This window comes from Bubalus kerabau, chromosome 6 (genome assembly GCF_029407905.1).
Source record: "Bubalus kerabau isolate K-KA32 ecotype Philippines breed swamp buffalo chromosome 6, PCC_UOA_SB_1v2, whole genome shotgun sequence".
In the NCBI taxonomy this organism is placed as follows: Eukaryota; Metazoa; Chordata; class Mammalia; order Artiodactyla; family Bovidae; genus Bubalus; species Bubalus kerabau.
The window spans coordinates 98,823,135-98,894,148 of NC_073629.1; the positions used below are offsets into that span (position 1 = coordinate 98,823,135).

Sequence of the window (71,014 nt, forward strand, 5' to 3'; positions counted from 1 at the left end):
CAATCAAGATTGCTGGGAGAAATATCAATAACCTCAGATATGCAGATGACACCACCCTTATGGCAGAAAGCAAAGATGAACTAAAGGGCCTCTTGATGAAACTGAAAGAGGAGAGTGAAAAAGGTGGCTTAAAACTCATCATTCAGAAAACTAAGATCACGGCATCTGGTCTTATCACTTCATAGCAAATAGATGAGGAAACAATAGAAACAGTGACAGACTTTATTTTCTTGGGCTCCAAAATCACTGTGGGTTTCCCGAGTAGCTCAGCTGGTAAAGAATCCACCTGTAATGCAGGAGACCCTGGTTCAATTCCCGGGTCGGGAAGATTCACTGGAGAAGGGATAAGCTACCCACTCCAGTATTCTTGGGTTTCCCTGGTGGCTCAGCTGGTAAAAAATCCACCTGAAATGCAGGAGACCTGGGTTCTACCCCTGGGTTGGCAAGATCCCCTGGAAAAGGGAACCGCTACCCACTCCAGTAATCTGGCCTGGAGAATTCCATGGACTGTATAGTCCATGGGGTTGCAAAAAGTCAGACACAACTGAGAGATTTTCACTTTCACAAAATCACTACAGATGGTGACTGCAGCCATGAAATTAAAAGACACTTGCCCCTTGGAAGGAAAGCTATGACCAACCTAGACAGCATATTAAAAAACAGAGGCCTCACTTTGCTGACAAAGGTTCATATAGTCAAAGCTATGGTTTTTCCAGTAGTCATGTACAGATGTGAGGGTTGGACCATAAAGAATGCTGAGAGCCAAAGAATTGATGCTTTTAAATTGTGGTGCTGGAGAAGACTCGTGAGAGTCTCCTTGGACTACAAGGAGATCAAACCAGTCAATCCTAAAGGAAATCAACCTTGAATATTCATTGGAAGGAATGATGCTGAAGCTAAAGCTCCAACACTTTAGCCACCTGATGCAAAGAGCTGATTCATTGGAAAAGACCCTGATGCTGGGAAAGACTAAGGGCATAAAGGGAAGGGGGCAGCACAGGATGAGATGGTTAAATAGCATAACCAACTCAATGGACATTGATTTGAGCAAACTCTGGGAGACAGTGGAGGACGGGGAGCCTGGTGTGCTGAAGTCCATGGGATTGCAAAGAGCTGGACACAACTTAGCGACTGAACAACAACAAAGGTCAAGCAAGCATTAAATATTTGAGGAAGTTTGCAGGCCGGTGTTATCAGAGCCACTGACAGCCTGAATTGTGCCTTGTGGAATCAAACATAGATGCAGCCCCTTGCCCTGGATTTCACTGCCCACTAAGAGTGCCCTTGTGCAAGGCACCACCCGCCCAAATGCTCGGTGCAGTGGCTCTGGGTGCCACTCTTCTGTGGACACTCATGACCTCTTCCAAAAGGCATCTGTGTCACAGATGACTCATGCTCTTTCGTAACTTCTTAGAAGAGCATGAAAGCGTTTATCAAAGGAGAGGAGATATTTTAGAAGCCTCTTGCTATCAATATAATTAATAACCATCATAAAAGTAACATTCATGCCCTTGACAGTACACAAAGCACCTTCACATCCAACAGCTTGATCCCCACAACACACCTGTGTGCTGTGTTACTACTGTTCTTACTTCACAGATGAGGAAATTGGGGTCTCAGGGATTAGGCTAGGAGTTGTGAAGCCTCTTCTTATACAGCATATAATTAAGAGTTATAAACTCTTAATTATCACATAAATGTATAAGCCTAATTGCACAAGCAACATTAGTCCTACAAGGACCCACAAAAAAGGGAAAAGCTGCAAGTCACTCGTTCCTAGATTTACTTGACCATCAATAACCCCACTTACCCCACTCTTCACTCTGCTTGAGTCCTCGATGACAATCTCAGTAACATCTTATGTCAGTCTGGGCCTCTCATTCTAATGAAGTCCAACCTTTGACCCATTTTGAAAGGCCTCTTGGCTTGTTGTTTTTGTTGCTTAGTTTTTAAGTCGTATCCAACTCTTTGCGATCTCACGGACCATGGCTCCTCTGTCCATGGGATTTCCCAGGCAAGAACACTGGAGTGAGTTGTCATTTCCTTCTCTAGGGGATCCTCCCCACCCAGGGATCGAACCTGCATCTCTTGCATTGCAGGCTGAACCACTTTACTGCTGAACCACCTACGAAGCCCCAGTCTCTTAGCTATCCTCCTATTAAGACGCTCCTCAAAAATGGTTCTACTCTTAACAACCCTCTCCTCTCAAGTCCTGGGGATGCCACTTCTGGATACTGTCTTAAGGCAGCCTTCATCTATTGATCCTTCCTGGTTGTGGAATATCAACTACTTTGCTTCAAGTGGTCTTTTCAGCTGTAGAGATGGGTTACATTGAGTCATCCGTGATCATTCCCAGGGTCTCCCTCATGAACAAAGGATTAGATATCCAGTCTAGGGGCCAGAACTCGGTCTGGATCAGTGTTCAGGGCTAGGGCCTGACCAGTGGCCCACGACATGGCATTGATATTTCTGAGGAAGAAGTATTTCAGAACAGCTTTCTGAACTACTTAAAACATTCACATGCTTGCTGCCTGCACTCCAGTAATAACAGATGAAACATCCTAACAAGGATGGGATCCTCCATTATCTCTGGATCTCAAGCCTCTCACCTTTTCTAGTGCTTCTCAAGGACTCCTCCACGGAGGCCTTCTCGCTCTGGGATCACAAACTCTTTCCTGTCTGCTGGATTCTTCAAACTGGCACACAAACGCCATAGGGTCGTGATTTTAAGTCTCTCCACTGATCCGTGTTCTTTCTCCAGTCTATTTCTTTCCCACAACAGTCTAAGCAAGAGCTGCCTGAATGGCCATGTCCACCTCCTCACTACCCTCTCTTTCCTCAACCCAAACCTGCTCACTTTCCTCTGGTTTTACTACACGCATCTTGGACAGAACCGCCACCAACCTTACCTCCTGCTTTTACTGGACTCCTGGAAATCTTCACTTGCCACCTCACCAACCTCCATGAAAGTGAAGTCGCTCAGTCTTGTCTCTGCGATCCCATGGACTGTAGTCTACCAGGATCCTCCATCCATGGGATTTTCCAGGCAAGAGTACTTGAGTGGGTTGCCATTTCCTTCTCCAGGGGATCTTCCTGACCCAAGGATCGAACCCAGGTCTCCTGCACTGCAGGCAGACGCTTTACCCTCTGAGCCACCAAAGTCTAAACCAGCTTTTAAAAATGTAAATCAGATTGTGTTGCTTTCTTTAAAGGCTTCCTATGGTTTCTTGGGCTTCCCTAGTGGGAATACCTGCAATGCAGGAGACCTAGGTTCAACCCCTGGGTCAGGAAGATCCCCTGGTGAAGAGAAGGGCAACCCACTTTTGTATTCTTACCTGGAAAAACCCTTGGATGGAGGAGCCTGGTGGGCTACAGTCCACAGGGTTGCAACTGACACACTCAAACATGACTGATCAATTCACACACACACACACACACACACACATGGTTTCTTAGTAAAGCTGGAATTCCAACTCCTTACTTTGACCTTCAAACCCTTACTTCACCTGGCCCCTCCCATCTCTCTAATGTGATCTCTTAGAATTTCCCCCCTCGTGCAGGCAAGCTTCACTGGAATCTTATGTTTCCTGAACACACTGAAGTGGTCCCTCCCACTGGGCTTTGTGCAGGCTGGTCCCTCTGCTGGGAATGCTCTTCCTTCAGCTCCTCTCACAGCAGACTCCTCAGCATCCACCAGTCACACTCTCTCCCACTGGTCTGGGTTACTCCTTTCTTGTTTTTCTTCATGACCTAGAAAGTAAGGCCACTGTGGGTAGATCTCTGCCCATCTTGTTCACCAACGCCTTAGCATTGATTCGACTCTCAACACATATGTGTCGCATTAACGAATGACCAAATCCTCTTTCCCTCTTTATAGAAGTCGTCATCCTTGCCAAGGTCCAGATGCTGGAGCCGGTACATGAATTTTGTTCAGCTTGTGTCAGCCTCTGGGGTCACCCTGCCATGGTTCAAATCTGGCTCTGCCATGGACTGGCTGGGGGATTTTGATCAAGTTTGGGGCTCCAATTTCCTAATCTGTATTGCTGTGCTTAGTCGCTCAGTCGTGTGGGACTCTTTGCAACCCCATGGACACCTTGGTAGCCGGCCAGGTACCTCTGTCCATGAGGAATTCTCCAGGCAAGAATACTTGAGTGGTTCCCATGCCCTCCTCCAGGGGATCTTCCCAACCCAGGGATCAAACCTAGATCTCTTGCATTGCAGGTGGATTCTTTACTGTCTGAGCCACCAGGAAAGCCCAAGAATACTGGAGTGGGAAGCCTATCCCTTCTCCAGGGGATCTTCCCGACCCAGGAATCAAACCGGAGTCTCTTGCATTATAGGCGGATTCTTTACAAGCTGAGTAACCAGGGAAGCCCTAGGTATCTAGAATAATCAAATTCAGAGAGACAAATTAGAATGACAGCTGACAAAGGCTGGAGAGAGGGAAGATTGGAGTTGTCGTTTAATGGATACAGAGTTTCTGTTTTGCCAAGAGGAAGAGAGTTCCGGAGACTGGTTGCATAACACTATGAATATACAGTTGACCACCAAACAATGAGGATTTGAACTGCTCAGATCCACCTATATGCAGGACTTTTTCCGTAGCAAATACTGCAATACCACATGATCTGAGGTTGGCGGGATCCTTGAATGTGGAGCCATGGATAAAGGACCGATATTATACTCAGATTTTTAACTGCATAGAGGGGTGGCACCCCTAACCTCTACATTGTTTAAGGGTCATCTGTACTTACTGCTATAGAACCATGTACTAAAAGATGGTAAATTTTATGTTATATGTATTTAAGCACAATAAAAAAATGCAATCGTGATCAAATCAGAAATATACACTCAGGAGCTAATGTCTGAGTTACACTGATCGAATCATCAGGGTTCAGACAATCAGCATTTCCTCAAACTGTTGTGATTCAGCCTTTGCCAGGAATTATTAATTGAAATATTTAGATATCATTTTTTGTTGTTGTTTTTTAGTTGCATAGTAGTGTCCAGCTCTTTGTAACCCCCTACGGACTATAGCCCATCAGGCTCCTCTATCCATGGGATTTCCCAGGCAAGAATATTGGTGTGGGTTGCCATTTCCTTCTGCAGGGGATATTCCTGACTCAGGGATTGACAGTTGGGTTCTTAACCACTGAGCCACCTGGGAAGACCATCCTGTGCGTTGTAGGATGTTTAACAGCACCCCAGGCTCTGCCTACTAGATGCCAGTGGCACCTTCCCAATTATGAAAACCAAAAATATCTTCAGATATTGCCAAACGTTCCTCTAGGGGCAAGAAGGGTCAAACCATTTGCCATAAGGCATATACTTTTACACCTATTGACAGATATGAAATTGGAAGTTCGCAGAGTTTAAATAAATTGTCCAAGGTCTTAGTACTGCAACGTGGGCAGCAAGGATTCAAACCCCCATCCTCTTGGTCCAACAGCACATGCTCTTCCTTCCAGCTCACTTCACTAGAGGCTTGAGCCCCCCTTCCCTCACCCCGGTCAGCTCACACACTCACAGATCTGTGCTAATTATACAGCTATGTAAAACGTTATATGTGGTTTGTTATTTTATATCCAGGAACATGGTCCACAGCCTTCATTACATAAAGCAGCTGTGTGTATACTTGGGGTCTAAGTGCTATTTAGTGGTCAGCTCGATGGGGTATTTTGTTTCAAGCATCACATTTCTTTTTTCCCTTTCCATACTTCTACTAATGCCTAAATAGAGGACTAGAGCCTCAGATGTCTTGGGCTAAAGAGAAAGGCAAAAGTTTCCTAAATGACAAATGTCCCACTGTCCTAATGAGATCAGGAGACAGCCCAGGATGTGCCACATGTGGTGTGAATGTGTCCCCCAGTGGCCGTGTGTGTGTGTTCACAAAATGCACCCAGTCTGGCTCAAACACCTTTCACTACCTTCCCACTGGTGTCTTAAAGGAAGTGAGTGGTTCAGCAGAAAGAACCAGGCAGTCTAGAACTTCAAATTATCAGCTGTGTTACTTGAATATGTCATTTGTCCCCTCTGAGACTCAGTTTCCTCGTCTTTAAAGTGGGGGTAAAAATACCTGTCCCACAGTGTTGCTGAGGTCCTTTAGATCAGTGGGCCCCGACTTTTTTGGCACCAGGGACCAGTTTCATGGAAGACAATTTTTCCATGGACCTGGGTCAGAGGGATGGCTTTCAGATGATTCAAGCACACTACATGTATTATGCACTTTACTTCTATTACTATTACTCAGCTCTACCTCAGATGATCAGATCCTGGAGGCTGGGGTCCCCTGCTTTAGATAGAGTCTGACACAGAACTGGTCTACGATAATCCCCAGCTCTTACTCCTCCTTCACTGCAGAGACCTGGTCCATATCACCCCATCCCCACTACAACCCATTCTCAACATCACCCCTCTTCTTCAGCCAGAATGTCCTAGGCCCTGACCCTCCTCTGCCTCTTCGCTTTCATCATTCCCTTTAACTGGGTTGCAAACAAGGCTCTTTCCACCTCTTTAAATCCCATTTTCCTCTATAGCCGAATACAAATCCCATGCCTCCTGGTTTAATGCCCCTGACCTTCCAGTTCTCACTGGCTTTTCCTGAACTTTTTTGATTACTACATGATTCACTTGGCACTGAGATGCATTTTAACTAGTCACCTGAATAATTTTTGTGTTGTTCAACAATTGCAGGTAGCCAGAGGTCAGGACTGTATTCCTTCATGCCTGCAGACATGGGGGCCCATAACTATTTGTGAGTTAACGTAGTCAATGCAGATCATTTTTCTTCCATCACTGATGGCTGCACACACAGGGCTGTGAATGCATCTCTTCAGGAACCTGACATGTTCGCTACCCTCAGTTAGCACAATTTATGGAGAATAACCCAAGACGATCGCATCCTCTGAAGGGCAAGATGAACAGCTTTCCAGGGTCACACATGGCCCTTCCCAGCGCAGTCTTATTTCTGATCATCCTCAATGGTTCTCAAGTTCTAGCTTACAGCATTCCCAGTAAGCCAAACACTTATACCTCCCTGCCTTTGCACACACTGTTCCCACTGTCTGAAATGACCTTCCATTCCTCACACCCCCTGTCCAAATATTGCTCATCCTTAGAGATCAACTGAAACATCACCTTCTCAGCAAGACCTTTGCTGGCCTCCTCTCTCCTAAGCCCGACTTTCTTCTCTCCTAAGGTTGCTGCTCTCCCTCAGCCCCCATCTGTTTCCCAAAGTGCTAATTGTGGGTACCTCTGTCTCCCTCCCTGGGTGGCAAGCTCCCTGAGGACAGAACTCTGGGCTGATTCCTCTGTGTCCTGCTCCCCCACTGGGCCAGATCTAGTAGAATGTTCTGTTTTTAACGAACACCATCTAATCTGGCAAGTCTGCTCCTTGGTTGCACTTCTGTGGTGTGTATTTCCCCACTCCTGTGAGAGAATGGATACCCTTTTGGAATCATCTCAGCCTCTGCCTTTTTTCCTGGTTCTTTCTACCACTCTAGTGTACTAAGCACTACTGATCCCTGCATGGTCTCAGAATCCTCTTCCCATCTTGCCCATCTCCCAAGGACATCATGACCTTCAACCTTCAGATTAACTTCCAACCCACTAAGACTAGGGTAAGGGCACTTTCCTGGTGGTCCAGTGGCTAAGACTCCGTACTCCCTGTGTCTGAGGCCCGGGTTCTTCCCCTAGTCGGGGAACTAGATCCCACATAGTGCACATGCTGCAACTAAGACTTGGTTCACCCAAATAAATAAAAATATTTTTTAAAAGACTGGGGAAGACAGAGCTTGGGGGTGGGTAGAAGTAGGGCACATCTGAGGTAGAGCTGGAGCCAGGAGTCAGGCCACGCCAGGTCCACTGGAAAATACCAGTGTGGCCCATGACCAAGGCTATGGCTGGACGAGAGGGCAGCCCTCTGGCTCAGAGCAAAGCTTCTCCTTTGGTCCAGCCCAGCAGGGGAGCCCCTGACCTCCCTGCCTGAGAGACGCCCTTCGACAGGACGGGGGCTCCTGGATCTGCTCAAGAGGCAGACTTTGTTGGTTTAGTTCTGCTACAAGGCTTCTGTTTCTGCCTCGGCTGTTAAAGCCTTCAGATTCCTGGTACCCACCTGATTGAACAACTCAATTAAAATGCAATCAAAGGCAAGTGGGCCGGATATGACCGGGGAGAGAAGGCAGGCATCTGAGTCCACTGCCTGCCTCCTGAGCCCTGTGCCCCTTCCCATCCTGCCTACAGGTCCCTGGGCAGGCAGTGGCATGGACTTCTGGACTCAAGTGTTGGGCACAGAAGACCTTTAATGGTCTCTGTTCCCTGTGCTGTTCATCTTGATGACCGGGCAACTGAGGTCTAGCCAGGACAGCTCCACCACCTGAAGCCACTCAGGGAGAGGTTAGCAGAAGCCTGTGGAATCTCTAGGACTTTAAGATAGCTCATCTGGGGCTTCTCACCATATACCAGGTGGGGGAAGAAATTGTTTGAAAACACAGAAACCCCTCTTCTTGGGGACCACCCTCTCCTGGGGCCTCAAAGTAGTTTGTTCTTCTTTGGGAGTAACAAGTTTATGGAAATAAAACTCACATACCATACAATTCACCCATTTAAACTATAAAATATACTGGGTTTTTTAGTATAGTCACAGAGTTGTACAACCATCACAACAGTCAATTTTAGAATAGTTTCATTATTTTCCAAAGAAATACAGCTTCCTTTAACCACGGTCCTTCCTCCCCACTGACCCCCATCTCTGCATTCCTCCTTGGCCGAAGCAACCACCAATGGACTCTCTGCCTCTATATATGTGCCTATTCTGGACATTTCATATAGTGGAATCATATTATATATGCCTTTTTGTGACTGGCTTCTTTTATTTAGCATAATCTTTTCAAGATTGAGCCATACTGTAGCATGCATCACCACTTCATTCTTTTTTATGGCCAAATAATATTCCATTGAATGACCCGACCATATTTGGTATAGCCACTCATCAGTTAATGGACATTTGGGTTAGTTCTCCCTTTTAGCTATTTTGAACAGTGCTACTATCAACATTTGTGTACAAGATTTTGTGAGAATGGATGCTTTCAGTTTTCTTGGCTATGTACCTAGGAGTGGAAAAACTTGTTTGTTCTTGCATCTCAGTAATAGTATCAGTAACCATACATACCGGTGAGGATCCTAAAGTGTTATTGTACACACTGACTCAGAAAAACAGTGAGGACAAGAAATGGGGTGAAGCAAGAGAGGCACAGAGAAGTTAATTGTTTTGACCTGGTCACACAGCCATAGTAAAGGACCATGGAGGAGAAAGTTGTAACTGGCTCTCGTGATAATTAGCCAATGAAACATTTATAATTTTAGGGAAAAAGCCCTGGAATGTTTTAAAAACTCATGCACATAGTCATGTGCACCATCACTCTAACTATGTGGGCTCTGTTTAATTTCATCATGTCCTTTGTTACCTACGATTTGCCTTGTGCTCTAGGTCCCTGTGAAGACCATCACATGCACTCTCAGTGGAATTAAATCCTCCTCCCACTCCCCAGGCTTTTCACCTCATCCTCGCCACAGGGAGTGCTGACTTTGCAGGGAGTTTTGGAGCCTTGAGGAGTGGAGGCTCTTTAAAGGACTCTTTTGTCGCAGCTGCAGTTCTCAGAGCTCGGTGTGTGGGAAGCACGGAGCCACGCTGTTCTCTCACACGATCCGGGCCCTTTGGCCTGATCTGCATCTGTCACCAGATGTGTGCATAGCAAAGAGTCGACGCGGCTTTGACACCCAGCAGGTGGAACCAGATGAAACTGCCCACAGACATTATTTCTGACCTTCAGAAATGATGATCTCAGGTGAGTCAACCTGGAAGTCTCTGGCAGCCCCTCCTTACCTTCTCGGTTCCCCACCAAAGATCCAGGTCCTGAGCTCCAGAAACTTTTCAGCCCCTGCAGCCCAGTGATCCTGCTCAGCGTCTAGAGTGGCCATGCTCCAGCTGCTCTCCCTGCTGTCTGAAGCAGTGGGAGGCATGGGAGAGCCAGGAGTCCGGGGCCCTCTCCATTCACTGCCTGTCTATCCGATGATCCGTCTACCTTCAGCTTGACCCCTCCACTCCAGGCCTCCTAAAAGCATATCGGCCCCAGCCACCTTCTACTTCAAGTCTTGCAATGATTCCTCATCGCCTAGTACATACCAAGTACAACACCTGGCCAAAGGACACAACTTAAGTTCTTACCACTGGGTTTTTGCTCCAGCCATGCCTAACTGCTAGCAGTCCCCTGCAGGTACCTGTGCTCTCCCACCTGCTCCTTTACTCAGCTTGGCACCTGCTCCTTTACTCAGCTACCCCTGACTTCTCCTTCAAGACCATTCCCAGGAGTCTTCCCTGAGCCCTGGGGCTGAATGAGAACACTTTTCTCTCTGTTCCCATTTCTCTGTGCTTCTGTCTCTCCTGGCACTTACCGTCCTATTTTAATTACCTATTTGCATGTTTGTCCCTATCTACCCTCCTGCGTAGGCTGAGGGCTCTGACAGCTTCACCTCATTCTTCCTCCAGCCTCTATCCTCAGGCTAGAAAGAGTCAGTGAACTCTTCTTAACATAAGTAAGCAGTGGTGCCCATGACTCAGTTTCCCTCTTGGCTGGAAACCATCCAGAGGCTTGGGTCTTGCCTCTTGGCCTTCTCTAAGTCTCATTTGCCTCTCCAGAACTGAAGGAGGCTGGTTTTAAGGGCTCTTTCAACTTTTAAAGTCTAAGGAACTGGGATATTGATACTCACCCTTGCAGGACCCCTCACCAGGATCCTGTGTGGTACAAAGATATAGATGGATAAAGCTGTTTAAACGGTTTAAGTATGAAGAAATTTTGAGAAAGATCATTTTGTTGTTCGGTTTTAATGCAGCTACTGTCTGCAGAACACCTACTAATCACGTGCCAGCATTGGGACCAGGGGTTTGATACAAAGTTGTAGATACCAGCTTCCGGGGATTTCCTTTGAGTGCTGCCTTCCAGCCAGTCTGGGAGCGCCGACCCACTCCTGTCCCTCTCCTCTCTCGCTGTTCACGGGTCCAGGACTTGTCTGGTCCATGTCCCCACGTTTGCCTCTGCCCCCGCCGGTGGAGTCCAGAGCCGAGAGGATTGAAGTTGGCCCTTCGGATATCGGCCCAGGCGCCCTCTGGTGGCCGCGCGCGGAAGCTGCGGCCCGGAGGGGAGCTGGCGAAGGGAGGAGGGAGGGAGATCGAGGAGGAGGCGCGGGCAGGGGAGGAGAGGAAAAAGTTGCGCTGGGAAGTTTGGAAAGTTGGGAAGTGGCTGCTGCGGGCTTCGCCTCCCTCCGCGCGTGTGTATGAGGTAGCGAGCGAGGGAACAGGAGAGGAGCGTGCGAGCGCCTGCCATGCCCATCAGACCCCGCCTCGCCGCGCCCGGGCGCAGAGCTCGCCCGGACTCCCTGCGGCCCGGCCCGGCCCGGCGCGGCCCCGGCCCCCCGCCCCCCGCGCCGGGTCCTCCCCTCCCCCCGCCCCGGCGGCCCCAGCCCCCCGCCCGGCCCGGCTCCGCGCCGCTCTCCCGCCCTCCTCTCTCCTTCCCTCCCGGCCGCGGAGCAGCATGGCGGAGCCCGGGCAGCGGCCGCGCGGCCGCCCGCCGCCCCTCTGAGCCCCGCTCGGGGGCCACCGGGCGCCCCAGGCCCGACCCCCGCCCCCGCCGCGCCCGCCTCCGCACTTGTCCCACCGCGCGCCCCCTGGAGCACCGCTCACCCCTGGGACCCTTGCGCGCCCTGGGTCCCCAGCATAACCCCGGGTCCTCGCGCGCCCGCCGTCCCGGTACTGCTCCGGGAACACCGCGCACCCCTGGACCGCGACACAGCTCCGGGACCTCCGCGCGTCCCGGGACCCCGGCGCGCTCTCACAGCCCCGGGGCTCGTCCAAGCGGGCGGCGCGCCCCGGTGAAGGGGCCCCGCCCCAGAGGATCCCCCTCTTACCGCAGACGGAGCCCCGCCCCAAAGGGACCCCCGGGTCCGGCAGGGACATACAGCCACGCCCCAAAGGGCTCCCGGCATCCCGCGTCCGGAGCCCCGCGCTGCGGAGGAACCTCTGTGCCCAGCCGGGGGCTGCCTGCCCCGCTGAGGGGGCGCCTCCCAGGACGGTCCCCCGCGCCCCTCAGGCCCGGCAGGATGCACGCCGCCCTGGCAGGGCCGCTGCTCGCCGCCCTCCTGGCCACCGCCCGCGCCCGCCCGCAGCCCCCGGACGGAGGACAGTGCCGGCCGCCCGGATCGGTGAGCGAGCGCCCGCCCGGCCACTCTCCCGGCCGCCCGGCCACTCCAGCCCCGCGGGGACGATGGTTTGGGGGTCCTGCCTTCCGCACCCACTTCGGCCCACCCGCTCCACCTCTGCGCTCCGGGCAGTGCCTCGGGCGCCCTGCCCTGGCTTCTGCCGCCCGAGCTCCTGCCCCGTGCGGGGAACCGAGTTGGGGCGCTCCCTCTCCAGCTCCTTCCCCACCCGCTGACGCTCTCGGGCTCTCCTCGGACTTTCGGTCCTGCTTGGACCTTTCCTCTCTCTGCCCTTTTGGACTCCCGTCTTACTTTGATCCCGTCTTTACCCTCTGGTTCCTCTCTTCCCACTTCTGACACTGTTTCTGCAGTTCCTTGCCTTTCTCTTCTCTGCCCCTTCCTCTCGTTCACACACGCCCAGACTCCTCGCAAGCTCCCCTCTTTCTCTTGACCCCCGCCGGTGACCTCAGGCAAACTTTCTGCATCTCTAGCCCAGACCCCAGCACCCACGCTCCCAAGTGCCCCCAGTTTCACAAAAAGGATGAAGATTCCAGAGGAGAGGAAAAGAAAGTGCCAGGACATGCTGGCCTAATATTTCTTTGGGGATTGAGTAATTACTAGGTTTCCTAATTTTCCTTCCAAACTAAGGAATCCCTTGATTTCCCTCAGTCTTTCTCCCTCAAAGTGTAAATTAGTGCCTTGAAAATAGCCCTGGATTGGAGACCAGGGAGCAGGAAACACTCTGTAGGGTCCTCACTGGCAGCCCAGTTAGTTGACCTTGGGCAAGGTGCACCTCCAGGGACCTGACTTGTATGGAAACAGGGAGCTTGGCGACAGGCAGAGTCCTCAGTGCTAGCCTCTCACCAGGATGCTGAGATTTACATTTGTTGGCTGTTGGTAAAGTAAGGTACTATTCCCTTTTCCCACCCCAACAGATACTTTTCTTTTGTACTAGAATCAAGCAGAAAAATTTTATGAGTTGACGGAAAGCTTGCAGGTGGTGGCTGGCAGTGGACAGTCCAGGGGGTGTTCCAGGGTGGATGGCAGTGGACGGTTCAGAGGATGTTCCTGGGTGGAAAACGACTTTGCCTGAGAGACACGAGAGACCCTTTCTCATGTCCCTTGACCCCTGGACCTAAACTGGATTGGAGAAATGACCCATGTCTTCACGACCCTCCTTCATCTCTACACACACATACACACACACACACACACACACACACACACACACACACACACACACACACATTCCTCTTCAGAGCCTAGGTGACGGCAGACAATTGGACTTGGAGTCCAGGTACACCTTTTAAGGGGAGGAGCCTGGAAAGCCTGTACATTTCTTGGGACTAATTCTGTGGAATCTTTCTGACCCAAACCAGGGCCTGAGACTTTACTTAGCCTGCAGGATTTAAAGCACTTTCTCATCTGTGGTTTCAGCTGGTGAAGCAGAGTAGCTGACACCCCAGACCTGCCCTCCAAAAAGAAAACTGCATCCGCCCTGCTGAATGGGGAAGTAGCTGTTTAAATAGGCTATTTTTAATAGGTGTTCTGCTTTCAAAGTGCTCTTGGCGTGTATCTTCTAATGGTTGGATTTAAAAGTTATATGACTTCCTCCCTTCTTGCCAGAGCAGGACTCTTGGTCCCCCTCTCCCCACCCTCCACATGAAACACCGCTGGTAAAGGTTTGGCTTGGCCAAGATTAAATATTCTCAGGTGGTGTGGCAGTCCTTGGCACTCACAGCTAGAGCCAATCATAACGAGAGCTTCCTTCACTGCCTTCACTCCCTCTGAGCCTGGCACTGCTCTCCGGGCTTATTTACATAGATTGTGTCTTTTCATTCTCCCAACAATCTTTGAGGTGGCTGCTCTCAGCTCCCATTTTACAGATGGGGAAACTGAGTCTGTGGGAAGTGAAAAAGTGTGCTTAAGATCATACAGCCAAGACAGGCCAAAGCCAGGATTTGAATATGGGTCTTAGTTTCCAAAACCCTTGCTCCTTCCCATGGCCCTCGGTCGGTCTCTGTCTTCTATCCCCACCTCCACCTGCCCCCTCTGTTCTAACCTTCTGCTGGCTTCAGCCTGACTGCCTTCCTTCACCTCTCCTTCTGCAGCAGAGGGACCTGAACTCCTTCCTGTGGACTATTCGGCGCAACCCCCCAGCCTATCTGTTTGGCACCATCCATGTCCCCTACACCCGCGTCTGGGACTTCATCCCGGACAACTCCAAGGCAGCCTTCCAGGCCAGCGCCCGCGTCTACTTCGAGCTGGACCTGACCGACCCCTACACGATCTCAGCACTGGCCAGCTGCCAGCTGCTGCCGCATGGGGAGAACCTGCAGGACGTGCTGCCCCGCGAGCTCTACTGGCGTCTGAAGCGCCACCTGGACTACGTGAAACTGATGATGCCATCATGGATGACACCCGCGCAACGGGGCAAGGGGCTCTATGCCGACTACCTATTCAATGCCATCGCGGGCAACTGGGAGCGCAAGAGGCCGGTGTGGGTGATGCTCATGGTGAACTCGCTCACGGAGACCGACGTTCGCTCCCGTGGCGTGCCAGTGCTTGACCTTTACCTAGCCCAGCAGGCTGAGAAGATGAAGAAGAGCACCGGGGCTGTGGAGCGCGTGGAGGAGCAATGCCATCCGCTCAATGGGCTCAACTTCTCCCAGGTAAGCACGGGGCACCTGGGTCCCAGAGCCCAGCCATTCCCATGTGGCTTTCTCCTCTTCTCAGATTGTCTTCCTCCTGCGGCCAGCTCCTGTCCTTGCCTTAAAGGGAGAGGATCTTTCGAGCTGTGGGGCAGCTCTTGGGCTGCCTTTGTGGTGGTATGAGGACAGACTGGTGTGTGCTGGGCTTGGGGGTAAGAGTTCAGGTGTGCTTCTGTCTCAGTGTGCTACCTGGCGGGGATATATACACTCCCCACCTGCTGTGCCTGCCTGAGAAGAAAGAATTTCCCTTGGAGCATCACAGTGATGAGAAACAGAGAGAGTTGCCACTTTGCGTCTGACTTTCCCTGAGGCCCTGGGGTCTCAAGAGCAGGAGGCTGTCCTGAGGCCATTGGGAGGATGCATCTGGGTAGCCGTTGTGTGTGTATGTGTGTGTGTGAGTGTGTGTGTGTGTGTACCTGTACGGAGGACACACAGAGGGAGATATGCTTCCTGGGGTTGGGAGGCAGGAGAGGTGCAGTGGACCTGGTGTCTGGTGGCCCTGGCTTACAGGTTGAGGTTAAGAGCTGCCAAATTTCCTGGGACCTCTACAAAACTCCATGTGCCCCTTGGACCGCCTCCCTAGGCTGAGAGAAAGTCAGCAAGGATAGTTTGGGGGTTCATAATTTCAGAGAGATGTGTTCACTTCAAGGTTGACAGTTCTGATTTCTGAACCTCAGGCATGGGGGCAGGGAGGAGGGCGGAGCTTATCCAGCAAAGTGTTGTTAAAAGCCTTGTCTCCATGGGCAGAGGTCACTCACAACTCACTGGCCCCAAACTCAACTCTGAGGCCCTGGGAACAATGAGTTCACATCTGTGCCTTGAGATGGGCTGTCAATCCCAGAACAGGCACTCCGAGTCAGGGGTTGGTGGCTCCTGCAAGGAGCATGGGCCCATGCCCCAAGTGAGGCGTGGTCCCCAAGACATGCTTTTCCAGGAAGGAGCCAGCCCGGTAAATTGGCTGGACTAGAAGCTCTACTGCTGGAACCAGACCTGCCTGTGCTCCTGAGATGCTGCAAGCTCTTCACCAGGGAAACAGGAGCAGAAACTGATCCCCCTTCAGAGATCTCTGGCTTTTGTTTTTCCAGGGGAAATGCAATATTGTCCCCAGGGAGGTAAGAAGCCAGATTGATTTGCCGGCCAAATGAAAGGCGGGTTTGTCGGTTCTCCTGCTGGCTCTCCCATAATTGTGGAGTCCTTACCCAGAGGGCCCGGTGGCAGGAATATTGGGGCAGTTAGTCACGCCCCGCAGGGTTCTGACTACGCCTGACTCCTTCTCCGCAGGGAAAAATCCTGTGCATTCTCTGGCCCAGCGCTGATTCCTCTGAACGTACCGGCTCGCTCCCTCTGAAGTGACTTTTCCCTTGCCAGCCTCAGGAGCTGATATTATCTGTGTTAGGCTCCCTAGTGCTCACCGCCCATCTCATTTTGGAGACAGGTTTGTGGGAGGCCTCTCTGTTCAGAGGCCTCATGTCTGGCCTCGATGTCTTTTTTTAGGCTGAGAAGGTAGGCGACCCACTGTCCCTCTCAACACCCTCTTTGTACCAACCACAGAGGAATCCGACCAAAGCCCAAGGGAGCGCACAGACCCTCTGGTTAAATGGCCCCTGGCTTTAATCTGTCTCTCTTAAAACAACAAAACTATCTTTCTTCGAGGTCTGGAAACACTGCTGTGCAACCAAAGGATGGCTCTGGTAGGTTGAAAACATTTGCTGGAAAGCATGCGAGGTTATGTTTTAGGAAAAGTTCCTGAGAGCCATTCATCGGCCAGCAAGAAGCCTGCTGACAGTCTCCAAAGCCCATGTTTGAAGATCAAACAGACTCAAATCTCTGGTTTCAAAAATGCACCCACCCCATCACCAGCCTGGGCCCTCTCTTAAAATTGTTCTTGGGTCCAGCTCCCTGAGAGGGCTGCAGGAAGCAAGTCCTGAACAAAAGAAAACAGGACTCCTCTCAGTTTCCTAATCTGCACACCCTTCACCACCTGCCAGAGTGCCTGACCCCGCCAATTTGTCCTGTTATCATTTTGGAGCAAGGTGATGAAATCTCTCCTCCATACTCATGGGCAGACATGGGCTAACTGGGAAGGGAGCAATTCCAGAACCTGGGCAGATGGAGTTGTTAGGGATCCCCAACCCCAAAGTCAGAAATGCAACAACAGCCTTCTCAGTAAAATTGTATGCACGCGTGCACAGTTTGATATGAACATCTGTGATGCATTATTGTACTGAAATATCTGTTAAGTGCATCAGATTTTTATTTTTTCTTTCCTCCCAGCATTACTGTTATTGCAAAATATTTGGGGAGGGGGGAGCAATGAGAGAAGATGGTGAGGGAAAAAAAAAGCTTGAAAAGAGAGTGCGTTTTGTTAAGATCTGGGATTTTAGTTTTGATTTTAGTATTTCTCAAAAGTCTTATATTTTCTTCTAGTCAGAATATACCACATTTTCCCTAGCTAAATGGAGAAAGAAAGCTATACCGGCTAAAGGTAGGACTTATGTAAAAGTTTCTTCCATCTTTGCACAGCATGAAAGATCAAGCTTCGTGGCCCTGGTCTCTAATTTTAATATGAACTGAGCGCACTGAACCCAGTATCACCGTGTGTTTGCTATGTGACCTTGAGCAAGTCACTTCCCCTCTCTGGCCCTTGTTTTTCCCATCTGTGAAATGAGACACCAGGATTAGATCATCATTCAAGCCACTCAACCCTGACATTCCATGGGACGATTATAATCAACTCCATGTGCCAGGCATCCCGCAGAAGGCTCTGCACGCTTTTTCATCTTTCGGAGTCTCACAACCCTATGACTTTCTTAGGTGGGCACTCCAAAAGCCTGGATGACTTGGCCAAGGCCACATGGCTAATAAGGAACAGAGCCAGTCTGCCTGACTTAAGGGAAGGATGCAAAATCCCCGTGCTGCCCTAGGTTGAGTCCCTGGACGTCCTGCCTCTAGGTGGTTTGTGTCTTGCAGTTCTTCCTTCAGTACTTTCTTTTGTACCCTTCTTTCCTTTAGGGTAAGGCAATGGTACCCCACTCCAGTACCCTTGCTTGGAAAATCCCATGGACGGAGGAGCCTGTTAGGCTGCAATCCATGGGGTCGCTAAGAGTCGGACCCGACTGAGCGACTTCACTTTCACTTTTCACTTTCATGCATTGGAGAAGGAAATGGCAACCCACTCCAGTGTTCTTGCCTGGAGAATCCCAGGGACGGGGGAGCCTGGTGGGCTGCCGTCTATGGGGTCGCACAGAGTCGGACACGACTGAAGTGACTTAGCATATTAGCATAGCAAAGGGCTTAACAGTTTACTTCTTGGAGAATGTATCCTTGTAGAGAAATTATTTCCTTTGGCTCTGTGGCTGGAGCAGGGATGGTAAAGGCAGGTCCTCTAAGGATTTCTCTGATGTTTTTATAGGCAGCTCAGGATAGTGGGCTGAGGGATGGGAGTCTAGCTTCTAGGTTTTCCCAGTTCTGGCTCCAAAGCCAATGACTCGTGTATAACTCTGGCGTTCATGTTTATCTATTGAATGAAGCAGTAGTGCCTAGCCTTTTTTTTTTTTTTTTTTTTTTTTTACAACTGAGCTGGTTTTGTGAGGATGTGAACCCACATGACCTGTGGGGGGTGGTCAGGAGGGTAAGAGGACTACCTAGCCGTAGGGCCTGTGCTTGGAAAAGAGTCTGGGAGGCTTCAGGACAAGGAAAGAAGGCTGCGTGGGAAGCATCACCTTCACCTGTTGGCACCTTCTTCCAGCAGCCATGTCCACTGCCTGTGCTTTGCTGAACAAAGTAAAGCTGGAGTAACAGGAGGTGGTAGCTCCTGCGCTCAGGGGCCTGGGGACGCCTGAGTCTCGAGTCTAGATCTTGTGACAATCTTGAGACCTGCCCATTTCAATCAGCTCTGCTGGCTGCCTCTGGGGATTGGTACCAGCTGCCCCGAACGCAGCGGACTGATTAGGGGACCTCCTTCTCCCTCTAGCGGGCCTCAGTGGCCCCCACTCAGTACGGTGGAGGCGCTGGATGAGGAGCCCTCTAAGTTATGTGGTTCTCCGAGGCAAGATGAAAATACAAGGACGCTGCCATTCTGACCTTGGCTGTGATTTAACTCACACGCCAACGCTGTTCATCCAGTGTGTGTGGCTTGGGCGTGGCTGCCAAGGGTGTCCAAGATGTTTGTAAACTTCTACAGCCTCCTCTCAAAGGAGTTAGAAAGCCCAAAGTCATCATTTATTGAGCTGTGTCTCCATACAGGGCACTCTATTAGACCTCGTAATTACATCATCTCTAATCCTCCCAGAGATGTGACAAGGCCTGTCATTGTATCTCTTTTACAGACAATAAATTAAGGCTTAATAGGTTAAGTCATTCGGTTGTGATTATACAGCCAGGTCAGGCAGACTCAGGATTCAAGCGTGAGTGTGTCTGATGCCAGAGTATGTTTTTCAAGATTCCGAGAGCTGACGTAATTTTGTTTTTAACAGTCAGATGGCATGATCTGGTGATGTGTGTGTGTGTGTGTGTGTATTGTAGTGCAGGGAGATCATCGTATCTTGCTAAAAAATAAAAAATATTTTAAAAATGTATTGAAAGAGATCATTGAAAAGTGCTGAAACTGGTTTTCTCCCTGGCTCAGAAATTGGATCTGATTCTAAAATAGGAGTTCTTGCCTGGAGCCTGGAAGGCTACAGTTCATGGGATCGCAAGGGTTGGACACAATTTAGCGCACTATCTTTCTTTCTTCTGAAGGCTTGCCCGGCTTTCCAAGGGACCAAGGTGAAGACAGCACCCCTAACACAGGCTCGGCAGCACAACTGAATAAAGGGTCTCCTTGGTTATAGTCATAGGCCCTAGATCTATTAATACATCTGAGGGAACAGCACATATTATAGGGTGCTTAATTAGGATTTAGAGAGAGAATGAATGGTCAGAAACAATGATATGACCATCCCTGCTTCCCTTCCTTCGTCCAGCACTATGGAATGAATGAATGAAGAAAGATGGCACAAGCCACAGTGAAGAGCTCCCTCCTTGAACTTTAATAGTTCCTCACCATCCTACAAGGACACAAAATGTGGAAATAATAAAGCAGGCAGTGGAGTACAAAACAGGCTCTAGGCCTACCCTGTTTCTACCTTGGCCATGACTTTCGGCTTGTCCTGTCCCTCTTTGGGCCTGGATTGCCCGCTCTGTCTTGCAGTTTCCAGGATCCGGCCAGTTCTGACTTCCGTGTGTTCTTCTGCAGTCCTGGTACTTTGGAGGGGCTGGGCTACCCTGAGATTTCCAGGCTGAGTTCTCCGCGGTTAGAAGGGGCTGGCCAGCTTGTGTATGGCGGGCTGCTGCCTATACCTAATCTACTCGTCCTGAAGCTTGCTGGTTCCAGTGGGTGACCTGCTGCTTCTTGCTTCCAGCCTGTCAAGAGGATGGAGCCCCAGCCCGTCGTGGAGCAGTCTGGTGTACAGCTGCCCAGCCTTGCAGCCTGCCCTTCCCCAGGACTCCCCCCTCACTGGCTCCCCCATTCATTCAGCCAGAGCATCTTAGTGTCAGCCAGGATAGTACGGGGAGCAGACACTGGGGAGCAGCCTGGATTTTTCCCCTGGGGAGTTTACTGCCAAGCCAGGGGCGTTATCAGTGCTTTCTTCTTAACAGCCGTGGAAACCGAGGCATGAAGAGCCTGTGTGTTAGTCTCCCCTGTGTCCTGCCTGCACATCACCTTTCTCTTGCTCTCATACATTCCCATCTCATGGAACCCACCTCTCACTTCCCGTCCTCCAAGAATGGCTGCTCCTACCCCCCGCCCCGACCTGCTGGGCCTCCATGGCAGCTGTTGCTATGGCACTGACCTTTGGCCTCTCACGTCCACAGCACTCATCCCTATTTGTGGCTTCCTATCAGATCCGTCTGCCCTCCCCAGATCGAAAGGGTAAGATACCTCTCTTAAGACCAGCTGGGCACCCCTAAGGACCTGCAACCATGCTGAGCCATCTTCTCCCCAGTGTCACCCACAGAGTGAGAGCCTCGGGGTCAGTGTTGGCTCCAAGCACAGGCTGGCCTAGTCCACACCTGTAACTCCAGATCCTGGCCTGGGAGCAGGCTGCTTCTGCAGCCTGCAGCACCCGCTGTGGCTCCCATCCCAGCCCTGTGGTCAGGAGCTGTTCAGCAAATATCTGTCACATGGTGTGGAAGTCACCTGGAGGACCCCCAAGGCCCGACCCCTAGACATGGGTACTCTCAACTTCTTTGTGTGCCCAGAGAGCTGCCTGCAAAAAGCCCCTGCCAGCACAGCAGGCTCCGTCCTTTTTTCTTTTTCCCCTGACTTGGTTAATTTCAGACTTTAACATTTAATGTTATTAAGCTCAGAAGCAGACTCACAGGATGGCTCTCGTCCTTCCATCAAAGGAGAATGAGGCCATAAAGCTGGAGGTGTGACCAAGATGTCATGAAATATTCTTGTCTCTGAATCAGAAGTTCACAGCATGAAGTCTTCCTGATTTACAGAATCTCTGAGCTGGGACTTGGAGACTCAGGGAATCTAAGAATGGTGAAATCTTAGAACATTAGCCTCAGAGGCATTTTTGGACTCGAAGAATCTTCACATCGTGAAATCCTAGCCCCTTAGCTTTGAAGACTTTTCAGCTCATACACACAGACTTCTAACATCTTAAAGTTGGAAGGGACCAGTTCTCAAGAATTCCAAGAAGTCCCATCCTCAAACACAGTGATCTCCTCCCCACAACTCAGCCTCTCGCCCTCCCCAGGCCAAAGAAAAGCCTGACTTTGTGACGGAGATAAAAATGGGAGCGTGCCTTTGTTAATAGTTCCCATTTGGACATCTCTCAAAGCCAGGAAGAGGTCGCCTGGTAATGCAGCTTTCCGAGGGAGGAAGCTGAAGAATAGGACGAGCCTGCAGCCAGCCAGCCAGGCGGCCGTGTTTCTTTCCCCCTTGAGTTTGCTTCTAAATATTATCCACTTCACTCCCTTTTATCTCCCATCACTGGCTCTCTGTCCGCCCACTTAATCCACAGGCAGCCGGTGGCCCAGCCTTCAGCTCTGCTCAGCGGCTGCCAAGCTGTCTGGCCTAGCAGCTCCTCCAGGATCCGCAGGCTTTTAAATCTGCGCAGAATATCCTCTGGAACACAGAACGTTGCCCCAAGCTTGGAAATGCTGTTGCATGTGCTGGGCCCCCTCCCTCTGCAGGAATTTCCTTCTTTTCTCTTCTACTCCTGAATCCTCTGAGATCTCTAAGGTTCAGCTCCATGCTGTACCTCCTCCAGGAAGTCTTCCCAGAATGCTTCTAAATCTCATCTGCTTGGGAGGACTTGGTGCAAGCCTTTCTTTGATGACGCAGCCACATCTATTCTTTCTTTTGTGAAATGTGTGATGGCATTTTATGCTATTCTTTCACCGCTTAGATATTTTACATTCTATTGTAATTATTACTGTGGCTGTCTTTTCTTCCCTAATCAACCCAGCTTCAAAACCTAGCTCAAAATATGCTCAAAGTTGATTACAAAATGAGACTGGATGTTTTCCAGTTCTGAAGTTGGGGTCCTGTGTTGTATCCTGTGGTTGAGGTGTTGGCAGCTCTGGATGCTAACAGGATGCTGCGTCTTGGCCTCTAGATTCATAGAAAGCCTCAGACTGCCCACCTGAGACATGGAAGCAGTTCAGTGCTATCGCTAGTCCATTGGTGAGGACTCCATGACACCACAGGTCACTGTTGAATTTCTCTATCTCTCCATCCTGGAATGCTTTGGTGTCTTCTCTTCCTTGTCTGTTCCTTGCAAACAAAGGCCTCTTTTTTTTCCTTTCTCTACTCAGAGTTCATGTGAGCTTCTCCAGGGTCACTTAAAAATGTTTTATTTCACCCATACTTGCTGCTGTGCTTGGTCTCCCGTGCTGCCGACCTGTTCTAGGCCTCTCTCCTTTCCTCTCTCTCACACAGTCCCTGATCAGGCCTCCATGCCTTTGCTTATGCTGTTCCTCTACCTGAGAGCCCTTGCTGGTTTTTATGGTCTGGCTTTAAAGGTCCCTGAGGGCAGTCATTTGAAAAGCCTGGACCCTTCAAGCAAATGATTTCTTCTAGCCAGACTTTCATCCGAGAAGATGAAAGTCACCAGATTGGACTGTCACCTCTTGGCTGATACTGCCTGATCATAACTCAAGCAGTCTGAGTTTAGGTGCAATGATGTGATTGGCTTTCAGCGTTGTAAGTTTTTTTTTTCCCTTTTCGTTTCTGATTTTTTTTTTTTTTTTTTGAGGCTTACTTGATGACATGGCAACCCACTCCAGTATATCTTGCCTGGAAAATCCCATGGATGGAGGAGCGTGGTAGGCTACACTCCATGGGGTCGCAGAGTCAGACACAACTGAGCGACTTCAGTTTCAGTTTGACGACATTTATATTAGAGATTGAGAAAGAGTTACTGCTCTGGTGATGGGCACCTGTCCCATCATGAGGACCCCACCCTCATGACCTCTTCTAAACCTAATTCCCTTGTAAAGTCTCCATCTTCAAATACTATCATAGTGGAGGTTAGGGCTTTAGCATATGGATGGAGTAGCACAAATCTGCAGTCCCTAATAGCGAGTGAGTTGTACCAGGGCCACTCTGCATGCTTGACTACCCTTGAAAAGAGCCAGAAGGTCATCAGACTTGGCCCACACAAGTCATGGCCCTGGAGCTGCCTCTGGTGGTGGCCTAGGTCCTATCCAGTCTCTTCAGTGGCCCCTGCTGCTGGCCTGTGTTCCCCCCTTGACTAGACAAGGTGACTTCTCTGGGCGGGGTGGGGACCTGCAGGTTTTTTTCAGATCAGTCCCTAACCACCGTCCACCTCCCCTGTGCATGCCAAGTCACTTCAGTCATGTCTGACTCTTTGGGACCCGATGGACTCTAGCCCACCAGGCTCCCCTGTCTGCGGGAATTCTCCAAGCAAGAATACTGGAGTGGGTTGCCATGCCCTTTATAGGGCATGTCCATATATACATATATATATGTGTGTGTGTGTGTGTATATATATATATATATGTATATATATATATATATATATATATTCCTGTCCCAATATATATATATTCCTTTTCTCCCCATCAGGTCAGGAAGAGCAGGGGAAAGCACTCAATTTTACCTCTCCATGGCTCTTACCTTGTGAGCCTGTTTCTTTGCATAAAGCTTCCTCTCTAGCTTCCTCATTCCGCAGAACATCCTGGGCCTGACTTAACCTTCAGAACCAAGAATTAGTCGGTATTCACCCAGCATAGCACAGACTCAGCTCAGAAGCCCCCCTAGGATGCCTCCAGGCAGGGCCCAGGACAGGCCAGTGCTCTTTCAGGCAGGGCCCAGAACCATTGCACTCATCAGGAATATAGGTCACCTAAGGCTAGTTACCTAACCTTCTTGGGTCTTAGTTTCCTATCTCTCAGTTTCATCTGATTGCTATGAGGATTGACTGATTATGAAGTACCAGACACCCATGGTTATTGCATCTTTAAATTGGCATCATCATATAATTTTTCCAGAAATGTTTTTTAGTTCCCACTGTGTGCCAGATACTGGGATTTGTGCTGAGATACAAAAGTGAGCAAGAAGGACGAGGCTGTTCCATGGTGATGCCTTCCAGGGTGGGGAAGGGAGGGAGCAGAAGCACCTTACGCTGTGGGGGACGGTGGAGGGGGGAGGAGTAGGCAGAGGGGGGTTGGTCTTGGCAGGTAACGTGATGTGCTCTGGGAGCCGGCTTCCCATTCCTGTCCACCTCCAGTCAGGGTCAGAGTGCAGTCGGCTTTGCCCAGACGAGAAGATGCACTTTTCCTAGAAGCGCTGCACACGGCCCCGCCTGCCCCTCGGTCAGCCCCAGCAACTGTACAGGAGACAGGCAAGCTGCGCCCACGTCCCCTGGCCAGCCCTGCCCTGGGAAGCCAAAGTGCACAGATAAAAGGCCGGCCCTTTTCCAGTTCCTCTTCTGTTTAAAGGACTTACCTGCTTCCTCCCTGTTATGGTTCTGTAAAGTTTCCTAACCAGTTTTACCTCCTGGCGACTTAGTGTGCCTTCTAGGCAGTTTGTAATTTAAGCCTCCAGCCCCATTTGAAACTGCTTTTGAGAAAAGAAGATGTGGGCAGAGAAAGCCTTTCAGATACCTCCCTGTCTCATCTTTTTGCCCTAGTTCTCACGGTTTCCTTTCCTTGAACTAATCTGCTTTGAGTTTGAGGAGAGACAAAAGCCTAATTGGCAATGATAATTCCAACCATTTGCATCGAGGTTTGCAGTTTCCACAGTCTTTCACATGCAATAACTCTAGGTCGAAATTCCTCCCGACCCCCCAGACAAACACCTTGAAGGGGGCTGGACCAGTTTCCTGTCCCTACCCCTCCATCTCCCCTATTCTGACTCTCATGGGCCCCCCAGGAGAACTCATTGGGTGGCTATAAATTCTTCAGGATTATGGGATATTTTTGAGCTCCAGACCCTCTGCTGGGGATGAGATGCAGTCTGAATATATAGGCCATGGATGGGTGAACTGAGTAACTTTGGGACCTCAGTGGCCATGATTGGTACGGTCACTGTGTTTGAGCTTGATTGTTTGGTTGACCCAGCACTATATAGCCCCTATGCCAAGGCCTTCTGGTGGTCTTGCGGGTGACTTTTCTATTATTCTGCTTCCATCAGTGTAGTTTTATGGAGAGGGTGATGATAAAGGGATGCAGGATTTTTGATGGAGAACTTGCAGTTTCAACAGGACCAGGGCCCATGGAGATAGGAGTGGGAGAGGCCTTGCCTGGGGGAAAGAAACTGTTAGGCAGAAGTGCCAGATGGGAAATGCAGAAGGTTTGCAAGGAAGGTCTTTCTACCCCTCCTTCCAATGACTGTACTCTCTCCTTTTCCTCTCCAGCTCCCAAGACAGCCATTGTTATTTAGTGAGTATTATGTGCTAGACCTTGGGTTTATTACAGTAAATTTCTAAAATACTCCTGAAAGGTTAGTATCATTTCCCCCATTTTAGGAGCTGAGACTAAGCACTTTGTGCAGAATGATGGAGCCAGGATTTAGATCTTTTGATACTTTAAGAAAGGGACTGGACTGAGCTGGAGTTAGAATTCCAGCTCCACCAACTCAGACTGGATAACTGAGGGCCTGTTTCCATATCTGAAAAGTTGGGGCTCATAATAGCATCCACCTCCTAGTGTGTTGAGGAGTGAATGAGGTAATGCATATCCACCACAGAGCTGACCGCCTGGCACACACTCAGAGGTAATGGATGTTAATTGTGGTGGTTTAAGTCACGGTCAGTTTAATTATTGTTACTGGCCCATTTTCACACTGTGTCTGGAGGTGAAGCCCATCCCATAGAGAAGGTGGTTCTCAATTCTTGAGTCTCCTCTATACTGAGCATCATCCAGAGCAGGGTGAGGGGTTGGTCTGATTGGGACCGTGCAACCTGATCACCCAGAGCGTGGTTATTTTTTTCTGACCATCTAGCCATACTTGTTCTAGTTCAGCTTGCCTACGATTTCCCACCACTCCCTGGGGTGTGGACATGTCAAAAAGGAAAAAAAGTTTAGGCTGAATACTGCTACGGGCCCAGCTCTGCCACTGGTTGCACGCCTCATGCATGACTTGAGGCCATTCCCTCTCTGAGGGTCCTTTTTGTCTTTTGCACAGGGGTTGGTATGTTAATAGCAGTGACTCAGAGTGATAGGGAGAACTGGGGTTAAAGCCTGGGCCGGACTTTATTAGCTCTTCAGTGGGCTGTGTGCTTTGTGCTGCTCAGTATGTATTTCTCCCCTTCTCTTTCTCCCAAAGAGAAGTACTCTGTATCTACTCAGTGGCTTGAATGAGTTACTACGGAACTCTTCACCCATCCATTCCTTCCTTCAGTTGTTTACCAAACCCTGCTGGGAACCACACTGTGCCAGGCTTACTTCGAGGTCACAAGTCTGGGGCTGGTGAGAAAGGGAGGGATTGAAGAGACCCCAGAGAGAAGTGCTTCACAGCCGAGTGCCAGGAATGCATCTGAGTCTTATATATGCACTGCCCTGCTGAATCCTCACCACAGTCTCTCAGGGACATAGTATTATTCAACCCCATTTTACAGGTGAGAAAACTGAGGCACCAATATGTGATTTCATTTACCTGAGGTCACACAGTCGGTGAGGGGAGGATCTAGAATTCAGACTAAGAAAATCTGGCTGCAGGGTCTGGGCACTCACACTCTCTGCCTCTATGAAAAGGGACTGAAATCTGACAGTAGGAGGGGTCAGGAGTGGATAGGGGAGGCATAGCTCTTCTTCTGGGACTAGAAGTAAGAAAGATTAGGAGCAGTAGGGAGTTGGTAGACAACTGAAGTTCCCTCCTAAGAAAGAATGCCACATTGGGAAGGAGAGAGGGAGGTGGTCTGTTGGCCAAGACCTAAGGTGAGGAGGGAGGCAGGGGTTGAGAGCAGAAGCTGACCTTGGCAGGTGAAGGAATAGCAGGGCAGACTGAGGGCCCAACAGGAGTGGAGGCTGTGAATTTATAATGGCACAGGCTGGACAACTGGGATCCTTCTTTGTGAAGCTCTCTAGGGCAGAAGCAGGAGGAGGAAGTGTGACAAAGGGCCACCCCCAAAACCCAGCCTCAGGAGCCCGGGCTGGGTAGTGTAACAGTTCCCATCTGCCTGTCGTGGTTGAATGCTGACCCTGAGCCCCCAGCCCCACCTGCAACTGGAGCTTTGCAGGGCCGTGGGAGGCCTTACAGATGCTGTCAGGATGAATGAGACAGCATCCTTGCTGTCCAGGAGTTTTCTTTGCTGGTGAAGATGCTCGTTGTATACAATAGAGACGCCCTCCCCTCCTTATGAGTACCTGGCTGGGCTAGGAACTCATACCTATGTTGCAGGAAGGCGGACCCCTTCCAGGGCCCAAAACTGGGCTCTTGTCTAACACTCGGAAATGAATTGTCCGAGGAGACACATGTGCTGACAAAGCAAGAGATTTTATTGGGAAAGAGCACCCGGGTGGAGAGCAGTAGGGTAAGGGAACCCAGGAGACTGCTCTACCACGTGGCTCGAAGTCTCGGGTTTTATGGTGATGGGATTAGTTTCTGGGTGGTCTTTGGCCAATCATTCTAATTCAGAGTCTTTCCTGGTGGCGCACGCATCGCTCAGCCAAGATGGATGCTGGCGAGAGGGATTCTGGGAAGTGAACAGACATGCGGTGTCTCCTTTAGACCTTTCCCGAACTCTTCCGGTTGGTGGTGGCTTATTAGTTCCGTATTCCTTATCAGGATCTCCTGTCATAAAACAACTCATGCAAATGGTTACTATGGTGCCTGGCCAGGGTGGGTGGTTTCAATCAGTGTGCTTCCCCTAACAACTATGCTCATACTATACTTGGCAGTACAGTGCCACCTTAGATCAGTATAGAAAAACAGGTGTTCCCAGGGTTCAGGAGGAGCACCAGTAGGGGGTTGGGAGCTGATGGTGATATTGATTCAGACTGAGGGACCGTCCTTACTCACTGTCTATCCTCATGGAGAGTGCTTGCTGGTGGAATAAGAGATTCAGGGGACCTCCCAGGAAGGCTCACGGGCCACATGGTGGGGTGCTCTGAAGCCATATTAAGAAACTTAGACTCCATCCCAGGTGCACTAAGGGCACTGTTCCGCACTCCTCTGTTCTGTAATTCACTCTTTCATCATACTGGAGCGCCTCACTCAGGCTTGCTTGGAAATTCCCAAGCCCCTTGGCTTGAGGGAGGAGCTCCCATGTGAAGGTCTTTTCCCTCAATAATTCTAAGTTGATCTCAGTGCTGAGCCAGAGAAGAAGGACTCTCAGCTTCTGGAACAGGAACATGGGTGTGTTGTCTCTTAGAAACGGGACCGAGTGAGACTAGTGTGTAGTTAAAGATCAGCTCTTTGTGAGGAGCCTGAGACCCTGATCACCATTTCTAAAATAGTTACCATGGCATAACATGGCCTTGCATTTTGTATGGCCCATTTGATGGCAGAACTGGGGGGAGGGATTCCAGCTGTTCAGTGTGGAAGTGGGATGAGGCAGGTGGTTCTGGGAGGTTGGGAGATGGGAGGATCTGCAGTTCATAAATGGTCTGTCCATCGTGGGAGCACTGGATCAGGAGTCCAGCAACATGAGCCTGGGCAGGTTCCTCCCTGGCCGAGCCCGCTCCATGGATGTGAGCACTTGGTAGCACACATGGCATCCCGCTGCTGCAAAGCTGCTATCTCTGCTGTCTCTGACCTCACTGGCAAAGGGCATTTGTTAATTTTACTGTCTTTGATGTATTTACATGTCTGTCTCCTCCGTAGACTGAAGTTCTCTGAGGGCAGGACCCTCATCTGATGACCTGAGTTTGCCTGGGGCCTGGCTCCCAGTACACACCCAGGGATCCTGGGGTCAGCTGTAAAATTACCAACTGTACCCTCACATCACTGCCTGAGTATCTGTATGGAAACAGAAAGTCCCCAACTACCCCCACTCTGTTCCCAGATTTCCAGATGTTCAGTTCTAGGAGGTCAAACATCTAGGGAGGCGCCCATGTGTCCCATTGTGGTGCCCAGGTGTTCAGCTTTGGCATCTCTGCCCACTGAGCCCCTTCTCACCTGCGATGCTTTCCCGCTGATGCTTCATTCCCACGGGGGCCCTCAGTGCTTCTCGTGGGATTGGAGGCGTCTTCTCAGCCCTCCCCCTCCCCCCCTTCCTCACGCTTCTGTGTTTTTTCCAGGACACGGATCAGAGCTTCTGTTTGCTGGTCATTCCGTGATCCTCACACAATATAAATGAAAGCTGCTAAAACCGATAAATTCAAACCATGTGTGGGCACCGGGGAAGCACAGGGACGTCAGAGGGCCGCAGTGTGAGGTGGCGTCAGCTCTGACGGCACCCGAGCTGATTTGTATATGAGAAAAGTAAATATCCCAAGTGGTAAACAGCCCTGGGTCTCTCATCATCGCTTTGTTTCAAAGGCATTTAATAGGAACACACGCTCTCTGTCTCTTGTAAACAAAGCAAGCTTCTCTCTGCCTGCTGACCTAAATTCTGCATTTTCATCTTTGGGAAAGCCAGCCAATCGTTCTCGTGGGGAGACCGCAGGCAGTCTGGGCTGTCGGGTTGGGTCGCCTTCTTCCTGGCTTTGGCAGTTGGTCTGGCACTTTCGCTTTGCCAGAGGGCTACCTTTTCAACTCTCCGTGGAGCAAATGGGTTGGGTGGCCATTCTCAGCCTGGTCTTATTGAGGAACACAAAGTCTGGAGATGTAAATCCACTTGCCCAGGATTGCACACCGGGTCTGGCTGAGCCAGGATGCCCCTTCGCCCCTCCCTGAGGGCTCTCCAGCTCTTCATCCTTTCTCATGAATGGTACTTCTGTTCTCCCTCAAGCAGAATCCCAGTGACATCCTCATCAACTCCTCCCTTCTTTCCTCTCCCTTCCTAGAGCCAGGCCTTCCTCTGGGTCCCTGCTGCTTCTCTCTCTCTCTCTCTCTCTCTTTTTTTTTTTTCTTTAAATTCAGGCCATTCTTATGTGCAGGAATGTGCCCCAGTGAAGGAACCAGACAGTCACGGGTTGGGGGTTCTGGTTTCTCCACCTGTCATCTGTGTGGCTTTCAACAAGTTCCTTTCTCTGAGCCCTGCAGTTGTCAGTCTTCACGTCTGTAGAATGGGGATAAGAACACCTACTCTTTTGGAGAGCTGTGAGGATTAAACAGAACTCTCATGTGTGGAAGTGCCCAGCCTGTTCCATCCCACTTTCCTTCAACTCTTCAACTGGCCTCCTAATTATCAGAAAGAGATTGGGCCTTAAAATTGCATACCACTGAATATACCATATACATATACACAAGCAAGGACACATAAGACTCTGAAGTCTGAATCACATCAGAGGATTGTGTTCATGTCGCAGTCCTGGTTTTGATATTGAATTCCAGTTACATGAGATGTTACCATTGGGGGAAGCTGAGTGAAAGGTATTATTTCTAACAACTGCTTATCAATCTGCAATTATCTGAAAATAAAAAGTTTAATGAAAAAAAAAATGAATTAACTGTTTCAACACACTCATTCTTCTGTGCCTGCTGCCAGTCAGGTACTGCTGCAGGTACTAGGCGTGTGTCAGTGGATGCGAAAGGAAAAAATCCTCTCTCCCACCTCCTTCAGGTCTTTGCTCAAAGGTAGTCTGTCTCCCTGTGACACCTGTTTAAGAGGGCAGATCACTCCCTTGAACTCCCTGTCCTTTCCTGCTGTTTTCCTCCATAGAAGGTGTCATCAATTGGCATTCTATATAATTTGCTTCCTTATTTTGTTTATTGCCCTTCACTCTCTCACTAGAATGTCAGCTCTGTGAGAGGAGAGAATTGTCTGTGTTATCTGTATCCTTGGCACCTAGAACAGGCCAGGCATGTAGTAGGCACTGAGCTAAAGTTTGTTGAATGACTGAGAGGTGACAGATAAGAAACAAGTCAGGATAGGCTAAGTATTAAAGGCAAAGAAAGCAGAGAAGGGGCTGGTGAAATGGGGAAGGAAATGTTGTTTTGATCGTGTTTTTTTCCTGCAAATTTTGTAGGCTTCCCTGTTGTGTGAGGGGTAAAGTCCTGGCTTCTTAGATTGTGATCTACACATTAATTCACTGTTCTTTTTATTCATTCACCAGATGTCTCTCTGAGCCATTACGATGTGCAGGGCTCTCTAGAGCAGGCTGAGAGGAGGCAGAGAAGGATCCTGCCCCTAGGAAGCCTACAGGTGGGCAGGAAAGAGGGCACGGGAATGCACACAGCACGTGACAAGGGAGGATGAAGCTGGTGTGAGCAGTGAAAGAATGCTAGGCAAGGGGGCTGAAGAGGGAGGGCTCACCTGGTGCTTGGGAAAGGCGCCCTGGAGGAGGTGCTGATTCCTGGCCTGAAAAGTCTGGGAGGATCTCCAGCCTCTACTCAGCAAACCAACTTCCTCTTCCGTGGCTTCCCTAGGAGACCCGGCAAGTCTATTCAGACTACTCCTTGCAGCTGGTTTTGGATGCCCTGACTCTACTGGTGCTGTGATCCCTGGCTTCCTCTCTCCTTCACTCTGCTCTTGAAATCCTATTTCCTTTTCCAGATCCAGTCTGGCCCTTCCTGTAGGAAGACTTCCTTGATTGCTGTAGTTCCCATGATCTGTTATCTCTGAACATCTGTGCCATTTATAGTCTGTATCGCACCATTTGACCCTTTGAAAGTGAGGGGACCAGCTTCTCTGCAGGTGGGACTTGGTCCTCTGGTGCAGGAGCTGGCTACTAAGCTGGTCTTGGGCTTGGGTGCATAACAGGCCCTCAGCAATGCTTGTGGCTGGATGGACTTGAGAGCACTGGAAAAATGGGATTCATCTTCAAAGAGAGCAGGATTTGTTATTTTTGTTGTTGACCTAAGTGCTTCTAATCTTGAACCACTGGAAGCCCACTTAGGAGAGGGCTGCGGTCTCCCTTGACGCTGTTCCTGAGTATGTTGTTAACAGACCAGTGCTGTAAGCTGAGCAGCCCCGGTGCTTCACAGACTCAAGAATTTGGCTCTTTCCTGGCATCATACGGGAGCCTGTGCTCAGTGTATTCTTACAAAAGACACGAAAATATATTTATTGCTGTGCATTCATTCACATAACAAATGTATTTTTTAAATAAATATTTAAATTTAAAACAGTTTCTGATTTACAGAAGTATTGAGAAGACAGTACAGAGTTCTGTATCCACTTCCCCTCATTGCTGACATCTCACATTAGTATATGGTACTTTCTAACAATGAACGCATCAATATTGACATCTTACTATTAACTGAAGTCCACTCTTCACTCAGATTTCCTCAGTTTTCCCCTAATGTCCTTCTTCTGTCCCAGGATCCCATATTACATTTACTTATCATCTCTCCTCCAATTCTTCCTGGCTGGGACAGTTTCTCAAACTTGCCTTGTTTTTGATGACCTTGACATTGAGTAATAACCAGATATTTGGCCCTCGATTGGGGTTTGTTTTGCTGTTTTTCTTATGATTAGTCTGGGGTTATGCTCTGAGGAGAAAAAGACTAGAGATAAAGAGCCATGTTTATCACATTCTGTTGAGGGCACATACTGCCAACCTGACTTATCACTGCAGATACTAACCTTGATCACCTGGCTCAGGCACTCTTTGTCAGGTTCCTCCACTGAAAGTTACTCGTCTTACCCATCTTTCCATACTATCCACTTTGGCAAGGAGTCACTATGAGCAGGCCGTACCTAAGGCATCCAGTCAGTGTGTTTGGGCACTGCTCAGACACATGCTCTGTGTTTGTCAAATACTTGCTTTGTGCTGGGCACTGTCACAGATGCTAAAAATATAGCTGTGAATGAGACAGAAATTGTTTTCCTGCATGGAAGTGAGGGTTTAACAATGAATGAGTAGATCATTTTAGAGCATGGTAAGTTGTATAAGGAAATGGCAATGGGCCAGAGAGGGACCTGGATGCTGGGGGATAAAGGAAGGGGAGGAGCAGCTGCTGGTTTCCTGGGGTTTTCAGGAGAAGGTGCTTTTCAAGCTGAGTCTGGAGGGATGAGAAGGGGCCAGCCATGAGAACCTGGGAAGCACATTCTGGGCAGAAGGAGCAGCGGATGCCAAGCACTGAGGCCTGCTTAGGGAACGGAAAGGATGTCATAATCCCCTTTGTGTACTGGACAGTGTCCAGAGGTGGAGCAGAAAGGAGGTGGTGTGAAATCTCATGAGACCTACAGATCACAAGAAGGCATTTAGATTTTGAAGCCATTGGTTCAGAGCAGGGGAGATCGGGTTTTCTTTTTTATACGTAAGTGATGGCTTTGGGTGTGGTGTGCAGAATGGGCCCTCCTGGAGTTGAGAGAGAAGGAAACTGGGACACCAGTATGCATGATGGTGGTTTGGACCTGGGGAAAGCAGGCAGAGGTCAGTTTGGCTCCGTTTTGGAGGCAGAGTCAACAGTGCATCTGATGATTTGCTTGTGGAGAGATCAGGAAACTGAAACATGCTTGTGTGCTTTGGCCCCTGGTGGTGCCATTAACTGAAAGTAGAGGAGGCAGAGGAGCGTGTTAAGGAGGTTAACATGCAAATACTCCGGGGCATTAAAGTGGCTCCCACAGAAGCCCACTTGCTAACACTGCTGTTAGTGGCACCTCTGGGTTCCACCACATTTGGAGGGATGGGGACAGCATTGTTTGCTGACTCAGTTGCCACCTTTCTCCTCAGCAGTCCACACAATTGAGGGGTGAGTGCAAAGGGCAGATGTCCTTGGCAGGCGATCCAGATGTGAAGGGTGGACCTGGCCTGGCCGCCTGCCACGCCCTGCTGGGCATGTGCCAGGCACTGAGCAGGACGCCTTCCTGCCTCTCCCCATGCCCAGCCCATGGGAAGTTGTTTTTTCCTATCCCTGCTTCCATTAAGTAAGCACGTGTTAGTTTGTGCTGAATTATGTCCACAGTAAAGTCAGTCAACAAGTGTTAATTTAGCACCGATTACTGTGTGGTGTCATGGTCCCTGCCTCTGTGGAAATTAAGACATAAGCACAGTGAAGGGACTGAGTGTGAGTAGCATATTTAGCAAAGAGTGTACCACCATCCACGTACAGGAGGGAAAGAAAGCACAAGTCTCCAGGGATGCCTGGAGGTATCAGGGATGGCTTCCTGGAGGAGATGGAAATAGAACTAGGAATTGGAAGGGCATTGAGGGGACCGGGCCATGTGGCCAGAGTCTCTGTTATTGAATTGGAAGTAGATAGTGTTGGAGGGGCACAATTATGGCCCATCTACAAGCATACGGGGGCTTTCCAGATGGCTCAGTGGGTAAAGAATCTGCCTGCAGTGCAGGAGACACAGGTTCGATCCCTGGATTGGGAAGAGGGCCTGGCAACCCACTCCAGTATTCTTGCCTGGAGAATCTCATGAACAGAGGAGCCTGGCAGGCTACAGTCCATAGGGTTGCAAAGAGTTGGACACGACTGAAGGGACTAAGCACCCATGCACCAGCGTATGGATCAGAACAGGTGCTAAAAACTAAAAACTGTTGGATGGGTGAGTGATTGGACACTAGGTTGATACCACTGCCTGGAGGGCCTCTGATGCTAGAGTGAAGGAGTCCATTGTCTCCTAAGGGCCACAGGGAACCACTGCCTAAGAAAACTGGAGGGAAGTAGATCCTGAAGAAAGACTTTTGAATTTCTAGCCAGTATTTAATTTTTTATAATAATAATAATGATATAGCTCATAATAACAATAATTTTTATAACTACTTAATTAGCATTATTTTTGCCGGAAAGGAACTGTTAGTTATATGCTTGGCCCCGTCTGTGTGTGATTAGAGGTTATTGGCTGAGACCAAGAGGGACTTTTTATCTTGAGGTTTTGCTGTTTTCTTTCCTCATTGGTCTCTGCTGATCGTCCATCTCACTGTTGGCTCTTTAATCTGCCTGTGTTCCATGAGGCACCACAAAAGCACAATCTTTGACAAGGTAAATATGCCAAATCCTTCTTATAACATTTAATCACTTAGGGAGGTTTCGTCCTGGGGTAGGGGTGGAGGGGTGGTGGGAATGGAAAGAGAAGTCCAGATTGCTTTGATTAACTGCATTTTTCTTTCTGGGTGAATGGGAAGGCTTTGGTGCAGATCTCAGTCTTGGAGGCTATTTCCAGAAAGGAGTGAGAAAAGTGATTGAGAAGATTCTGGAGTCTTGGACAGCAAAAGGGATGGAACACCGAATTGGGCCTGGTGCTGGACGGGTGCTGTCAGAACGCAGGAAGAAGGCCCCTGTCTTCCCATCAGGAGATGTGTCTGTGGGGAGGGCAAGGGGTTTTGACTGGGCAGGCCTGACTGGCTGGTGGACCTCAATAAATTCCCATTGATTGGATGAGCCTTCAACCACACAGTAGTTAATTCAGACTGATGAGCAATCACTTCCAACAGGACTCGCTAGCCTGGGTGTCACAGAAGAAAGTGGTGTTTGATATAGGACTTGGCCCACTTGTGACTGCATTCAAAGCCGGCCAGCTTCCCAGTTTTCTCATGTATTTCAAGGTTGTTTTTTTCCACTTTGTGGATGAGGGAGCAACACTCTGGGGGCTCAGAGCTTCATTCATATCACCAGGAGATCGGGGCGGGCCTCTTTATTCACCAGCCTGGCTCAGGGTCCAGGTGGTATGCTTACACACAGTAGGGTTTGGGGGCATGTGCATTGAATTAGCGGAGAAGGCAATGGCACCCCACTCCAGTACTCTTGCCTGGAAAATCCCATGGACGGAGGAGCCTGGTAGGCTGCAGTCCATGAGGTCGCTAGGAGTCAGACACAACTGGGCGACTTCTCTTTTACTTTTCATTTTCACACATTGGAGAAGGAAATGGCAACCCACTCCAGTGTTCTTGCCTGGAGAATCCCAGGGACGGGGGAGCCTGGTGGGCTGCCGTTTACGGGGTCGCACAGAGTCGGACATGACTGAAGTGACTTGGCGGCAGCGGCAGCGTTGAATTAGTGAAGTCTTCTGGGAACACACTGTGTTGGAGGGCTTCAGAAAGTAATATGTGCATGATACAAACCCAGGCCTCCTGTTTCCAAAGCTTGCTTTCCTTCACCATACTGCCCAGTTTCATTAGGCAGAGTTAGTGTGTTAGACGGCTTCCCTGGTGGCTCACATGGTAAAGAATTTGCCTGCAGGTTCGATCCCTGGGTTGGGAAGTTCCCCTGGAGAAGGAAATGGCAACCTACTCCAGTATTCTTGCTTGAAAAATCCCATGGACAGAGGAGCCTAGTGTGCTTGGCAGGCTACAGTCCATGGGATGTGTTAGACTATTGTTCAGAAATACTCAGAGCATCCCCCTTCTGTCACTCTCCAGTGATGCCGGGTTTGGCCACGCGCCTTGCCTTGGCTTCCTGTTGGGCAGAGTGTACTTACTGGCTCCTTGATTTTAGGCTCTGTCATGGGACTTAGCTTTGACATTAGCAGACTTGAAGCAAGCAGAACCTTGAGGTGCTTGCTTAGTTGGGCTCATACTCTCACGTGTCTGCCACCACCATGGAAAGAGATTCCCCATGTGGCTGCTGGCTGCTCAGCCTCGATGAACACAGTAGACCTGAAACCCAGCCTGCAGTGAAGAACCAAGCCCAGATGGACACACGGCTTGGCTTTAACCCAGACCAGTCAACCGCTCGCTGGCCCACAGTGAAAAGAAGGGATTGTTGCTTTCAACCACAGAGCCTTGGGGTGGTTTGTAATACAGTGGTAGCTGACATTCCAGGCAGGGCATCCCAGGCAAGGGCTGGCCCCCGGCATATGTAGTGGAGGGAAAGAGGGAGTGAGAGGCAGGAGATGAGGCTGGGAGTAGAGGATCCAGCTAAATCTCAGGTCTTGAATGTCAGTGGAAGGAATTTGATCGTTTTCCAATAGGCAGTGGGAGACGTGAAAAGTTGTTGAGCTTAGAAGGGTGAGACTCAAACCCACTGAAGAAAGTACACTTGAAAATAAGTGCAGAATAGTTAAAATGGAGAGGGGAGGAAGTAAAGGTCAGAGGACTTGGAAAGCTGCTATTACTTGCTCTCCACTCTGTCCCAGAGCCCAGCACTGTACCCTGTATACAGAAGGTACTTAATAAATATTTGTTGAATGAATAAATGTATAACATATTGTCCTAAGGGGGATTGATAATGAAGACTTGAATAGAAGTCCATGATTATTCACTTATTTACCCATTTATTTGTTCACATTTGTTTTTCTGAGCCCTTGAAATGAATAAGTACTTGAATCCAGGGAAGAGCTGGGTAGAACTTGGGGAGGGACCCTTCCCATAGCTTTTGGAAAAGGGCTCAGGCCGACCAGGAGGCAGGGCTAGAACAGGAGAGTGAAGAGGTTAGGGGTCGCGGCATTCCGGTGTGGGAATGGGGCGGTGGTGCCCTCGAGGGAGGGGGTGTGCCCGGCTCCTAGTCACAAGGACACAGCAGGTTCAAGCGTCCTCTCTTCTGGCTTCACCTGGGACCAGGACAGGTCCCCTTGTCTGCTCGCTGAAACCTCACAGGACTGGTTCTGCAGGGGTTACTAGGTTTGGGAATTTCCATTGTGTTGGACTTCCTCTTTTTTTACACCAGGCTGCCCATTCTTTTAAGGCTTCATGTCCACACTTCATTCACTCATCTGCTCTGGGCCAGCCCCTTGCTTGTGCTAAGTCACTTCACTCGTGTCCAATTCTTTGGAACCCTGTGGACCCTATATCCATGGAATTCTCCAGGCAAGAATATTGGAATGGGTTGTCATTTCCACCTCCAGGGGATCTTCCCAACCCAGGGATCGAACCTGCGTCTCTTACATCTCCTGCATTGGCAGGCAAGTTCTTTACCACTAGCACCACCTGGGAAGCCCCTTGCTTAGAGAAACACAAAGTTCAGTGGTTCATAAATCTCTAACATGTGACTTTTGGCACATCCTGGCCTTCTCCCGGTCTGTTTCCTCATCTGTAAAATGGCCACTGAGAGGCCTGGATTCAAATCCCAAGTCTGCACCTTTCTGGCTGTGTTGTCTTAACTGAGTCGATACTTGATCAAGGCTATGAAAGGTGGTCTCGCTCCCTTCCTGCAAGATGGGAGGGTCCCTTAGGGTGGCACGTGGTAGAGAAGCTGAGGTGAACTCTCAGAGAACAGGGGCTTTTTAAAAAGTGCCTGATGCTGGTTAAGATGAAGATCAGCCCCCCATGCAGGGCTGCACCTGCTTGTGTGAGCAGACTCACCTGCTCTGGGTCAGGAGACATCAGGTCCTACCGGTGGATTCACTAGGGAAAGAGAAGTAGGCACACAGAACCCCCAGGCTTCAGTGAGAGCAGCCTGGGCCAGAAGGGGTACCAGAGCCTGTTTCTGGTGTTAAAGAGGCGCTAATGGTAGTGGTCTCCTGAAACCTTGGGCTGAGAGTGACTCTGAGGCTCCACTGGACTTGCTAGGACACTGGGCTCTGATGAATTAGGAGAAGTTGTGGGGGGCACACGTGCCAAGTGCTTGTGAGGGCTGAGCTCTTTCCTCGGGCTGCAGGATCACCCATGCGCTTATCATTCATTCGACAGATTCTTACTGAGCCCCTGCTTGGTGTTGGGGGGTGTCCTGGATGCTGTGGCTCCAAAACCAAGCAGTGTGAAAGATCCCTGTGCACATTACATTCTAGAGGGGACAGGAAGGCAGCAAATGGCAAATATCCTAAGTAAATATACTGGTAAGCTGGAGAGTAATGTGTGCTGTGAAAATAGGACTGTGTGTGCATGCGTGCTAAGGCGCTTCAGTCGTGTCTGACTCTTTGCGACCCCATGGACTGTAGTCCACCAGGCTTCTCTGTCCTTGGGATTCTCCAGGCAAGAATAGTGGAGTGGGTTGTCATGCCCTCCTCCAGGAAAACAGGACCAGCTAATGCCAAAACAAGGGTTAATCCAAAGTCATACATATTGAGGTCAGGTACACAAGATCACATCCTGGGGTCATGTGGTGTGCACACACCCACACGCACACATTAAGACAACCAGACTCCATTGGAATTGCCTCAGTTGCTCAGCTGTACTTCCTCCAGCTGCCCAGACAACTAAGAGTTGCTGTCCCTTCATGGCCATTCATGCCCAGAGTCTTGGCCTCTGGCAGTTGGTCTAGGAATTGGGGCCTGAGGACAGAGTAAGATCACAATTTTTATCCTAGGAGCAGCTTGTAGTTTACCTTCTTTGGCTTGATTTACTGAACATATTAGAATTAAAAATAAATATTCATGAGGAAATATGCATAGGTGTCATGACATGCAGTTATCACAAGGCAGGAATGTTACTTGTCTTGAATCAAATATTAATAAGCTAAATTTCAACAGTTCTTATCTCTGTGAAAGCAGGTAGTGTAAGGATCTCTATTAGGCAGTGCTTTCTTGCTTAGTTCAAGTTACCATGGGAATCAGTCAACCAGGGTGGGTCCCACCACGTGCCCATCACTGATGCTGCGTTATAATCATCAGTACTGTTGTCTCTGAAAGCCACATTGTATACTGTGAGATAACGCACAGTAACACCTCATTTAGGCAACGTCAGTTTTGTGAGCTCTTCCACCAGAATTGAATTATCTAGGTCATTAAGTTCAGGTAGATAATTGTCTAGATAATAGAATCATATCCCTTGGATCTCATGATGTTAGCTGACATACCCACTTGGGATGGGAAGCTCTTTAAAAGCATGTTTGTCACACATGAGGGCAGGCGCTTCCATCAGTCTACCTTTTGCTTGGAGACTCAGGGTCATCCCCGGTGGCCTGGACGGTACATGCCAGTGCCTGCCTTTTCTCTGGATGACCCCCGGCGGCTGCTGTCTTTCTGTATTTTCTGGGAGTCCTGCTAACCATTTCTTTCTCTCTCTCCCATTAGAGTCAGACTGAAGGTTTTGACTTGCTTCCTGGAGCCAATATCCTTTGCAACTTTTTGGCTGCTTTAAATATTTCATGGGCTAGGAAGCCAGAGGACCAGATTTATTAAAGTGAGTCCAAAGCTAAACTAATTTCAGATGAAGATGCTGAGTTATTCTTCAAGGAGTCAAGTGCACGAATGCGATGTGGTGCCAATTCTGTTGTTTGAACACGTGTTCTAGACACGGGAAGTTACCAGATATGGAACTTATTAATTCATGAAGTATTACTCTGTGGTGTGTGCGTGTGTTTGTGTTCATTCACGTATACTCAAGACCCATGGGGTGGGGTGGGGTGGTTAATTTAGTTTCTAAAGGGCTCTCTTTTGATACAGGGATCCAGTATGTTCTTTATGACCCTGATTACTGGATGAAAGCTTTTAGGGGGCTGATTTCAGCTCAGTAAAGGAAGAATTTGCTAGTAGAGAAGTTCATTTGTGGGATGCCTGCCTTGGGGGCTGGTGGAACTGTTCTAATGAAGGCCAGGTAACTACACATCTAAGGACATGGTTGAGGGGATTTAAACATCCCTCAAGTGATTGACCTGATTCTTAAATTTAGAATTTCTTTTCAACTTTATTGAAGTATAATCGATGTATACTGAATGTATATATTTGAAGGGTTGACATAGTTGACTTTTAAAATCTGTTTTTAAGATTAGACAAAGCTATGTTATCCAAATGTAAGTATACACATGACTGGAATCTGCAGTTCAGCTTAGCGACTGTTGTGAACTAAATGTATCCTCCCAAAATGTATGTGCATGCATGCTAAGTCACTTTAGTCATGTCCGATGCTGCAGCTTTATGGATTGCAGCCCACCAGGCTCCTCTGTCCATGGGATTCTCCAGGCAAGGATACTGGAGTGGGTTGCATGCCCTCCTCCAGGGGGCCTTCCCCACCCAAGAATCGAACCCACGTCTCTTATGTCTCCTGCATTGGCAGGCGGGTTCTTTACCCGTAGTCCCATCTGGGAAGCCCAAAAATTGTATGTTGAATCCTAAACCCCAATGTGATGGTGTTTGGAGATGGGGCGTTTGGGGGATAATTAGGTTTAGATGAGTTTGTGACGGCAGAGCACTTGTGATGGGATGAGTGTCCTTTTAAGAAGAAACACTAGAGAGCTTGCTCTCTCTCCTCTCGGTGAGGACACAGCCAGAAGGTAGCCATCTGCAACCCAGGGAGAGAGGCCTCTCTGGAACTCGGCCATTCTGGCCCCTTGATCTTGGACTTCCAGTCTCCAAAACTGTGAGGAAACACATTTCTGTTGTCTGAACTACTCAGTCTATGGTGTTTTGTTGTGGGAGCCCAAACTGATTAGGAAAGCTGCTCTGGTCCCAGGTGGGTCTGAATTACTGAGGTTCTGCCAGGAAGTTTCTCAGCCAGTCTGGGGAGCACTGCCTTCTGTCACTCACACTGACAGCTGAGTGTCCTTGTGTCCCGCCCTCCTTGGCTCCCAAGGTGAGACCTTCGTCTTAAATAACTAGAGATGGGTGATGCTTCCTTTGATGTCAGATGACAGCAGGGCAGGTCAAGAGCCCAGCAGTAAGGCTGTAAATACTGATGAGTATAGCCCAGTGCCTTCCAGAAGGCATGTGCATGGCACTGGGCTTCATGTGTCTGTGCTGGGAGCAGCCGCCTGGGTTCCCATGGCCTGGCTAGCGCTTGCAGATGTCACATGGACAGACCTGCCACCTCTCTACTGTTTACGGCCAAGTCACTGTGGAGGACTCAGACCCTAGGACCCTGTGCTGGTGTTCAAAAGGATTTAATAGGCCTCTTTGTAAACAGCACCAAACAGTGGTTCTAGCAACACGCAGAGCTCCGCGTGGCCATGGTGCCGAGTGCAGCTTGGCCCTTTTTATTTGTTTGGGCTCTTCCCCGCTTTATAAACAGAGAGGAGTGTCTGCCTGCAAAATTGTCTTCTTGGCAGGATGGGAAGAGTAGAGAGAGGAGAATTCTTCCTTCCCTGCTCTGTTTGTGGCTCGGGGTCCACGTCTCCAAAAGCCGTTTTGGAGAACCCAGCTCTCGGTAACCTCGAGTCCTGAGTGTTTAGAGGTGGGAGGGACTCAGGCTGACTCAAGCCAACCCCAGATCACATGGTGTCAAGAAAGAAGGTGGGATCCCATTTTCCTATGTTCTGAAATAGAAAGGAGGTGTGATGCCACATTTAGGTCTCAGGCACCTTGTCAGAAGCCCTGCTGAAACAGACTCCCCCAGAGGTCTGTTGGGTCTGGGTTGGGGAAGGGGAAGGACCAGTGTCAGTCGAAGAGCCATCCTCAGGACATGGGAGGGAGGGTGACGTCAGATGTCAGATGCCACCAAGGCCGGCCTCCCTCTGCCCCAACATCCTGCACAGCCATTCATTAGACCTTCTGGTCAGGAAGGCGATCTTTTGCAAGAAGGGGGATGCTTAACTGCAAGTCTGGATCTGTAACCTGGTCATGGGCCCTGCCAGATAGATATTCCCCATCACTTTGGAATGTGGAGGTGTAACCCCCAAGTCCTCAGGAAAGTCAGACTATGTCCTCACTGGAACCCCTTTAACCATCCCCCAGCCCCATCTGACAGGGGCATCCTTCCCAGAGGGACTTTGGGTTGAAACCTCAACCTGGCCTTGATGCTTGAGTTGAACCCACTTGATCAAGTCCTGGAAGAAAAATCAAAGGCTATGAAGGGAGAATCATGTGAGGTGCTTATAGTGCTGAATACATCTCTACACAAAGAGACGTATTCTTTGAAGACTGAGTCAGTTGGCTCAATGCCCTGCTTGCTCTAAAGGGAAAAGCTCCAAAGAGTTAGGTAGAGCCCTGAGATGAGGAGAGGTGGTGTCTGCCTGCGGTCAGGGGCAGCACCCTGCCCCAGCCTGGGCAGAGCTTCTGAGGGGTCCCTCCTGTGCTGTACCCAGTGGGTGTGTTGTCTTCTTCCCAGGACTTCCATCACTTCATCTGCAACATGAGAGATTCTTGATAAAGTGACCAAGCCCCGAATTCCCCAGCTGTGTAGATGGTGCTGGTTGAAATTCCAAGGCTGTTCAATGTTAAACAAACAACTGAAGGAATATGATAGTAATTGGAAGCCAACTGCAGAGATTACTCAAACAGCAAGTCTTTAACCCCCAAGTACATCGGTATCCATGGCTTAAACTGTTATCTCTTTCCTGACCAGAAGATAGGACTTGCATTTTTGACAACATCATTAGGGACAGGGATGTCGTGTGTTCAATAGGGAAAATATTTCAAAACACGACACTCAACAGGCTATGAGTGGAAAGGGGAGGTCTTAGTAAAAAGTTTGGAAACCATGTTTCCAGCATTTCAGAATTCTTAATAAAGTTTGGTTCCTTCCCTCAGCAATACTGTGTGTGATCTTTGCGGACTCTTCCAAGCCTAAATTTTTAGAACGGTCGAGATTCAGGTCTGGAAAGTGCTAAGCCTGCTCACAGGAAGCTCCAAGGTACCTTTGCCTCCGCCCCTGCACTCACTCAGGTAGTAATTCCATGCGTAATGTAACCAGAACGCTCCCTTTCCATTTCTGTTAATTTCCAGATTGGCTCGTTAAATCTATACATTCCAGAGACTTGGTCCAACATTCCAGGGAACCTTTCCATGGACAATCAGAGCAGGAGTTCTTTTCAGCAGGGTTTGTTCAAGCAGAGGGAATGTGAGAAAAAGAGAGAGAGATTACAAAAAAAACCCCTCCAGAACCCATTACCTTCATCTTGCAAAGGGGAACTCAGATGGCAGTCTCACTAGCCTCACGGTTACCCTGAACTCAGATGGCAGCCTCACTAGCCTCACAGGTAACCCTGAACTCAGATGGCAGCCTCACTGGCCTCACGGGTACCGCGGCCACATCTCTCGCTGAGTCTGCCTTGTACCCTTTGGTTCACACAGTGTCTCGGTGAGCCCAGCTTTGGGCCTGGCCGCAGTTTGCTTCCGTTTGTTGAACTCCTGCCATAGACAAGACACGCTGAACTAGCAGCCCTGCCAGAGAAGCGGTGCAGTAAACTCCAGGGTGTGCTTTCCTGCGTTGTTGTTGTGACACAAACACGTAAGTGTGTTTTAAACTTCGGAGTGCAGCTGCCAGGGGAGGTGTCTGTTTTGCTGCCAGATGGGTATATAATGTACCACACATGTGAGCAGGGCGCTGGGGAATTTTCGCTGGAATTAACAACTGCATAAGAACTGGAAGCAAATAAATAAATAACCCAAGTGTTCAAAGGCCGTTTATCAGCTCAGTTTATCTCCACTGCTAAATGCCAACTCTTTTTCTCTACTTACCTTTTGCATTCCTCTGACCTTCACAACGCTTCCGACATTCGGGATTAATTGAAGTTGCTCTCACGTGAGACTCTTCGGGCCCCGGCTCTTCCGGTCCGTGTTTAAAGGACTGGCCTGCTCTTTTTCTCTGATGTGCTTTGGTGGGGCGATAACTTTTCTATTCCCCAAAGGGAAGTTCCAGGCAGTGGGGAGTCAGGAGGAGAGTTCTGGTCCCCAGGCTTCTGGTCTCTCTGTTTACCACCTGTCACATGGGGGCAGAGGCAGTAGAGGCCACCCAAGCCTCATCCATGTGTTTGTTATTGGAAGGATCCTCAATAAACACATCTTGAACCCCCAGTGAATGCATGTAGCCAGGCACCTGTCTGTGAGATGGCTCCTGCTCTCAGGAACCTGTCAATCCCTGTTTGGAGAGAATCCAGCAGGTAAACACAAGCGGATGTTTAAGTCAGTCTGTGCTCACTGAGACCAATGCAGCTAGTACCAAGCAGTGGCAGGCATATAATCAGTAGTTACTGAATGAACAAATGAATGGATTCTGGAATTACAGAAGTTCACTTCTAACTCAGAGGTAAAGCAGCAACCAGACTTACCTTGTTTCATGGCCAAGCAGCAGGCTCACCTGCATGATGTCTCTACGTGACATAGAAGCAGACAGCCTTCCCCTGCGTGCACGGGGCCCCTTGTGGGATGCATGGCCCATTCTGGCTGGGAGCTTTTGGGCAAAGGTCAGATCGCACCAGTACACGCAGTGGCCCTGCTGGGTGAGATAGGAAACAGAGAGTTAAGAGCACACACTCTGAAGCTGGAGTGCTGAGGCTCCTGTGCTAATGTGCCCTCTTCATCTGCTCATCTATAAGGTGGAGGAAGAACAGTACCTACTCCAAAGGTTGCTATGAGGCCTCACTGAATCAATACATGTGAAGTGTTTAGAACCAGACCTGGCACAGAATAAGTACTAATAATTTAGCTCTTTCTAATGTTATTATTTGGAGGAGAGGCGGGGGTGTCAGGACCTCTAGGCAGCTCAGTTTTTAGAGGGGTGAAGGGTGGAAGGGAAGGCTGCTGCAGTTGGAAGTAGATTGTTCAGAGGCTGTGGTCAGTTTGGGTGAGTTTCTGAAGCGTGGCTCTCTAGCCCTCAGGTCCTGTCTGGTGGGAAGGTTTCTACAGTAGTGGAGGCAGGGGGTCATAGGTGAAAGTGGATAGCAGTAGCTTCCTCCTGGTTCTGGTTTTAAGCAATAAACATCTACCCTCCCAACACATACACACACACACACACACACACACACACACTCACACACTCTTACTGAATGGGTAAGAGTTTAGCAAATAACATCCAGGCAACAGGCAAGCTCAGGTAGAGTGGTCCAGAGCCAGCTAGGCAGGCCAGAGCTGAGGGATATATTTGAGTGCTTAGTGGGGAAACTGAGGCAGAAGCCTAGTAGATTTCCCAGAGTTCCTGACAGGCAGACCTGAAATCAGGTCTCTGGCAGCCAGACCATAAGTCTCTGCTACTGGCATTGCTAAGCAGCAGACTCCTGGCCTGGCAGGGCTTAGTCTGAGAACCACGGGAGCAGAGTCAGCAGTGACCCACATCGCAGAAAGGAGAGAGGTAAAGAGGGGCTTGATGAAGACCTGGAGTTGAGATGGGGCCCTGGAGGATGACTTGGATGACCAGAGTTGAGGCATTCCGGGCAGAGGGGGAGAATGGAATGAAGATGCAGGTGGGGTGATGCATAATGAGGTCCAGGAATCTGAGCACACTTGTGAGGATGCAACAGAGTGGAGGCTGTGTGTGGAGGGGAGATGCCCGGGACGAGACTCAGGAGCCAAGGCCAGGGGAGGGGAACCCTGGAACTGAGCTGGTAACAAAGAGCAACTGGCCATTTTGTGAGCTGTCACAGTGCATCCGATGCAGTTAGAGTTTCTGTATGTCTATACTGTGGAAACAGTGGCAGATTTTATTTTCTTGGGGTCCAGAAATCACTGACGACAGTGACTGTGCAGCCATGAAATTAAAAGACGCTTCCTCCTTGGAAGAAAAGCTATGACAAACCTTTATTGTTCAGTGGCTCAGTTGTGTCCGATCTTTGCAACCCCTTGGCCTGTGGCACACCAGGCTTCCCTGTCCATCACCAACTCTCGGAGCTCGCTCAAACTCATGTCCATTGAGTCGGTGATGCCATCCAACCATCTCATCCTCTGTCATCCCCTTCTCCTCCCACCTTCAATCTTTCCCAGCATCAGGGTCTTTTCCAAGGAGTCAGCTCTTCACATCAGGTGGCTGAAGTATTGAAGCTTCAGCTTCAGCCTCAGTGCTTCCAATGAATATTCAGTGTTGATTTCTTTTAGGATTGACTGGCTTGATCTCCTTGTAGTCCAAGGGGCTCTCAAGAGTCTTCTCCAGCACTACAGTTCGAAAGCATCATTGACAAACCTAGACAGCATATTAGAAAGCAGAGATATCACCTTGCTGACAATGATCCCTATAGTCAGAGCTATGGTTTTTCCAATAGTCGTGTATGGATGTGAACGTTGGACCATAAAGAAGGCTGAGTGCTGAAGAATTGATGCTTTCGTGTAGTTCATGGTGTTGCAAAGAGTCAGACATGACTTAGTGACTGATCATAAAGTGGTGGAAGGAGCAAGAGATTGACAGAGGAGCTTTCTTAACTGAGCCATTGTGGTGGAGAGCCTGGACAGTGCAGAGGCCCGGGTGGAGGCAGCAGGAACAGTGAGGGAAGGAGAGATGGGAGAAATGCCGTGAAGCAACAAGCTCTAGCTCCTGGTGGCTATGAGATACAGAAAGACGGGGGTGGGGGGGAGGCCGGCTGTGGACCAAAGTGAGTTGTGCTTCCATCTCGTAGGACTCAAGGTGAGTGTCAAGGGCCCCAGTGGATAGGCCATCAGGAAGGGGCCCTAGGGAGTGGGGCCTGGGCTGGAGAGTAGGATTCCGGAGGCCTCAGCAGAGCTGGAGCTACAGATGGGGAAGAGATGGAGCACAGAGAGGAAGAAAGGAGACTAGCGACGAAAGTGGGGACAGCAGCTGTCCTCAAGGCCAAGAGGGCAGAGAGGGGATGCAGGACCTCAAAGCACGGGTTCCTGGTGTCCAGAGATGTCATCAGAGGCAAACAGGAGAGCCCAGCTCCCCCCATGCCCAGTCTCAGGCTGGACCCTCTGCCACAGTCCTTGTCCCCAACACATACACATACACACACACACACACACACACACATATTCACACTCACACATGCTTGTTTTCACACACACACGTTTGTTCATAGACACACAAGCACCCAAGCACACATGCCTGTACACACACCATAGCTCATCCCCAAGACTCATCAGGTGCCGGCTCAGGTAATTTCTCCTCTGGAAAACTCTGGGCAGCTCCCTGCCCCAAGCACCAGTTCCTCCTCCTCTACATCCCCACAGCCCCTCCCCAACCTCTCCAGGCACCTATCAGATGACGTGGCAATGACCTGCTTAATGGAGGATCTCCCCACCAGATGTGAGCTTTGCAGGCTGCTTCCTCCATGGGGCCGCAGCCCTGGACAGCACACGGGGCCCCTGAACTGGTGTCAGCTGGTTGAGGAGAGTTCTTGTGAGAAGGGAGCTAGGGCAAATGGAGGCCTAAACAGGTACCCTAGTGTTCGGCTGTGGCCTTGCAGGCTGCAGCCCATGTGGGAAGTGGAAGGAGAGGAAGTGTGATGGAAGGATACCTCCCCATGACTCCAGCTGCTGAAACCGCCCCCGCCTCTCCAGATTGCCCATCACCTACTGTCCACCTGTACCTGGGCTGTGCCCCTCACCTGACTTTCCTTCTAACTCAGTTTCTGCAGTCTTTTGAAGCTGTGACCTGAGCGCCTCCTGTAACTGCTAGGTCCTCAGAAAATGCTTGTTTAAATGGATTGTGACCATTTGCCAAACGAGGACTGTTGAAAGAGGAGAAACTGACTGTCGCTTAGAGCTCCTTCCAAGGGAACTCAGATTGCTCGAGCCTCTGAAATCATTTGAACGCCTAAAGGAGGCTGAACCATTTACTAGAAAGAGCGCTGGAGTCCAGGTTGTAGCGCTACTCAGCCACCGACCCCAGTCGAAACTTAGTTTCCTGAGTATCTTCTGAAGCCAAGCATAAGACTTGGCACCTTCACAAACAGCATCTTGTTTCATCAATCCCCAGAGCAACCTTGGGATACTGACTCATACACTGATTCATCAGCTTCATCTTATTTAATAATATCAGGGAACTCAGAGGGGTGAAGTAACTAGCTCAAGCTGGTAGGTTACAGGTTGCCTGATTGTGTATTTCTTAAATGTCACCGACACTGATTCTCCACTAAGCACGTTATATATCTGGCCATCCCACAGCCCGGGAGGCCTCTGGAAATAGAAGAGGTTTGCTTTTGTCTGAGAAGAGGCAGGAGTGAGCCTTCAGGAAAGTCTGGAGTGGGAAGGGATGTCGTGTTGAGCCCTAGGATTCCAACGGCAAAGGACCGTGTGACTTGAACACAGAGTATTAGGGCCAAACTCAGTCTTGGGTGTCTGGAAACATCTGACATGATGTCATGAAAAGCTATGAAAGTGTCTCTCCAAAACTCCAAGGGAGGAATTAGGCTTTTGCACGTACGTATGTGTTCAATTTTCAGCTGTCCTGATTTCTCTCAGAGAGCCGCTGGTTCTTCCTTGGACTTGGTCCAGGCCCCTCTGTGCTTTGACTGCACTGGGACAAGTCCTGCATGCCCAGCTCCTTTGTCCCATGTTTTTCTGGGCTGCTTGGGCTGTCCTCAGGGGTGTTTTTGAATCACACATGGTCAGGAGCTAAGAAGATGAAAGCAGAGTAAACCTTGCCCCCAACACTCAGCAACAGCAGGGGATTGCCGGGTGGCCTGTGGATTGAGCAGGAACCTGGGGTAAGGAATGAGGACCCAGCTTCCCTTTGCTGTCACTGAGGAAGGAGAGGATGCCCAGGCTGCCCCTCTTGGAGCTGACAGTAGAAAAGGTCCAGAAAACAAAAAGTGGATCTGCACTGGGGAGGTCACAGTGTCCTCTGGGGAGGAGACAGGTCGTGTGGAAGAGCAATTACATAAATATAAGAGAAGGGTCCTTCTGGGCTTCCCCAGTGGCTCAGCAGTAAAGAATCCACCTGCAGTGCAAAAGATGCTGATTCGATCCCTGGGTCAGGAAGGTCCCCTGGAGAAGGGAATGGCAACCCACTTCCAGTATTCTTGCCTGGGAAATCCCATGGATGAGGAACCTGGTGGGCAACAGTCCATGGAGTCGCAAAAGAGTTGGAGACAACTTGGCAACTAAACAACAAGTCATTCTCTCTCTCATCAGGGTCTCAGCAAATCCTAGGTGAGCAGAGCCAGGTATGGGTTGTAGAAGCCCCGGATGGCTCTGTACTGGGCATCCTACCCTAGAGGGGCTCACCATGTAAGGGGAGAGACAGGCATGCTCAGGAGTCCCGGTATGGGTGATGGGTGTAGAGGTAGAGGGTGTGCCCAAGGGTCTTGGGTGTCAGGAAGGAGTCCCAGAGGAGGAGGAGGAGTTTGACTTAAGGAAAAGAAGGGGAAAATGTCTTAAATACAAACAACAGTCAGTGGCAGGACCAAGACCTGGAGCTGCCTGAGGTACTCTGGTGTGGGGAGGGTGTGGGTGTGGCTGCCCTCTACACCCCACCTGAGGGCCAACTCCTGTCTTTGCCCGGGGTCTCAGTGGAGCCCAGCTGTCAGGATAGGCAGCAGAAGCTATAAGGAGGGTGAGGTGTGTGGGGCTGGGAGTAACCTGGGAGGCTTCCTGGAGAAGGCGGCATACCTGAGGCTTCAGTGGAGGAGAGGGCTGGACAAGTAGGAAGGAAAGCGAGAGGACAGCTAATAGGAGCATAGAACCAGGACCAGACGGGAGCATGACATGGCGGGGCCTCAGACGGGGAGGGGGCCTCATGGCGTCACGTGACACCATGTCTGGTACTGTCAGAAGGGGCTGGAGCTCACTCCTCGGGGGAGTGAGTACAGGGGAGGAATCCCAGGGCCAAGAGAAGCTCCTGCTGTGCTGAGTGCTTGGGTCAGGGTGACCACTCCACGCCGCAGTCTGACCACCTGGGAAACAAGGATGCTGGCATCCTGTGATTACCTTGTCTCATGACCTTGAGCAGGATACGTCACTTCTGGGATTCAGACTGGGGAGGTTTGTCGACTGGGGAGGGTGGAGCACCGTGGCTCTGTCACCTCGCTGAGCACCTGGGGGGACAGTGCACACGGCGCCAGTGAAACCACGCCAGAGCAAACCTCCCACCAGGGCCCCGCAGCCTGTGATGTGATTCCCGCCCTCTCCATCACTGGTCCCCTTGGGCTTGAGGACCACACAGACCGCCAGCCCTGCCATACGTCTGGAGGGACTTCCTCAGGCCGCTGCCTGGAGCCTGCCCCTGCAGACTGGTCCACGTGCCTGGCAGCGGGAGCGCAGGCGAGCCGCCTGGCACCGGAGATGTTCGCCCTGGGAGGACAGCGGCCAGCCTGCTCTGGGCCCAGGGTCCTGGCTCCGGCGCTCTGAGCTCACTGAGGTTTATTTATTTATCATTTGTTTGGGGCGAAATGGGAGAGAATCAAATCCAGCGGGCTGTTTTAGCTGCAGTTGGTAGAAAGAAAGGCATGTCTGTTTCTCCTGAAAGAATCCCTCGCATTGTGGCCCTGGCCCCTTAGTTGGGTTTCAGCAGACAATGCCCTCCTTTCTCCCTGTGCCCGACGGCTCGCCCCCGCCTGCCCGCCCGCCTGTCTGCCCTTGGTCCAGTGGGCCTGCTGCTGCCCGCTGGACTTGGCTGCTGGGAAGGAAGGGAAGGAGATGCCTGGGGCCCTAGCCGATCAGCCCAGCCCAGCCTAGCAGGCCCTCAGGGGCCACCATGCCCCTGTGGTCCCCCAGTCTCTCTGCCTGGAGCCCTGGTCCCTTGGTGTGTGTTGAGGGCGTGCTCTGTGCCAGGCACTGTACCCGCAGAAGTGAAGCCCTTCTCCCTGCTGGATCGAGGTCTGAGGTTCAGGTCTCGGATGCGCCCTGGTGGCCCCGCACCTCTGCCAATTCACAGATGGGAAAATGGAGGCTCTAAGAGGGTAGCCAACCTGCCAAGTGCACACGTTGAGGTCTTATTGACTGAGATTTGGTGGTGGGGTGACTTTCTGCTGCTCCGGCTGGGTCAGTAGAGGCTGAGGGTGACCAAGGCAGCCTCCGCCAATGCCCTCAGGCCCCTGCCTGCTTGTCTGCAGTCTTCTCTTCTCACTCTGCTTGTAACCGGGTGAAGCCTCTCATCACACACGAGAACAAAACCAGAGTCCAGCCTGGCCCCTGTGTAACTGGCTCCTGCCTGCCTCCCCAGCTTCACCGAATGCTGCCCCCCTTCTTCCCCTCTCCGGTCTCACTCTGTGTTTGTTGTGTCTTCAGCCCCCCAGACTCATTTCTGCCTCAGGGCCTTTGCACTCGCGGCTCCTCTGCCTGCAGCTCTCTCCTCTGGTGACTGGTGGTACTTGACATGTAAGGGGGCCTCTGGGTTTCTGTGGTCTCCCCTCACCCACACTCTTTAAAGCCTTACCTTACTCTCCTTTGTACCATTCGTCCCTTGCTGAAGTCAAATGTTGATGTGCTTGTTGGAGCTTTGTCTCCCCCACCAGGATGTAAGCTCCATGCCTGGTGCATTCCTGGAACTTAGTAAATACATGTCTTTTTTGAATGAATGAGTGAAATCCAAAATGTTGTGTCTTGATTTTCAGGGACTTCTCAGAATATTTTATTGTTTCCTCTAGCATGAAGAGTCAGACACGGCTGAGCAACTTCACTTTCACTTTTCACTTTCATGCATTGGAGAAGGAGATGGCAACCCACTCCAGTGTTCTTGCCTGAAGAATCCCAGGGACGGGGGAGCCTGGTGGGCTGCCGTCTATGGGGTCGCGCAGAGTCAGACACGACTGAAGCGACTTAGCAGCAGTAGCAGCAGCAGCGTGTTTCTGGGTGCTTGGGAACACAGATCTGCACTGTGGTCTAGGAAGGTATAGAGAGATTGCTGGGGAGAAGCGGCAGAGGCGGGCAGGGCAGTTAGGCAACCAGGCTTCAGAGTCAAATAGACTGTGGCACTGTAGGCTCTCTGCTTCCGTTTCCTCATCTGTAAAATAGGACTCCCGATGGCACTGCCCTCAAGGACTGTCTTGAGAAGTAAATGGGTCAGTATATAAAATCACTTGGAATGATGCTGGTGCCGTAGCAAGCATTATGTTAGTATTATAAACTATTACTCTTGTTATTATTTATTAGCCATTCTTGCTATTACTTTTTAAAGACATTTAGTATTTTTTTTATTTTAATTTCTTTTTTTGGCCACACGGTATGTAGGATCTTAGTTCCCCAACCAGGGATTGAACCTGCACCAGCGGCATTAACCACTGGATCACCAGAGATGTCCCTACTATTTACTATTCTTAGTAGTAATACAGTTATTATTTGAACTCAGCTCTGACGTTTACAACCTTTGTATCCTTATATTAGTCACCTAACCTCCATAAGCCTCAATTTTCTTACTTACAAAATAAAGTTAATGATAGAATATTAGCCTCATGGATTTGTCATGAGGATATAAAGAAAAAATGCTTAGTAAAGTCATGGGAGTTGGAGCCTTAAAGGCCAGAAGAAGGGAGACTCAAGGGGTGAATGAGAGGGTGAGCAGGCCCAGAGGTGGGGTAGGGCCAACAAGAGGGGGTGATTCAGAGGCATAGAAATGGGAGGAAGGGGAGCATCATGAAATTTCAGGAAAGGAATACAGAGTAAGGTGCCAGAAAAGGGGGAAGGGAGAGAGGCTGTCTTATTCTCTCTTTGAGGGGCTTTTGGAACCTTATAGAGGGATAGGAATTTTACGTTCCTCTTCCCAACAAACTAAGTCCCAAGAAGTTGGAGTGAGGTCTTTGAGCTGGGCTTCCTCTCTGTTTCCCTCCTGAAAATCCAAATATGATTCCATTTGTTTTCAAATCCAGGGAGTAGAGAGAGGCAGGGAAGTCTCCACACTTGGGGTTCAAGTCTGAAGGCTGTCCTTTACACCTTTGGTCCAGGACATCAAGAAGTGAAAGGGTGATGACCTGAAAGAAGTGAATTCACTGCTTGATGCTCCAGGGACTGCAAGTTGGCTGGGGTGACAGATTTGAAATCTTAATGTTGAACTCAACCTCTTTTACTTTTCATGACTTCATTTGCTTATAGGCCTTTAGCCAGTCTCTCTGCTCCCCACTGAAGGATGCTTGCCATGGACATGGAAGGCTTTTAGGATAACCTTCGCCCCACGTGTCTGTGGGTTTCCCAGGTGGCACTAATGGTATAGAACCCACCTGCCAGTGCAGGTTCAAGACACAGGCTCAGTCCCTGGGTTAGGAAGATCCCCTGGAGGAGGGCATGGCAACCCACTCTGGTATTCTTGCCTGGAATATCCCATGGACAGAGGAACCTGGTGAGCTATAGTCCATAGGTTTAAAAAGAGGTGGACAGGACTGAGCGACTTAGCATGCACACAGGTGCCTGCACCCTTGTCCCCACAATCTCAGAGCCCACTCCCGACATTCATCGTCTTTGACTGTAGAGCCTGTTTCATTAGAATTTCAGAAGTTTTGACCTCAAGATTCCAAGCCCACAGCCCTCAGATTCCATAACTTTGGGTGCTTTGGTTTTCAGAGCCCATATCACTAGTCTGGGAGCCTTTCAGGTGCCTCCTTGACTTCACATCCCTATTGTCTAGTCTGCCTGGTCCCTGTCATCCTGCCCCTGGCAGAATCCTGGACCAGGATCAGGTCTGGTCCCAGGGCTTATGGTCAGCGGGGCTTCGTCACCAACGAGCTGTTCACCTGGATAAGGCTCGGTTTCCTCACCTTCAAAATCGAGGAACAAACAGCCTCAGAGGACGCTGGCCAGGGCTTGGAAGATAACGTGTTGGAATGGAAAGTGCTTCGCAGATGTGAGCTATTCCGGTTTCAGTGCCTGTCAGCCCTGCTCAGCGTCAGCATCATGACATTGGAAAATCCAGCTACGTGCCCTGCTTGTCTTGGCTTCCATTTACTCCGTGGGCCGTGTCTACCCTTGCTGTTTATTCAGAATTTTAACTCAATCCGCTCTCCAATTCCTCCAGCCCTCTCGCCTGGTTTCACTGTCTTCCTGCTTTCCAATGCGTTTTTCATGAGAGCCCAAATCAGGATCATCCCTCCCTGTTTCTCCCCTCCATTCATGCCTCTACCCTAGTACTTGCCACAGTGGCTCTGTACATCTGCATGTTAACTGTGTTATGCTGATACCTCCTGCCCCCTGTCACTCATGAGTCTTTGGAGTCTAATAGCATTGACTGACCTCCGAACAGGGTGCTGGCCTTTCTGAATCTTAATTCCTCACTGTGAACATGGGGAAAGGAACACATACCTCATAGAGTTACTGTGATTAGCAATGAGCAAAATACTAGACTTAAAGCATTTAAAGTAGCTGGTGCTTAGTTCAGTTCAGTTGCTCAGTCGTGTCTGACTCTTTGCGACCCCATGGACTGCAGCACGCCAGGCTTCCCTGTCCATCACCAACTCCCAAGCCTACTCAAACTCATGTCCATCACGTCAGTGATGACATCCAACCATCTCATCCTCTGTCATCCCCTTCTCCTCCCACCTTCAATCTTTCCCAGCATCAGGGTCTTTTCCAATGAGTCAGTTCTTTGCATCAGGTGGCCAAACAAAGTATTGGAGTTTCAACTTCAGCATCAGTCCTTCCAGTGAATATTCAGGACTGATTTCCTTTAGGATGGACTGGTTGGATCTCCTTGCTGTCCAAGGGACTCTCAAGAGTCTTCTCCAACATCACAGTTCAAAAGCATCAATTCTTCGATGCTCAGCTTTCTTTATAGTCCAACTCTCACATCCATACATGACTACTGGAAAAACCATAGCTTTGACTGATAGGTGCTCATAAATATTAGGAGAGATGGTAAGTTAAGGTGAGAAGAACATAAACTTTGAATGTGGGTTCAAACCACAGCTGTACCCCTTGAGTGCTGTGTGATTTCAGGCAGGCTACTTAACTCTCCCAAGTCTCAACCTTTTCATCCTTAAAATCCTACAAACTGGCATCATGGGATTATAGCAATTTTCTCATGCTAATATAGGAAAATGCACAGAAAAGAGCAGGCACATAGTAAATGGTATCTTTTATTATTGCTTCCATTTACCTCCCTAGGGAAGAAAACTAGTCTTGTTTCTGCACCCCTTTGGCCGCTGTGAATAGCACAGTATAGTCCCTGAAGTGAATAATATTAGCAAAACTGATAACTCAGATGGAAAAGATGACAAAGAGAAATGAAAGGAAAAAGATAAAGCTTTGAGAGGAGGAAGGACTCCTCTTCCTAACTCACTTCCTAACCTTATGAGACCAGCATTATGCTCATAACCAACTCCAGACAAAGACATTATAAGAAAACCATAGAGCAGTCCTCCTTGTGTCATTAATGCGGAGGGATGCAAAAACTCTTAACATCTCAATAGATTCAGAAAAAGCCATTGTCAAAATTCAGCACTGTTCATGAAAAAAACTCTTAAGTAAACTAGGATGAGAAGGGAGCTTTCTTGATCTGATAAAGGACATCTGCAGAACACATACAACTAACATTAAACATAATGGTGAAAACTGAATACTTTTCCCTAAGATCAGGAACTTGTCAAATCATGTATCTGAAAAAGGACTTGTATCCAGAATATAAAAGAACTTTTAAAACTCAATAATAAGAAAATAAATACAGTTTAGTAATGAGCAAAATATTTGAACAGTTAAGATACATGGGTGGCAAATAAGCACATGAAGAAAATGTTTAATGGCTGTATTTATTAGGAAAATGCTAATTAAAACTACAATGCGGTACTAGTACATGCTGATTAGAATGGCTAAAACGAAAACTGGCAATACCACGTGCTGTCAAGTTTGTGGAGCGACTGTAACTCGCATACATTGCTGCTGGGAATGCAGAGTGGTACTCTGCAAAACAGTTCTTCAGTTTCTTATACAGTTAAATTTCGAGGGGATTTCCCTCGTAGCTCAGTCGGTAAAGAATCTGTCTGCAATGCAGGAGACCCAGGTTCAATCTCTGGGTCAGGAAGATCCCCTGGAGAAGGAAATGGCAACCCACTCCAGTATTCTGGCCTGGAGAATCCCATTGACAGAGGAGCCTGGCAGGCTACAGACCATGGGGTCGCAAGAGCTGGACATGATTTAGCGACTAAACCACCATCCAGTTAAATGCTTGCCACACCGGAAAAATCCCACTGCTAAGTGTTTACCCAAAGGAAATAAAAAATCTCTGTTCACACAGAATCTGTACACAGATGTTTATACTGGCTTTATCTAGAATAACCCCAAGGTGGAAACAACCCAGATCTCCCCTACACTGAGGACCTGATACTCAAACTGTGGTATGTCCGTAAATGGAATAGTGCTCTGTAATGAAAGGAGAGGATTCCTGATGCAGGTGGCACAGGTGAGCTCGGATGTGTTAGGCTGAGTGAGGGAAGTCAGACTCGAAAGGCTGCAGACCGTGGGGTGCATTTCTATGACATTCTGGGAAGCGAAAAACCAGGGGGACAGAAAACAGCAGCTGCTATGGGGTTGGGGGTAGGGTGGGTTTACTACATATGACGCAGAAGAATTCTTTAGAGTGTTGGAACTTCTTTGTATCTCCATTTAGGGGCTGATGAGGCTGTATGTGTTTGTTAAAACATATACACTGTACAGTTATTTTCCTGTATGTAAACTGTCTTAATAATGAAAAAAATTAAAGCCCCAAGAGCCGATTAGTAAAGCTTTAAGATCTCCAGAGTAGGTGAATGGCATGCACAAATGTGCTGGACCTGGGAAATCCTGCCTTTCCCAGGTTTTTCTGTGACCTGTCTTTCTCTCAGACTGCATCCCTGTCCAGTCCAGGATTTGCTGTGGAGTCGAATCACCTCCCTGGAGCAGGGTGGCAGCCTCCTTTTGTATCCTCCCCGCCTTCTGCTGCTGCAAGTGCTGCCCCAGGATCTAAGATGGAAATGCACACACGACCCCTCCTTTCAAAGGCACCCCTTGGCCTTGCTGTGAGGTCTGAATCCATCCCATGGCCCAAAGGGCCCTCACGACTGGCTCCCCCAACCCCTCACTCCCCCGGCCCTTCCTAAGCTCCAGGGACACTGAACTACTTTGTATTTGCTGCCCAAGTCAGACCCGGTTCCACCTTGGTGCCTTTGGGGGGTGGTCTGTTCTCTGTTCCAGGAATTCCAGCCCCCTTTTTTCTCTATCTTCTCAACCTCCGAGGTTCCCCTGAGACACTCCGTCCAGAGGAGCCCTCCTGAGATAGGGCTGCACGCTTCCTCCTCAGTGTGCTCCTTATCACTTCTCTGACAATGTATGGTCCCTGCTGCCAGTGAGCACAGAGCCCCGAAGGCCTCCAGAGGCAGCAGGGCCTTGGGGGTCTGTCCGCCTTGCAGAGCCAAGTCCGCACTCTTCCCAGGAGGCCAGCCAGCAGAGCACAGTGTTTGTGCTCCAGCAGGACATCTACCTCTGTCCCGGCTGCTCTTTCCTAGAGGACCTCTCCTTGGTTAGTCCCTTTTCTCCTGTTAGCCTTTCCTTCTTTCTCCACTGGCTCTTAATTCATGCATTTATTCATTCATTCCACAGATATTTCTCAAGGCCCCCAGTCCACAGTGCCCCCCCCACATCCGCAGCTCAGTGCCTGGGCTGCTCTCCTTATGCTGCACCTAGCTGCGTCTTCCTTCACCATGCCCCCAGACAACCATGCATAGCCATTCCGTGTCCCGTGACCCCTCCAGTCCCAGTTCACTCAATGCCTGTATTGCAGTGTCTTGCAATGGGTCTTGCAATGCCACCTCTTATTCCTTAGGTAGCTCCTTCCATGTGGGACTTCTACAAGTCTCAGGTTGATGGCACCTGGCTCTGGTGACAGCTCACGATAGCGTATAGCATATGCTGGGGTGCAGAAATTACTAGCTGAGTGTCTGAGTGACTTTCACATGACTTGTCAAGATTGATGAGAAGCGGTAATGTGTGTAAAGCAATAAGCATGCGGCCCAGCAGGCAGTAGGTGCGTGGTAAATGTACATGGTTGATTTCCAGTAAATTCCATGTGATGGCAGATCTCACAAATTAGAGCTGATGTTTCCTTCTGTTGTATCCTGTGGCTTTTTGTTTCCCCTTGATGCATCACACATATAGTTGGGAAAGAGAGAGAGAGTGCAAACTGCATTGTGTTGTCTTTCCTAAGACACAGGATACAGATGTCCTGGCCTCATTGCCTGGTAACATGTGGGTCTGGAGTCAGGAGACCTTGGTGCCAGCCGGGGACTCTGCCGATAGCATGATGTGTGATCCTGGCCTGGTCTGGGCCTCAGTTTCACCATCTGTAGTAGAAACTCAGACCCTGGTTTCCACAACCCTTATAGAGCTATGCTTTTGCAATAAGGTCCAGAGCCAATAGAGATAAACTTGGGTTTGCTTTTTGTTTTGAGATTATCTTTGCTTTTTCTACTTCCCACATCCTTTCTCTAGGAAAGCTGAGGGTTCATCAGATTGACTTATAATAACAGAGAGCAGATGTTCAACAAATCCCTTAGAACTTGATATTAACTACATTTTACAATGTACCTGTGGAGGAACTTAGGTATGTTTCACCCACTTTTGAAATTTCCTGCCAAAAGTGGGGGAAGAAAATGAACATGTATTAATTGCTGGCTATGTGCCAGTGTCCCAGTGGAGACCTTGTGTGCTGTCCACATCGAACCTCTAGAACCCCATTCTGGGGTGGCCAGTGTTATCCTCATGTTTTTGACTTGGAAAGCAAGACCAAGAAAGAGGAAGAAGCTTTTCCAAAAGTTGGAACAGCCAAGTGATTGAGTGTTTGAACCCACTGCTTCCTGGCTCCAACAATTGTGCTCTTCTTTTGAGGTTTTCAAAATAAAACAAAAACCCAATAAAAAGTCTAAAATACTTAGAAACAACCAGTCACTGAATACTTGGGCATAGAAAGTAAGAAGCATGAACTCTCAAATAGCCTGTCTAGTTTAAATCCCCCCTGTACTCCCTACTAGCCTTCCTGTCTTGGGCAAGTTCCTCAACCTCCTTGGTTTCCATCTCTTCATCTGTAAAATGGGTATAACAGTAGTCACTACCTCCTAGGCTGTTAAGTATTAAATAAGTTAATTTGCATAGAGATCTTATGGGAGTGCCTCCCTGGCACCCTGGTTAAATATGCAGTAAGCATTGGGAATTATTATCGTTGTTATCGTTGTTGTCAGAGTTATTTCAATCCAAGCCTGGGATCTGGCGGGTTTCTGCTGGCTTCTCTGCTCTGGAGGGCACTAGGTGGGTGGCAGGGGATGTCCTTCTGGAGACTGTCATCATAGCTGCTAGGCTGCGGTCCAACTCATGTGACTCATGAAGAGGAGCAACGAGGCGCCTGAGTCCTGCTTGGCCTGAGAGCTTTTCCTGGAGTAATGCTTGATGGTTGCTGGAGCGGGACCCTGAAAATGTATAAACACCTCAGCTGTGGAGACACTGCCTCCCCTGCTCTGGCCCCTTCACCCCAATCCATCCCCTCCCAACCCCGGTCCTGCTCTGTCTTAAGTGTTTAAGTGCTCTGTGCGGCTGAGCCCAGGAAGTGCCCTGCTTATTCTCCAGGAGAGGAAGGGCTTTGCTCAGCCGGAGGTGGAGAGGGTGACGTGTGAACGGCAGAGCAGGAGATCTTGGCGTCCCCAGTGAACCGGGAAGTCTGAGGACAAGAGGGGCCAGAAGAGATCATTTCAGACCAGTTCTCCAGCACTATACTTTTTCTAATACTTTGGTCACCTGATGTGAAGACCCAACTCATTGGAAAAGACCCTGATATTGGGAAAATTGAGGGCAGACGGAGAAGGGGGCACTGACTCAATGGACATGAGTTTGAGCAGACTCCAGGAAATAGTGAAGGACAGGGGAGCTGGCATTCTACAGCCCATGGGGTCCCAGGGAGTCGGGCATGACTTAGCAACTACACAACAACAACAGTAACAACTCCAGCACAGGTGGGACTGGTTGCATCACTCCCTCCCCTGATCATGTTCCTTCATTCTTTGGACAAACATTTCCTGAACTCCTGGTTTGCACTGGGCCAAACAAAGTTAATACATAATATGACTTTGACAGTTATATACCATTGACTAATGTTGAACACAAAACATTCCAGGTGCTGTTCTAAAAACTTCCTAATTGTTATTTCATTTAATCCTCACATTAAAACCCAGTGGGTAAATTCTAGGATTATCTCTATTTTGCAGATGAGGAAACAGAGGTGAAATAACTCACTCAGGGTCACATAGATGTTGGGTGGCAGAGAAGGGACTTAAGTCCAAGTATCTGGGCTTCAGAGCGGCTGTGCCATCGGCCTCACAGGAGATGAAGGCAGATCAGTTCATCGTCCCTGTCTCATGCCCTTTTTCAGCCTCCCAGTAGCCCTGAGAGATAGGCAAGGCTCACTGGCCTAGTTTATAAATGAGGGGGACCAGAGCTGTGAAATGACATACACGGCCAGGTTTACACATCTAGTTCATAGTCAGATTAAATTGGAACTCAGATCTCCTGGCTCTTAAGGTGATTTATTTTTTTCTTGCACTGGGCTGCCTGTACATGTGTTAATACCTGGGTGTTGTGTGTGATCACAGGGGACTGTGGGTGTGCACATGCACGTTTGTGCGTGCTCAGAGGCACACACATTTCTCTGTGTGCATGTCTGTGCTTGCATATGGATGCATGGGTGTATGTGCATGCAGGTGTGTGTGTGTGTGTATTAGGAGGGGGTGGGTGGCTGATGGTAGCCCTGAAGGTGGGTGGGGTCTCACCTGAAGACCTCAGCATGCATCCTGGCTCCACCACCAGGGTCCTGGGACCATACCCATTTCCTTCCCCTCTCCCCAGCCTCAGTCAGGGTGAGTGATGGGAAAGGAGGGTCTCAAAGGTTCTGCCCTTCTGTGGCACTCTCTGCTGCTGACAGGCCGTAGTAAACAGGGAGGGGGTGGGCCCAGGGAGGCTGCACCGAGGAGGTGCCCCAAGAACAAGATGCTGGGACCAAGACAGTCGGCCAGGGTGGGGAAGTGTGGGCGGGGAGTGTCATTCATCCGCCCGATTGCTCTCCTGGGCTGGAGTCCAGGAATAGCTGTGGTGAGAACTACATTTTTAAAGTGGGTCTTAATGGTTTTCACTGCTGGAAAATATGCCATTATGGGCATTTTTCTCCTCCAAATTCCTGGACCGCCATGCCCCCCAAAGCTCCCCTCCCACACTGCTCACTTTATTTCTCTCTGACGAAGCCTATTTTTATTCCTGCATGCCACCTCCGTCCCTGGACTGCACACGGACGAGCCAGCTCAGGTCTTGCTGCTGTCTGTCTGTGTTGGGGACACGTGACCGGGGTGATGTGACTCCACTCACGGCTGGGCAGTGGCCCGGGGAGCCAGCCTGTGGCAGATGGGGACAGGGTACACGAGTGGGCCCAGGCGGCTTCCGGGGCGGGCACTGCTGCTCCCCAGTTCTCTAGAGGAAACGTGTCATGACGGTCAGCAGTGACACACTGGTGGCATGTGGCCTGGGCTTCAGAGAGACGCCATCAACTTCAGCTCACTTCTTCCTTTCCAAGTATACAGACCTGGACAGGCTCCTCTACGTCTCTGTGCCTCCTTTCTTATGAATGAGAAGTGAGATGATAAGAGTAATGAAAGTAATACTGAGAACAGCAATGAGATACTAATGAGATAATAGTACCTGTGCACACTAACTCCAAGCATAGCCCAGCAGCCTGCTCATTGTTTTTGAGATGCCCATAGCCTGATGGTGCTGCAGGGAACCCCCTGCTAGGTGTGCAACAAGGCAAGTGGAATCCTGCTGTACAGAGTCCTGTAGGGAACCAAGGGCTGGCAAGCAACACTCATTCCTCCTGGGAGCCAAGGGAGCTTTTCTGGGGCTGCTCTTTGAAGAGTCAGAGTTGATGAAACAGAGAAGAGACCTGAGGACATTGTAAACAGAGGTGCGGAGAGCATGAGCCCAGTCACCTGGGGGAGTGCTTGGGGCGGGGTCGGGGGAAGCATGATGTTGCTAGGATGGAGGGAGTATCGGGGCTGGTGTGGGAGAACAGACTGGAAAACAAGGACCAGGTTGTGATGGGCCTTCAATGACAGAGTTTTTCCTGGGGCATAAACCCTGCAAGATTTTAAACCGTGCTTGGATCTTGGAAGGACCACTCTGGGTACAGTATGGAAGGATGGAGCAGAAAGGAGAGGCTCGAGGCAGGGAGGAGGCTGTGGAATAGTCCAGAAGAGGGGTCCCAGATGCCTGAGCTAGGCAGGCCTTGATAGATAAGCTCCTCTGAAGAGAGGTTTGGATGAATGACTTGGAAAAGAGGAGACAGACTCTGTGTGACCTTGAATAAGTCACTCATCATAAGTGACTTAATAGGTCACTTAAATAAGTCAATCATCCTCTGGGGGCTTCAGTTTTTCCATCTGAAGCAAAGCCACTGAGATAGTCTCGTGATTAATATCAGAGTTACACTCCCAGCCTGGTTTCTTACAAGGTGAGTTACTTAACTTCTCAAAGCCACTGTGACTTTTACCCACAAAAGAGGTCAACAGTAGAACCAGTCTCAATGTGTTGTTGAGCAAATTAAAAGAGAATCCAGACAAAACACAGCTTAGCACCTGGCAGATAGCAAACCTGCATAACTGGCCACTCTCATTATTGTTGCTTATGGCTAATTTATTGATTACTATGATTATAATTTAGAATCTTCTCCTTCCATCCCTTGATAATCAAGCATTTAAATAGAACTTCTCTAAGTTAGAGCACAATATCCATCCTCGTCCCCTGTGCTCTAAGCTGCTCCTGGAGTGCCTCCTCTTCATTGTCACATTGGCTTTTGTTGGACTTCAAAAACTTAAAAAAAAAAAGTCTCTGCCTGCTCTTTCTGTCCCGTCTTCCCACTTATTTCAAAATAGAAATGCTTAACAGTTATTAGAGAATCTTGGCAGGGCACTAGGAATTCAAGATGCTCGCTGTTTGATCTCCTGGGTCTCAGTCCTGGTTCTCTTCCTCAGTGACACCGAGGACACTGAGGTTGGGACGTTCTTCCCGCCTCCCAAGCTTTCCCCATGTGGTTTTCCCCAGCACCCTGTGTCTGTCTGCCTCTTTCCCTGTCTCTATCACACATGCACACACACAGAGGCACAAAGGCACACACTCTGACTTTTCTCTCTGTGTGCAATTCTGACTCCATCCATGTCAGCCTCTTACCCTATTTCTTCCAAGTAGCCTTCTCAGATCTCTGCTCCCAGAAGGAGTGACTTTCACCCCGGACACTCTCACAGAGCTCTGCTTGTCCATTACAGGGACTGCTGTGTAGCCTAGCTTCTCTGCAGCTGTGCACATCGTCTCCACCCAGCGCTGTGTGCTTCATGCTTGACTTGAGTTGAATCCGGCCCAACTTCATTGTTTTACAGATAAGGACCCAGGGTTCCACTGAAAGGAAGGTGGGAGACCCCGCCATTCCCTTTCCCCCATCCCAGAGAGCAGTGGTGCCAGAAAGACAGACTGAACCGCGTGTCTTCATGCATACCACCCCCTGCTCCCCACCCACCTGCCATTTATGTTTACCCAGGATTCAGGACAGAAGAGACCATCGTTTTCAGATAAACAATGGGAAGGGGGAAAAGTTTGCAGAAAGCCGTACTCCAAGGAGGGGTAGAGCTGTGGGTAGCCCAGAGGTTTTGTGACTGTGTCGTCCCCTCTGCTTCCTCTCTCACCTGCCCTGCTCCCTCCACACCTGTAGCCAGAACCCCATCACATGTGTAACACCCCAAGGAGAGAAGGATTCTGGGAATGAACTGTTGATCCCTTTCTGTGGGCTTCTGGCCTCTTCCAGGCCCGAGTTCACTTTGGCCTCCCCGAATTTCCCTCCAGCCTTGCTCTGCATGCCCGCACCCGAGGTTTGGTGGCTATGGTATGTAATTTAGGCCCCATTTGCGGCTGGCAAAATATATAATGAGGGTAGAAGCGGAGAATGATGATATTGTTGGAGACCGCTGTGGGATTGGGGTAGGAGCCGGGGTTTTTTCCTGTTTCCTCTTGGAACAAGGAAGTCACGACAGATGTGTGTGCCCCGCCCCCGCAACAGCCTTTCCCTGAGTCTGGGGCACGTGCTTCCTCTCCCTGGCATCTGGGTTTAGGATGTCGCCCTCTGCCATCAACTGGAGATGGCGAGAGCTTGGCTGAAGGACAGTTGGCACCAGCTGGGCAGGAGGCAGAGAGATGGACCTTGAGAGAAGGTGCCTTTCCACAAGTGCTGGCCCAGTCTCCATGCCGCCGGCTCCCCAGTCAGAGACCTCTGGGCTTCCACTGGTTACAGGAAGCTTGTTTTTTTTTTTTTAATTCCTGTTCTTGCTAGAAGAATAAAAGTGTTGGGGCCTGCTTCTAACCCTCTGAGTCACCCTGAACAAATTCTGGGCCTCAGTTTCTTCATCTGTAAGGAAAATGATGCTGATAGTAAGGATGGTGGTCATAAAAATGAAGATGACGATCCTTGTTTATTGATCAACATTCCAGTGTGGTGAATACCATTAATACCCCCTTTCTCCAGATGAGAACGCTGAGGCATTGGGTGATTAACTTGGCAAGATCACGGAGCTCCTACATGAGAAAAGCAGAATACCTTTGACAACAAGGATAGTGCAATGGATTTTTTAAACTTCCTTCCAAGTCTGAAAATACAATGGCAATCTAATTTTTTAAATTTCTGATGCTTTTTCATGTTTTCTCTTCTGTCTATATGTTGTTCCTCTGTAACTGGAGACACCCTTTCATGTAAGTTCCACCCATTCTTTAAGACTCAGCTCTTCCATGAGCCTCCCCTGACTTCTCCAGCTCTGGTAGAGTCCTCATCAGCATCTGGGTCCCCACACTGTCTGTCTGTCCTTTATCCTCACACCTGCCAGCTCCTCTGTTCTCCTTTCCACGCCAGTGCACGTGAGCTTGTAGCTGGGAGGAAGGCAGGATTTTGCCCATCTCTCTCCCCCTCTACCCTGGTTTGGGCTGGTGTTAAGGTGGACTATCATTTGACCCACATTCTTTGTGCATCTATAAATGATAAAGCATCCAATTCACAATCTCAGCCCCAGGTGAGCCAGTCTTCTCCCTGTGCTGCTTGATCTACAAAAGCATCGCACCCTCTGTGCTCAGCCAAGTCTGTTGCTGAGAATGACTCTTCCCTGACCTCCTCTGAGAGAGAGGGAGAGCCCTTGTAAATCTCAAGTCCCTGCTGAGTGCTTTGCCATATGCTCTCCTGTTTCTGTTCCCAACAGCCCTGCAAGGCAGCAGCTCTTAGCCCCATTTTTGCGTTTGAGCCTCGGAGAAGGGAAGTACTTTGTCCAAAGTAGCTAACAAGTGGCACGAGTGGAACTTGAGCGTGAGTCTGCCTGCCTTTAACATCGGTGTCTTTCTTCCTGTGACTTTATGTCCCAAATCAAAAATTACAAGATGTGGTGGGCCCTTTGGAATGCCTCTTCTGGACATGAGAAAGTGTTTAAAAAGTACAGTTTAGATTCCTAGATATTGGGATTTCTAGGCCATACCAGTGACATAAGCAGCTCATGGGATATGAAATTTGAAACAAGGACTAACCCAAAACACTCAGGCCCTTCAGTCCCCATTGAGACGGAGCATTTGTCCCTGCAGTCATGTCCTGCATCCTCATTAAGCATTGGTCCCTTTCTTTTGGAGTCTACTTAAATGTCCCTCCAAAATAGATGCCTGCCCTAGTTTTATTACCTACTTTGTGCAGCAGGACTCTAGTCACATGAAGTACACTCAGCGGTCAATTCCAGAGCCCCACCTTGTGTGGGGTTAGACCTTTCCCCCACCCGCAGAAGCTCTGTTCCAGCAAAGGGAGACGAAACAGCTCATTGCAGTGTAGTGACGACAAGTACGGAAGCAAACACTGTGAATTTAAAGTTTTGAGCTGGACTCTTCCGACTTCAAGTCCAACTCCATTAATTGACGGCTGTTTGAACCTTAGGCAAGTCACTTAACCTCGTTGAGCTTTTGTTCCCTCATCTATCAAGTGTGGGTAAAGCGAATGCCTCCCACAGGAATGGGGTGAGGATTAGATGAGATAAGGTACATACTGCACTTAGCACAGCCTTGGGCAAAGAGAAGAGCTTCAGTAAATAGCAGGTGTGATGATGCCTGTGTGTGTGCCGTGCTTAGGGGCAGGGGGAAGCGCTGTCCGAGGAGGCCTCTTACAGGAGGCGAAACCAAAGCTGCCTCCTGAAGGGTCAGTGGGGATTTGCCAGCTGGCTAAGGAGAAGGGTGTTGGCAGTGGCCCCCCTCTCTATGAGCTCTGTCATTTTCTGCCTTTGACTCAGACTCTGCCTTCTATTTTGAGAGGAGAGCAGTGGGCTTATCTGAGAGCCACCTCGAAGGTTCTTTAGGATGCAGGTGATACCTTGTTGGGACTCTTACTGGAATTCCAGGCCACCAGAGGCCCCCTTTTGCAGCTCCACTCTGAGCCCTGTGTCTGGCCCTGATCTCCTCCCACCCCCACCCACCTTGGAAATGCGGCCGATGACGAAACGGAGACTTGGGTCCCGTTTGTGGCTCCATCAACTCTGGAAGCAGATCATGGGAATTTTCTGAATCTGGGCCCCTGGCCAGAAGGCATTTATAATCAGACATGGAGCAATCATTAGAGCAGAAACAATAAATTACAACAGCACCGAGAGAACTCCCCAGTGCTGCTCCCGCGAGTGGGAGTCCAAGGAGCAGAATGCTGGCAGGCCCAGGGCCGCCCGCCCCACCGCACACAGGCTGCGTCCCCAGACGTCTGCTAGCGAGCGGGTGCCGTGGTTGTGCCTCACACGTGTGCGCTGCAGGGACCGTGGCGGCAGGGGGTGCGGGGGTGGGCGGGGGCAGCAGGGTGGGAGGGGTCTCCCACTAAAGCACCTTGCGAGTCAGGCCCTGGAGAGGTGTGTGGTCTGCCTGGGGAAGTGAGGAGTCGGAAGAACCAGAGATTTGGGAATCAGAAGACCTGCTGAGGGATCACGGCAAGTACCTCCTTCTCTGTGAGGCTCGATTTCCTTGTCTGTAAAATGGGAATAATAGTATTCCCCATCTTCAACTGGATAACAGTGAAGATTAACATGTTAAACAGAGTCAAAAGCCTGGCACATACTAAGTGCTTCATGATGTCAGCCCTCCTCCAGCTCCTTCCTTCCGCCCTCTATCTGTGCAGTCCATATAGCAGCCATTAGCCATCTGTGACTGTTTAAATTTAAACTTGGTTGAATTAAAACATTTCGTTTCTCCATCGTCCTAGCTCATTTCAAGTGCTCAGTAAGCCTACATGTGCCAGGTGGTCACTGCAGTGGCCACAACGTGGGTACAGAGCATCCCCATCATTGCAGAAAGTTCTGTGGGCCAGGGCTGCCCCCGATCTACTACCTGGGAGGAGTGTGGTCCAGGAGCCACTCATTGGACCTGGCTCTGGGGTTACAAAGATGACAGAAACTCTGCCCTGGCCCTCCAGAAGCACACCTTCCGCCAGCAGAGATGCGCGGTGTGAGAAATGCCAAGAGACTGGGCCAGAGGAAGGGCGTCTAAACGGGCCTCAAGGGAGAAGGTTCACCAGAGAAGGCCTGAGCTGACAGGTCAGGGCCGTACGGTGGAGAGTGACATTCTGGGTGGAGCGGCAGAGGCACAGCAGCGCTTCCACACTGTGTCTAAAGGGAAGCCACAGACCCGCCAGGATCCACGGAGCAGGGACGCAGACCCGCCTGTTAGTGGGAGGGATGATGAAGGCTTTGGGCCACCCTTGATTGGCTGCATGACATCCCAGCATGTCATCTGTTACTCTTATCTGTCCCGTGTCGTCGCCACACGGCAGGCCTCATGAGGGCTGAGACCTTTTCTCTTCTACTCACGGCTTTATCTCCAGCACTTAAAACAGTGCCTGGTACATAGGAGGACTCTGAACAGCGGACAAGGGAGTGAATGCATGAAGGATAGTTATGTGCAGAACAAGCAACTTATGTTAAGTTTTAATTCCTTATTTGAAAAAAATGGAGATGCCTTCTCTTGTGGAGTCCTAGAGTGTTCAAGAACAGGGCAAACTTTAGAGGGCCTCCAACTCAGCCCTACTCAAAGCCAGACCTTTCTCTTTCCCTCATCAGTGGCCACACTCCTTTCCTCCGCCTGGACAGGTGTGCCGAGAAGACCCATGGAGTGCGGTCTGTGAGAGCCCTGGAGTCATCAGATGTAGGATCTGGTCCCACCTGTGCTCACAAGTTGCTGTGCGACCCTGGGTCAGTTTCTTTTCCTCTCTGGGCCTCAGTCCTCCTATTAGTAAAGTGAGAGACTTGGCCCTAGATCCCATTCTAAGTGTCTTGGGCCTTGGAGAGGAGGGCTGCCAGGAAGGAGAAAGACCTGGGACTGAAGCCTCAAGGTGTTTTTTCTCAGCATAAGGGATGCTGTGGGGAGTTGGGGGACCAGGGGACAAACATTAACCTCCATCCGTATGCCACCAGCTTTCGAACAAAGATTCGTGTGCATCTCCCTCCCATCATTATGTGAGCTGGGAGTCTCCTTTGTCCACCAGCCGCCTCTGAAGGCAGAGTAGTGAGTGGGGGATGGGGGGGTGGGGGTGGAGAGTAGGCCTGGTTAACCATCACTGAGACAGCAGTTCCCTTTCCTCCAACCTCCCAAATGGCCAGGGCCCTTGTTCTGACTCAGGACGTGGAGCTGGGGCAGTGCTGGAGGCAGCGAAGAACATAGCGTTGATCCAGAGGGATCAAGGTGCAGATACCCAGAAAAATCCCACCCCCGCCCCCCAGGAAGGGACCGCGCATTTTGCTCCTGCCTGTCCTAATCTCAGGGGCTCAAACGTTGTCAGAGCCAACACTTCCCTCATAAATCACCGGCCTCCTGGTCTTTTTCTTCTTTGGCGTCTTCTGTCAGACACCAAAAGGCACTCAGGAAATTGGACCCTCAACCTCGGCTGACCGTGGCTCAGGATCCACCTTCTGGGAGGGAGGAGGGGAAGGTAATGGTGTGATCTCCAGGAACTGGGAGGGTCTGTAGCTCAAACAGCCTGCAGTCCACACCTGAGTGCCCACCTGGCTGGATCCTGGGGAATCAGAGATGGGGGAGGATTGGTCCCCCATTACCCCTGAGCACTGCCGTAGAGGCGGTGAGTATGTGAAAGGGTGGAGACCGAGGGAGTGGGAAGTGAGGTCTGCACAATAATCTGCTATTTTCATACTGGAGTTCGTGCAGTAAGATGGGATTTTGGCTCAAGGAAGCTGAAGGATGAGAAGCAGCTAAACAGATGAAAAACAGCAGGAAGAGTGTACCAGGGAATAACATGTGCCAAACCCAAAGGCAAAAGCGGAGAGCCAGGGAAGGCTCCCTGGAAGAGAAGGTACCCCCTTGGAGTCTAAATGGGAGGCCTGGGGAGAGGGCATTCCGGATAGAAGGGTTGAAGTGGGCAAGGGCACGGGTGTGTGAAATGCCACAGATGTGTGAGCATGTGTGTGTGGCAGGGCAGGAACAGAAAAGGCCAGAAGTTTGGGATTGGCAAGCCAGTGAGGAAGGTAGTTCTCATGGAAAGTCTGGCATGCCGCACTTGAGTTCTACTCAAAGACCTGGAAGTTTGTTGCAAAAATTTAAGCAACAGGGAGCTATAGACAGATGTGTATTTCCAATGGGCTCCTCTAATTGAAAAGGAGCTGGACAAGGAGAGGCTGGAGGTGAGGAAATAGGTAGGCTGTTGTTGGTGTTGCTCAGCTCCAGCTGCTCACAACACCCAGAGTGCCAGCACTGAAGCATCCTTCATGTGGCATAGCCCTGTCCAGCCCACTCATGAGCACCCCTGCTGAGGCAAGCCCTGTGCTGGTCCCCGGCAGGGGCAGGTGAGGGCTGGCCCCCAGGCACGCATCCAGGAAGACGAGGGCAGCTTCATGGAGCAGAAGGCAGGTGGTGGTCCCAGGTGCTGTGATACTGGTGCTTCAGTGAGGTTTAAGAGGACAGGAGGGAGACTCGAGTTTTCTGTCCACTCAGCAAGCACAGGGTCAGTGCCTGCTCCGTGTGCTGCACTCGGAATAAAAAGCTGAGCAAGTTGCAGGAGTCTTGGCTCTTGAGCTTACAGTTTAGTGCGGGGTAGGGGGGTGCAGGGGCGGATAAACACCCAGGCAATTGCAGTACTCTTTGGGAAAGGGTGTGATGAGGGGACAGCACAGAACAGGGTGTGGAAATAGCCAGGAATTCAGGGAAACA

At 49.9% G+C, this 71,014-nt stretch overlaps 1 protein-coding gene across 1 annotated transcript; it reads left to right on the forward strand.

Annotated features, from left to right (window-relative positions):
• The first annotated feature begins 6,734 nt into the window (after positions 1–6,734).
• LOC129656489 (metalloprotease TIKI2-like) lies at positions 6,735–35,799 on the forward strand. Its single transcript, XM_055587122.1, has 7 exons — positions 6,735–6,754; positions 10,108–10,186; positions 11,847–12,075; positions 12,144–12,255; positions 12,385–12,517; positions 14,361–14,921; positions 35,550–35,799. Exons 1-7 carry the CDS (start codon positions 6,735–6,737, stop codon positions 35,595–35,597), a joined length of 1,182 nt encoding a protein of 393 aa, XP_055443097.1. The 3' UTR covers positions 35,598–35,799.
• Positions 35,800–71,014: the final 35,215 nt, after the last annotated feature.

Bases quoted from the DNA above. Each gene is read 5' to 3' on its own strand.
- LOC129656489 (XM_055587122.1), top strand. From the start codon at position 6,735: ATGGGGGCCCATAACTATTT. The intron at 12,076-12,143 runs GTGCCCAGCCGG...CGCGCCCCTCAG, and splicing joins CGCGCTGCGGAGGAACCTCT to GCCCGGCAGGATGCACGCCG. The intron at 12,256-12,384 runs GTGAGCGAGCGC...CGCTCCGGGCAG, and splicing joins AGTGCCGGCCGCCCGGATCG to TGCCTCGGGCGCCCTGCCCT.